We start from the raw sequence: 72,089 nt of genomic DNA, 5'->3' as shown, positions 1-72,089 counted from the left end.
CAATTTATAGACTCAGCCAAATACTCTTCCATTCTTCGAAAACGGGCCATCTAACGCATTTAATCGATTAACATAAGTATTAATCGATTAAAATGAGTACAACGGCTAGTTTTTCAAATCTGAAAACCCCAACGGTCAGTGTTAATCGATTATTCTCAAGATTAATCGATTAGCTAATCGATTATTATACACTTTAATCGATTATTCTAGTGGCGCTTGGGTTTTCAGGGCCAGCCTCTGTTTTAATCGATTAATACTTGTTTTAATCGATTAATACAGTGCGATTTTGACTCTGGACATTAATTATATAATATAAAATTACATGGAATCAAAACCACTAAAAATCTAAGTCCTAGACACTAAACTACAATTATTACAAAAGCTTTCCATAGCAATACAAGTCTTCATAACATCTTGAATCTTGATTTCTCTTGACTTGATTTGGACATCATCAAAACTTCATCTTCATCATTTTGCTAACATAACCTTGTATGTTTGTTGGGGAATCAATGTAATCTTTTGAAGCTCTCATATATGGAATTTGTGCTTGCATCTTAATCTAAGATTTATGCTTTCTTTCATCATTAGTTAGGGTTTTTCCTCTTTACTTAATGCTTGCTTTGTTTAACTCATTCAATGCATGATTATTGATTTTGTCGATACGGGAACGTACGGGGAAGTCTAGATCTGGGGAATCTCTCCCAATATTATATTGGTTGTCGTTAAGCTCCTGTGCTAAGAGAACTAATTATTAGGAATGCTAGGAATCGTATGAACTCGTAATTAGGGATAGACCTTCTTGACAAGGTAATTTAGAGAGTGGCATTAACAATGATGATTTGAATGTTGAATTCCTAAAATATATGAGAGTGGATAAGATGAAATTGACCCCCAACAACATATTCATATATATTTCATTGAAAGTGCTTGTCTTTTGCTTTTGCCATTGATCAAAACCTCATGCATACATGTTTATTTTCTGTTTTGCATATTAAACTCAATTATTTCGTTCTTAAGTCTTAGCTAATAAAAACCACACAACTAAACTAGGCCGTGAGTCCTTTGGGAGAACGATACTTGGTCTTACCGAGTTTATTACTTGAAACGATTCGGTCATACTTGCCGATTGTAAAACAAGTTTGTGACATCATATTTTGGTGATCATAAATTTGTCCATCAAGTTTTTGGCCGTTGCCGGGGACTCGTGGTTTAACTGGTTAATTTGTGTGATTATTGATTATCTTTGACTTTAATTTTGAATTTCTGTTTTTATTTTTTGTTTTTATTTTTTTTTTTATTTGATTTTATTGATTTGATTTGATTTTATTTTATTTGATTATTATATTTGATTTGATTTTATTTTATTTTATCTTATTGATTGATTATATTTGATTTGATTTTATTTGATTAGATTAGATTTGATTTGATTGATTTTATTTATTTATTTGATTAGATTAGATTTTATTTTATTTTATTTATTTATTTTTATTTATCTCTGAATCTTTTATCTTCTGAATCTATATCTTCTCCTATATCTTTTTGTGCTAACAAATCTTTTCTAGGGTTTTGTTTTCTTGTGCATGCAGGAAGCAATTAGAACAAGGAGCAAAAAACAACAGAACCTCTGCTTGAAGGTCTAGACGAGAGTAGACGGAGGAGAAGAATCCGAACATCTAGAGAACTTTTCCCTTCTCCAGAAACTCTCTTACAATCATCACCACAAGGTTCTGTTCATAGCACAGAAAATATGGAGAACAACAATGTTAGAAGAACTCTTGCTGACTACACCAATATAGCTGGACCTCAGCACTTTAACAGTATAGCTAGACCTAGAGTCAATGCAGCTAATATGGAGGTCAAACCAGCACTGATTCAACTGGTGAAAAGCAACCAATTTAATGGGTTATCTCATGAAAGCCCATATGAGCACCTCACTACCTTCAATGAGATTTGCAACACAGTCAAGATTAATGGGGTGCCAGACGAAGCTATCAAACTTAGCTTGTTTCCTTTCTCATTGGGAGGCAATGCTAAGCTTTGGTTGAATTCTTTCCCAGAAGAAAGTTTCACAGAGTGGGAAGCAGTGGTCACAAAATTTTTAAACAAGTACTTCCCACAATCTAAGGTGACAAAAGGCAAGCAAGAGATTTCTTCATTTAAGCAGGGCATATCACATGGGGCATGCATGGGACAGATAAAAGCTTGCTAGAAAAAACCCACGCATGGCTTTGAAGATCAGGAAGTAGTCTTAACTTTCCTTGGAGGGCTTGGTTCACAAACCAAGATGATGCTGGACGCCTCAGCAGGAGGCAATATTAAATGGAAAACTCCAGAGGAAGCAACAGAGATTATAGAAAACATGGCTACTAGTGATAATGAGCTACACAGTGAGAGAGGAGCTCCTATGCAAAAAGGAGTCCTCCAATTACAGACACATGATGCCCTGCTAGCTCAAAACAAAATTCTAACTCAACAGCTAGAGACTCTGACCAAAACTCTTGCTCAATTACCCAAAGAGTTGAAAACTGCTGCACAGGTACAAACCCAATTGTGCGAATTGTGTGGAGGCGACCATATCAATGGTCAATGTGCCTTTCCAGTTGAAGCCGTAGAGGATGTAAACTACATGACCAATCAATACCGTCAAGGAAGCTACAATCAGGGGTGGAAACCACACCCAAGTATTGGTCAAGGGCAAACTGGGCAAGCTGGTCAATATAATAAGCAGCAGTTATCTATGCTTAATGAAAGGTCCATGAGGATGAAAGAAACTCTCAACAATTTCATACAGAAGACTGAGTCTACAAAGAGCACTGAAGTTGCTATTAAAAATTTGGAGACTCAGATGGGGCAGATCACCAAATAGGTGGAAGAAAGGCCAAATAGAAATTTTGGGGCTAATACTGAGGTTAACCCCAAAGAAGAATGCAAGGTAGTAGAGAGTGTTGATGATGAGAAAGTTGAGTTAGATACAGAAGAGAGAAGTGAAATAGAGAGCAAAAGCACTTTTCCTTTTCCAATCCATCAAGGGAAACAACTGGACTTCACAGAATTATTCAAATGGTGGATAATGATGCACCTTGGGAACAGATTCTCAACAGATTACGGTTTACACTAAATCTAATGAAGAAATCTCTACAAAGAAAAGACGTAGAGATGATGAGGCAAAGGAGTGTATAACTGTTAAAAAAGAGTCATTCCCTCCTAAAGCAACAGACCCAGGCAGTTTTTCTATCCCTTGTACCATAGGGAAGAAAAGGGTGAAGAAAGCTCTCTTGATTTAGGTTCAAGTGTTAACTTGATACCTTACTCTTTACTGGAGCAAATCGGCAATGTTAAAGTGAAACCTGTAAAGGTTAATCTAGTAATGGCCGATGGATCTTCAAAGGAGCCATGTGGGATTGCAGAGGACATTATAGTTTGTGTTGGCAAACTTCAGTTCTTGGCAGACTTTGTGGTGATGAAGATGGAGACAGAGAAGATACCTATCATACTTGGAAGACCGTTTATGAAAACGGCCAGAGCTATCATTGATGTAAATGAAGGTATAGTGGTGCTCCAGGATCGAGAGGAGAGAGTGGTTGTAGACGTCTTCAAGGATGAGACGCAAGCACAGGAGAAAGAAGCTAGTTATAAAGCTGCATTTCAAGATGCACACATGATTAGCCATAAAGATGACAATCTCAAGGTTGCAGGTAACCATTGTTTACTCAAGAAAGTAGATAGGGTTAAAGTAACCCTAAGTAGGCTCCCAACGAATACGGAATTGCTTTTCAATATTTGAATCTTATGAATGCAATGCAATGCTAAAGAATCAAAGTGAGAAACTATGCTAATAAAATTAATGTTTGAAGAATGTTTGAAGAACAAAGAGGAAACTTAGAAACAATTATAATGAAATAGGCTAATTCCATTGCTTTTCCAAGATAGATTCATCATCGGTATCCATAGATCATTGTTCAATTGATTATTGTTCAAGTTTCAAATTAATTAAAGTACATTCTTAATTAATTTGAGGGCGATCATGCAGTTAACCAAAGTAGATTCTCAATCAAATGCAAGACCTTCCTAGATTATTCACAGTGAATTTAACCAATATACATTCTCAATCAAATTCTATTGTGTTTAATCATGTCTATTCTTAAATCTCCTAACAAAATTAAAAGCTAAATAATCAAAGTAAATTCTCAACTAATTATAGTTGAAATTATTACCACCAATCAAAGTACATTCTCAATTGATAGCAAAAACCTGTTTAATCATATGAAAGATTTTAAGTTTAATCAAAGTAGATTCTCAACCAAACCTAGAAACCCTTGAACTCATATGATTAATATGCATGTAGATTCAAACACCTTATGATGCAAAACTCATTGCTTTTAATATGATTTGGAGATGAAAGACATAGAAGAAGAATAACTCAAATCAATAATCAAAAGAAACAATTGCATTAATTCAACTTAACCTCAAAATCCATAGTGAAATTACAGTGGAATAGCCCTAGAAGCTTAGCCCTCCATGAATGGAGTGAAACACATGATGAAATAAAAGTGAGAGGAATGATGGATGAATGCTTTGAGTGGAGGAGTCTGAGAATGAATGAGTTATGCCATCCTTGGGTCTCTTTATATAGAGCTTGATTGGGCTTGGACTTTGAAATTTTGTTGACAAGATCTTTTATCTTATATCTAATATCTTCCAAATATTCAACAGATTTAATCAGTTTTTGAGAATATTTGATAATATCTTTCCTTGATTCAAAAAGATTTGGAAAATATTATCTTTTGATATTTATTGATATAGTTTCAATAAGGTAGTTATTTAACCATATCAAATGAAATATCTTAAGATATATTTTTTCTCCAAATTATCTTTTAAAATATCTAACAAATTTAAACTTGCACAAAATTACATTTCAACCCTTGTTATTTTATTTAAAATTGCACAAAAGTTCAGAATTTTCCTCTACTGCACTTTAGTCATTTCTTTCTTTTCAAAATTGCATAGGCATCCTGAGTTGACAAGATTGGAGCAGCTTTGATCATTCAATTTCATGCTTTTAAATGAATCAAATTATAACTTTAACTACACAAATAAATATTAGAACATCCAAAATAATTTATGCAACTAAGAATCACATTTTAAGCATCATTCATTAAAGCTTGGACTCCATTAAAGATACACAAAAGAAAAAGAATAAAGAAAGTATAGTGATATATATAAAGTGAAAAGAAAAAGAAGAAGAAGAAAGGAACCATCTTGTTTGGTGGCACTAATGAGTTGAAGAGAAACTGATCGACCCAAGAAGGCAGTGACATTATCGACGGTGGTACCAAGAAGGTCGAGACAACAATATCATTTGATAATATTATGAAGATTCTACTAGACGAAAAGGAAAATCCAATGAATTCAATCACATTCATTGCTGATTCAAAGAGCCCACAAACAACATTTCCTAGATTTTCAAAAATCGGAATCAAAACTGCATAAAATTGAAAATTCACCTCAGCTTCTTCAATTCTTCAAGCACGACCTCCTAAACTTGGTCAATGTTGTTCAAAAGCTTCTTCTGCGGTGTAAAATCAAGTCGACGAACAAGGACACAGCAAAAGATAGTGATATCAAAGGCGAACTCTAGATTCGAAGACTTGTTCGGAGGAGATTCTAGGGTTCGAGGTAGGAAGGAATTTAATCGGTAGAAAAGTTTGGAACGAAGATGATGTTTGGTGTTTGAGGCGACGCTCGAGGTAGCGAAGAAGATGTAGTTCGATTTTGGCGAAGAAGAGGCAACGAACGTGAAATCGAGAGTTCGAATGAGATGTGGTTCCGTTTTGGTGTCTTGATTCTCTCAAGGTTTGAAGGAATCAAAAGAAGATGTGGTTTGGTGATGGTGAGGGAGTGCACCATTTAGAGAGGAAGAGAGGAATGAGAGTGAGAGGGAACGTGAAATTACAAGCGAGAGGGAAATGTAGGAAGAGATAATATGATTGATTTCTAAAACTCCGTCACAATACATTAAGAAAACTCCACACCTTATACAGCATATCTAAGTAATAATAGGTTTTGAACTTATTTACAAGTTTGTCGTCACGTTTCATATTATAACTTGTTCCGGTAGATATTTTTTGGGACCAAGACACTAACCTTTCTGACACGTCTTCCTTCCTTTCGAAAGTTGGGTTCGCCTGAGCTGCTTGCCTTTCTTCTGTCTGAGCCCTTCGGTTGACTTCCGTCTGGGTCATTCGGTCATGTCAGTCTTGGTCGATTGGTTGCCTTCGTGCTCTTGGGGGAAGGTACCTGCAAAAGATACTCCGACGCTCAAGTTAGGCATGAATTTGAAGAACATTGGTTCTTAGTTGAGTATTTAGTGAAGGGTTATCACTATTTAATGTTTGGGTGTCATGAAGTGTGAGTTGAACATGATTGGGATGTACCTGGCTTGTGGTCCTGGCTCTCTATCTATAAGTTGTCTCATGGACCTTAAGCATAAGCCCAATAAAATATAAACAGAATAAAATATAAACCGACTTACCTAAAAATATGGTTGGTTGTTTATAACCTGCTTATCAATATCTTTAATTAGATATTCTTGATTATTTTATTATCCGCTGGACCACTGGTCCCATAATAACTTAAGCACTAGCCCAATTGCGGCCTAATCTTTGATCTGGTTGACGATGGTGGACCGAACGGTCCTGAGTGGACGGACCGAATGGTACTGAATGTGAACCGCTCGGTCTCCACTAGGTAAGATACATTATGCCCCCTAAGTCCGAGTTAAGCGTTCGGTTTTAGCCGTGGTTAACTATAGGACTTATGACTTTAAGGGAGGTTGTCTTTAGTCGTTGCTTGTGGATGACCGAACGATTTTCTTCAACCGAGGCCGTAGAATGCTGAGCATAAGGGGCCGAATGGCCAAATACCTGAGACCGAATGGCCGAACACTTGTGGACAAGAGTGAGCATTCACGGAGAACGTTCCCCACCGCTCGTTTTAGGACGAGAGTGAGTCCGTATAGAACCTCGCTGCTCGGTTTAGGACCAAGGGTTCTCGGAGACCGTTCCCTAGGTTTTGTGGACGAGAGTGAGCATTCACGGAGAACGTTCCCCACCACTCGGTTTAGGACGAGAGTGAGTCCGTATAGAACCTCACCGCTCGGTTTAGGACCAGGGTTCTCGGAGAGCGTTCCCTGAGTTTTGTGGACGAGAGTGAGCATTCACGGAGAATGTTCCCCACCGCTCGATTTAGGATGACAGTGAGTCCTATAGAACCTCACCGCTCAGTTTAGGACCAAGGGTTCTCGGAGAGCGTTCCCTGGGTTTTGTTGACGCCAGTGATGGCTTACTTCTAAGAGGGATTTACCTCTTCGGTCTTCTGATTGGCGAAAGGGATTTACCTCTTGGCCGAGAGGGATTTGTCTCTCTATCTTTTCTTCAACGAGAGGGATTTACCTCTCAATCTTTTCTTCAACGAGAGGGATTTACATCTCGGTCTTCGACCTAGGAATTCCTAAAGAATTTCCTAATGGACGTGAGGGATTTACCTCTCAGTTCTTGCACTCCTCTTGGCCGAGTGGTCTCCATGGTCCTGTCACCTGTGTTTTGAAGCCGAACGGTTGAATACTAATGAGGCCGAATGGTCGAACTTTTGCACGGTTGAACACTTGATGCCAAATTTGGCTAGGCGGTGAGTGCATTATTGGACCCTTAATAAATCTTGAACAATATTATAATATTGAATTAAGATATTTAAATTAAATTAAATAATAAAATGAATCTATATCAAAATAATTATCTATAAAGCCGTAGAAGCTTGTTGACGCTGATGGTGAGAGTTTCTTCAATCGGGATCAATATGTAAGGGCCTGATCGACATGATGATGTTGAGACTGCATTCTTGTCTGGTTCATTGCGGTTTCAGCGGATGTCGCTCGGTCCCACGGTGGGCGCCAAAATGTTTTAGGTAGATATTTTGTGGGACTGAGACACTAACCTTTCTGATGCATCTTCCTTCCTTCCGAAAGCTGGGATCGCCTGAGCTGCTAATGACAAATTTATGAACACCGAAAAACGGCGCCAAAAGCTTGTTTAACCCTCGGCAAGTGTGACCGAATTGTATCAAGTAATAAACTCGGTAAGACCAAGTATCGTTCTGCCAAAGGACTCACGGCCTAGTTAGTTATATGATTTCTTGATTATTTAAGACTTGCGAACAAATTCTTGAGGTTTCAAATGCAAAAGACAATAAGTAAACATGTATGCATGAGTTTTGATCAATGAAAAAGAGGAACACAAGCACTTTGAACGAATTAGATGGATGAGTATGTTGTTAGGGCAATCAATTTTATCTTATCCACTCTCATATACTTTAGGAATTCATCATTCTTTTCATCAATGTTAATGCCACTCTTTAAATCACCTTGCAAGAAAGTCTATCCTTAATAACGAGTTCATACAATTCCTAGCATCTCTAATAATTAATTCTGAAGCACATAAGCTTAAAGGCAACCAACCCTCATATCCCTATGTCTAGGCAATATGCTATTGGGATAATTTCCCCGGATCTAGATTTCCTCGTATGTTCCCGTATCGACAAAATCAATAATCATGACATCGAATGAGTTAAACAATGCATGCTTTGAGCAAAGAGGAAAAACCCTAACTAGTGATGAAAGAAAGCATGTATCTCAAATAAGATGTTTAAACACAAATTCCATATATGAGAGCTTCAAAAAATTACATTGATTCCCCAACAACAATACAAAGTTTAGTTCACCATATTCATGGTGAAACTAGATGAACAATAATGAAAGAATGGAAGAGATAGAAAAACCCTAGAAAGAGAAGAGGAGAGTCGTCACCATCTCCAATTCTACCCCAAAGGGGTGAAAAGTGTGTTTTGCGTCTTCTCCAGCCAAAGATACAAACCCTAGGACGTCTTAAAGCTTATATATTATTATAAAAATTACAGAAAATTAGGCCTAAGCCCATAAAAGTAACAGAAAACCAGTCCAAGCCCATTTAGAATGGCGCTCAGCGGTAGGTACAAGCGCATGATCCATTTTTTCCCCCAGGTACTGTTTTGCCCCTCAACGGTGATTTCGGCACCTGAAAATTGCCGCTCAGCGCGAAATTTCCACTCAGCGCCACTCGGTCGCACTTTTTCTGCATTCTGATTGACTTTTCAGCATTCTGGTTGACTAGTTGACTTTTCTCCTTGACTGGTTGACTTTTCTGGTTTCTGGTTGACTATTCAGCACTTCAATCATTCGGTACTTCAATTCTTCTTTCAAATCATTCAATTAGCCTACAAAATCTAGGGAATCTTGCACAAAACCATTAAATTCACCTTTAACTCTCTAACTCACAAAACTAAAGCAAAAATATGAGTTCAAGCTAGTTTCTAAGTCTTAAAGGTTGCTTCTGGTATCAATTTTAAGCATAAAAATAACGATTTTTCAACCGTTATCAGCTGCTTACCTTTCTTCTGCCTGAGCCGTTCGGTTGAGTTCCGTCTGGGTCGTTCGGTCACGTCAGTCTTGGCCGATTGGTTCCTTCGTGTTCCGGGGGGCGGGAGGTACCTGCAAAAGATACTCTGACACTCAAGTTAGGCATGAATTTGAAGAACCTTGGTTCTTAGTTGAGTATTTAGTGAAGGGTTATCACTATTTAATGTTTAGGTGTCATGAAGTATGAGTTGAACGTGATTAGGACGTACCTGGCTTGTGGCCTTGGCTCTCTATTTATAAGTTGTCTCACGGACCTTAAGGTGACATAAGCCCAATAAAATATAAATGGAATAAAATATAAACAGACTTACCTAAAAATCTGGTTGGTTGTTTATAACATGCTTATCAATATCTTTAATTAGATATTCTTGATTATTTTAAGATCCGCTGGACCACTGGTCCCATAATAACTAAAGCGTTGGCCCAATTGCGGCCGAATCTTTGATCTGGTTGACTGTGGCGGACCGAACGATCCTAAGTGGATGGACTGAACGGTGTTGAATGTTAATCTCTCGGTCTCCACTAGGTACAATACATAACTGATATACAAAAGTACGTTATAATATATCTTAAACTTATTTACAAGTTTGTTACCACGTTTGATATTATGACTGATGTACAAAACTACGTTATAATATGTCTTACTTTTATTACGATTCTACCACTGGTCAACCTATTATGTTGGATAATTTTTATCCGTCATAATAGGTCGTGATAGAAAGGTATTTTTCCATTAGTGAATTCAACCGTTATCAGCTGCTTACCTCCCTTGATTGAGTCAGCAGCTTGCTCAGATACACTAGTCTTTGACAAAGTTTCATTTGTACCTTTTGGACTAGTCTTCTTCACTTGAATCGCTTGCTCATCATTAAAGACATTGAAAGTCACCTCTTCATCTTGGTCTTTAAGCATTAGAACCCCATCATCTGCATTGATGACAACCTTAGTTGTCTTCATTAATGGCCTTCCAAGAATGATAGGAATCTTCAAATCTTCCCCATCTCCATCACTACAAAATCCACCGGGAATTTAATTTTGTCAACTTGGACCACAACATCTTCCACTATACCATAGAGATTCTTGGTAGATCTATCCGTCATTTGCAACACCATCTTGGTAAGTTTAACGTCAAGATCACCAATCTTCTTTAGCACAGATAAGGGCATCAAATTGATGCTAGCCCCTAAACGAATTAGAGCTTTCCCTACATCACAATCCCCAATAGTGCAAGGAATAGTAAACTTCTCAGATCTTTGACTTTAGGAGGAAGTGTCTTCTGCAAAATCACACTACAATTTCCCTATACTTCAATTGTTCCCTCATCTAAATATTTCTTCTTTTGAGGGACTTCTTCAAAAATTTTGCATACGCAGGGATTTGGTGCAATGACTAAGTCAATGAAATAATAATCCCTAATTTCTTGAACATCTCTTTAAAATTCACTTCCTCTTGGGTAACTTCCGGCATAGCACATTGACCATTAATATGATCTCCACCACACAACTCACAAAGTTGTTGTTGAACTTGAGAAATGTTCTGCAACTCCCTTGGCAATTGAGATATTTTCTTCATGAAAGTTTCTAGTTGTTGAGTCATAATCTTATTCTGTGCTAACAGAGCATCTTGAGATTATAATTGTAGAACTCCTTTTTGTTGAAGTTGAGTTCTTTCACTGTGCATCTCATTATCATCTGTAGCCATATTTTCAATCAAATCATACGCTTCCTTTGGAGTCTTGCACTTGATATTACCTTCAACTAAGGCATCTAGCATCAATTTAGTTTGTGAGCTTAGACCTCCAAGGAATAGAATGACTATTGTAGGTTCATCAAAACCATAAGTGGGCGTCTTTCTCAACAAGGCTTTAAATCGGTCCCATGATTGACCTAATGTTTCATCCGTGCCCTGGCTGAGAGAAGAAATTTCCTGCTTACCTTTGTTTACCTTTGACAGTGGGAAGTATTTGTCCAGAAAATTTGCAACCACGACTTCCCACTCAGTAAAACTATTCTCTGGAAAAGAGTTCAACCACATCTTAGCATTGCCTCCCAAAGAGAAAGGAAACAAGCTCAATATAATAGTTTCATCTGGCACGCTGCTGGGGTCGCACCCCATACAAATTTGATGTGCAAATAAGAATGCAGTATAGACTAGGAAGTGACTCCTAGGTCATCTCTCAAGGACCAAATGTGGTTCAGTCAATAGGTCAAACACGTAGTAAGGGGGGTTTTGAAAGTGTTTTTGCAACGATAATTAAATTAAATTAAATTAAAATTTGAAATTAAACACAACTGAACATAATTGAAAGCATTAAAGTAAAACATTAAACCGAACAATCCTAAACCGCAAACTAGCTAGCTAATTTAATTGGACTTGAAAAAAGGATGAACTAATAAAATGAAATAAAACCGAACAAACCAGTGCCTAAAAACACCTCCCGAAGGTGATGAAAGAGCTAGCCTATGAGACCGAATGGTCTATGTCAGCCTTGAAAGCACTAGATGCATAAACCAATTAAATGCATAAACCACCATCAACAAAAATGAGACTTCAAATAAAATTTGCGTTAGCCTTGAATGCAATCGATGCATCATGTAGAAGTGCAATGCTTAAAACGCAGTGTAGCTCCAAAAATAAATCACCGTGAACAACTTGAAGGCAATAAATAAATAAGACAATGTATCGAATGTTATTAGCTTGCAACGTATGAGCTCAAAGTGAAATTATAAAAGGCACATTGTAATCATCTAGAAGAAGCATATCATGGAAACAACACAAAAGAAAATTGCATCAACAGTAAAATAATGTGGATTAAAAAAACTACTTCAACCTGAATGCTTTACAATATATATAATATAAGAAACAAGTTTCGGTTCATGCGTGAAGAAAGGAAATGGAAATCTGTGTGTGCATCTCTAGCTCCAAATCATCGTTTTCTCCTCTCTGCTAGACTTAACACTGCAATTAAATCAATGCTTTTTCTACAAGAAAGAAAATCATTGTGTGATACTCTTAATTAAAAACGAAATCAGCGCCTCCCATGTGCCATCTCCTGCTTGAAGCTCTACATTCAACTGTAACCCTTCATCTCTTAATGTCTGTGTGCTCCTCTATGTCACAGCCCTTTCATCCATTTTTAAATGAAAAGTGTCCCACACATGTGGGTGGCGGCTAACCCCCTTATTCCATCCAACACCCCTTTTCGAAACCTGTTGGACCTCCAAAATTAAATTGTCATGCGTTGTGTGCTTCCTTCTCAAAATGAAATCAGCCTCGCAGTGTGTCCAGGCCGTCAACATCCGTGTGTGAAGACAACCGGGAGCGTGAAGTCCGCATGGAGCATCACCACTTTCTTTTTTGGACCAGGTCGTGCACCACTTTAATTAAATTCAGCCATTTGCTTTTTGAAACTCCTTATTGAATGCCAAATGTAATACGTCTCTCTATGCTTTTCTGGACGTTGCCAATTATCTCGAATAGAGAAGCCAAAAATTATTTTCATTTGTGGGCTGTAGCACCCCACTGTTGGACGTGACCTGTGAGCTTCTTCAAATGGAATGTGGTAAAAGATGTGCTTCTACAATCAGCATTTTCATTCCTTCGCTAGATGCTACATGATGTGTAGGCCATGTTGGATGTGTAGCCCTTTAGTTTGTTGGGTCGTGGCACCATTTCTTAATTGTAGTGCTTTCTGCAAATGCGTGTGGCGCTGCTGCCATTTCATTTATTCTCCAATGCCTTGTTGGACATCCGAACTTGATTCGCATGGCCTCTTTATTCTAGCCATCTCCATGTGCACCCCCAAAAATGAAATTCGCACATCCTCTCTCATTTTAGCTTGAAATATGATTGATATGACATTTCTCTTTAAGTCCCAAAACATTATCCAACAATTTCCCTACAATTAATAATGCAAATAATTAGTCTCAGATAATTCAAATTACTTAAAATAAGAATTTCCAGTCAAATTAAGCACAATTGGCAAAAATGGGGAAAAACTGGACATTCAAGCACAATTCTCTAATTAAATCTAGCACAATAAGCTAAGTGAAATCAAGAAAAGATTGACTCATCAAAATAGACCACACTTAGTCTTTTGCACTCCTGGGCAAAATCAAGACGCAGATCAAGGAATAGTTTTGAGGACATTAGGGGTACGACACAAACTCAGCACATAAAAAATAAAGACTCACAAGGAAACCAACAGAATTACATAGTCCTCAAGGAAATCAGATACTCATGAAATCATCCAAGCACTTCCAAGCATGGAAAAATAATCAATTAGCTCAAGAGGTGAATGAAAAGCAACAGAACCTCACAGATGCACTATCAGTGTTTCTCTCAAGTGTCTAGGGTAAAGAATTTCAACTCAATGCACTCAAGAAAGCAAACAACAATAGACTTGGCAAGTCTCTAATATCAACACTCAAAACATATGCATGTTCAAATCAAAAGGTCTTTTATGGATGAAATGGGGCTAAGGATAAGGGAGGATATAATATGGATGAGAAGCTATAAACCACAAGAAATGGAGGACCAATGGGGAACAAGTGAAAACACAATCAAATCACACCCAAAACCTCTAATTCAATGCTCTTCATGACTTAATTATTCAAAAAATTTTATTTTTCTCATTTTTTCTCTCTATATTTTTTTTGCTTTCCTCATCTTGTCTCTTTTCTTTTCTCTCTTTTTTGAACACAATTGTAAGAGACAAGATGCACACATATAAACAAAACAACTAAGAAGAGGAACCAACTAGCCAATTCATCATAATCCCCAAGGAGACCACACTTGTTCCCAAAACACTTCCAAAGCTCCAAAATTCCCTATGGTTAAGGTGATCATGGCTTTGCACTTAGGGCTAGTGTATGAGATTCAAAACAAAGAAAAAGGGAAAGCATAGGCTCAAAAGGGCTATCAAAGGATCAAAACAAGGTAAGCTTATTTGGCTAGAGAGGCTCAAGAACAAAATTGTCTTTATCACTTCCAAACATGCATATCAATCAAGAATTATCATCAATAGTCAAGCCAAGGCATATGTACAAACAATCAAGAGACATATCACACAAAAGAAAGAATATCAAGTGGCTCAAATTCTCACACAAGGTATTTTTGTCGCAATCAATCACCCTCTCAAACATCATGATACTTTTCCAATTAGAGAAAAGCAAGGATTTCAAACCAATCAGAGTATTAATGAAGTGAAGTGAAGGACACATCTACAACCTAAACAAAGTCCAAAAATCAAGAGAACATGCAAAATTGTACACAAGACACAACAAAAACAACCTCAAAAAGAAAAAATTTAACAAAGCAAACAAAAGCTAACAAAGAAAAATCATAATCTCCCCCAATAGACCACACTTAAACTACACAGTGTCCTCAATGTGTCATAAGCATAAGATCAGAAATTAGAACAGTAAACAAATCATGGACAAGTGCAATAAAAGTAGGGAAAGGGAGAGAAGGGAAGAGAAAACTCCCTTGGTCATGGTGGCAGTTGCCAATTTTTGACTAGCAGGGAGATGTTTTCCACCACAGGATTCAGCAAAGAAGCTTTAAGGAGGAACTGCTTCATCAATACTGCTCTATCATCCAAAGCAAGATGTTTCTTCTTTCTTCTCCAAGCAAATTGTTGCATCAGTAGCTCTCCTTCCACTAGCAGTTGTTGAGTATGTGACACTGGAATAGAGACCTCTCCGAGCTTTTCTGCACTTCCTTCCTCCCAAAGAGTTGCCTTAATGTTTTCAGCATTCCTTGATTTCTTTAATTCTGCACAAAGATCAAGTTCACAGTTAGGAGCATCTGTCTGGACTTTGGAATCTGATTGCATCACAAAATTTATCTCAGTACAAATGGAGCAAGAACCAGATTCACAATCACATTCAAAATTCTCATAAAAATGTGTTAAATCAAAGTTCAGTCCTAACTCTACAAAGTTATCAGATTGCACAGTTTCTACCTAAAAATCAATATTGACATATGCATCATCAGCAAAATCAAAGGTCAGTTTAAGGCTATTATCATTCAAAATTTCATCAAGGAAATCATGTACATTGAAAACAACATTTGTACCAATGGGTTCAATGGCTGATACTGAATCAAAAATTCTAGAATGGTCAATCAAATTTGTATCAATTTCAGTCATAAACCCTATAGAATCAGTGTGCAGCAAATCAGGTAAAGTAATTGGAATCTCAAGTTCAGAATAAACCTATTTTTACTCATTGAAAATTATCTTACCAATCTCCAAGTCATCAGCTGCATCCTCAAGGCTGTCATGTAAATCAAGACCAGTGTAGGGATAGTGAACATTAGGTATGTCAATGTGCTCTATAGGGAATAATGAATCCAAAACATGAGTGTGCACAAGCATATCAATATCAGAATCCAGAACAAGCTTTATGGGTTCAAGTTTTACCAATTCAAAAGCATTAAAATTTACTTGAACCTTAGATACATGAATAGGGATTTCAAGTTTAGAGTAAACCTGCTCAGGTTCTTCCTTTGCTACCTCAAATGGTTTTTCACCAGCCAGCTTGCAGAGTAGCTTCTTTGCTTGTGTTGGAGTCTATCCAACAAAGATCCACCAACAGCTGCATCCATAAATATCCTTTCATTGCCCAGGAGCCATTTATAGAAGTAAATCAAGAGCAAATACTCTGAAATTTGGTGGTTTGGATAGGCTGTGCAGAGCCTGTTAAACCTCTTCCAATAATCTGCCAGGCTTTCTTCTTGAAACTACTCAATGGTAGTGATCTCCCTCCTAATGCTGACTACCTTTGCTGTTGGAAAGAACTTGTTGAGGAATCTCTGCTGCGTTTCTTGCCAGCTATCAAAAGGATATTGTCGGTATAGGAACCAGTCTTTTGTTGCACTTTGAAGGGACATTGGAAACACTCTCATCAGCACTGCCTCCTCTGAAACACCAATAGGCCTCATGGATGAGCACACCCAACTAAACTCCTTGAGGTGCCTGTGTGGATCCTCATGTGCCAGCCCATGGAACTTGGGAAACCTCTTGATCAGCTTATAGATCCAGTCTTGAGAATTTGTCATCTCCTCTATTTTAGTGCAAAACCTTTCTTAGACCTGGACTTCCACTTCAAGCAAGGATTATGCCAAACTTACAAAAGCACAATATGGAGTAGAACACTATTTATATATGCTACAAGATTATATACAGTAAACTAAACACACACAAAAATTTGCAAAAAGAAATATACCTAACAAGACATGTAAGAAGAAGGGGAGAAAGGAAGAATAAAAAGACAATATGCAACTATAGTTATCTAAATGAAACACACAATACAAAAGAATACAGAACAACACACTCACACCACAAGACAAAACACAACACACACTAACATAATTAAAGACCTAGGACGGAAACGTTAATCCCCGACAGCGGCGCCAAAATTTTGATGCGGGTCGCACCCCATACAAATTTGATGTTCAAATAAGAATGTAGTATAGACTAGGAAGTGACTCCTAGGTCGTCTCTCAAGGACCAAATGTGGTTCAGTCAATAGGTCAAACACACATTGAGGGGGTTTTGAAAGTGTTTTTGCAAGGATAATTAAACTAAATTAAAACTGGAAATTAAACACAACCGAACATAATTGAAAGCATTAAAGTAAATAAAAACATTAAACCGAACAATCCTAAACCAAACCAGCAAGCTAATTAAATTGGGCTTGAAAAATGGATGAGCTAATAAAATGAAATAAAACCGAACAAACCGGTGACTTAAAACACCTCCTGAAGTTGATGAAAGAGCTAGCCTATGAGAGGGAATGATCTACGTCAGCCTTGGCAGCACTAGATGCATAAACCCATTAAATGCATAAACCGCAATTAGCGAAAACGAGACTTCAAATAAAATTTGTGTCAGCCTTGACTGCAATAGATGCATCATGTAGAAGTGCAATGCTTAAAACGCCGTGCAGCTCCAAAAATAAATCACCGTGAACAACTTGAAGACAATAAATAAATAACACAATGTATCAAATGCTATTAGCTTGCAACGTATGAGCCCAAAGTGAAATTATAGAAGGCACATTGTAATCATCTAGAAGAAGCATATCACGGAAACAACACAAAAGAAAATTTCATGAACAATAAAATAATGTGGATTAATAAAAGTACTTCAACCTGAATGCTTGGTATATATATATATATATATATATATATATATATAATATATATATAATATAGAAACAAGTTTTGGTTCACGCGTGAAGAAAGGAAATGAAAATCTGTGTGTACATCTCCAGCTCTAAATCCTCTTTGCTAGACTTAACACTGCAATTAAATGAATGCTTTTTCTACAAGAAAGAAAATCATTGTGTGCTACTCTTAATTAAAAACGAAATCAGCGCCTCCCATGTGCCATCTCCTGCTTGGAGCTCTACATTAAGTCGTAGCCCTTCATCTCTTAATGTCTCTGTGCTCCTCTATGTTACAACCCTTTCATCCATTTTTAAATGAAAAGTGTCCCACACATGTGGGTGGCGCCTGGCCCCCTTATTCCATCCAGCACCCCTTTTCCAAACCTCCTAGACCTCCAAAATTAAATTGTCATGGGTCGTGTGCTTCCTTCTCAAAATGAAATCAACCTCTCAGCGTGTCCAGGCTCTTCAGCGTGCATGTGTAAAGACAGCTGAGAGCGTGAAGTCCACATGGAATGTCACCACTTGCCTTGCTGGACCAGGTCGTGCACCACTTCAATTGAATTCAGCCAATTGCTTTTTGAAACTCCTTATTGAATGGCAAATGTAATACGTCTCTCTGTGCTTTTCTGGATGTTGCCAATTATCTCCAATAAAGAAACCAAAAATCCTTGTCATTTGTGGGTCGTAGCACCCCACTGCTGGACGTGACCCGTGAGCTTCTTCAAATGGAATGTGGTAAAAGATGTGCTTTTGCAATCAGCGTTTTCATTCCTTCGTTGGATGCTACATGATGTGCAGCCCATGTTGGACGTGCATTTTTTATTGGTAAAAAATGGGTCGTGGCACCATTTGTTAATAGTAATGCTTTCTCCAAATGTGTGTGGCATTGCTGCCATTTCTTTTATTCTCCAATGCCTGGCTGAATATCCGAACTTGATTGCCCATGGCCTCTTTATTCCAGCCTTCTCCATGTTCACCCCTAAAAATGAAATATGCACGTCCTCTCTCATTTTAGCCTTAAATATAATTGATATGGTATTTCTCTTTAAGTCCCAAAATATTATCCAACAATTTCCCTACAATTAATAATGCAAATAATTAGTCTCGGATAATTCAAATTACTTAAAATGAGAATTTCTAGTCAAATTAAGCACAATTAGAAAAAATGGGGAATACAAGAAATTCAAGCACAATTCCCTAATTAAATTTAGCACAATAAGCTATGTGAAATCAAGAAAATATTTACTCATCACATGCCATTGATCTTCACAGTATTGCATATCTTATTGAATGTGGTCAGATGCTCATATGAATTTTCATGTGATAATCCATTGAATTGGTTACTCTTCACGAATTGAATCAAAGCCGGGTTAATCCCCATATTTGTAGCATTAACCCTCGGCCTTGTAATGCTTTTAAAATGATCAGGGTCAATGACAGTTGCATAATCTGCCAGGGTACGTCTACCATTATGCTCTTCAGCCATATTTTTTGTTTCCTGGTCAGATCTTTGAGGTGAACGTTGTAAAAGAGTCTCAGGAAAAGGGAAAAGTTCTATGGACGTCCTGTTCCAACTTTTTCGTCTACTATTGTCCAGACCTGCAAGAAGAGGTTCATAAACTTTTGTGGTTCTAGTCCGAATTGTACCCTGCATACACTAGAGAACAAAACACTAGAGCACCCAATTAGCACCAAAAGAATAAAAGATAAAATTAAAGATAAAACAAAAATTAAAAACAAAAAAGATAAAATTAAAGATAAAAAGATAAAATTAAAGATAAAGTATAATCAGGTAAGAATCACACAAAAGTATAGTTTAAACAAAAGTATAGTTTAAACCACGAGTCCCTGACAATAGCGCTAAAACCTTGTTAAGACCTCGGCAAGTGTACTGAATCATATCAAGTAATAATAATTTGTAAGACCAAGTATCGTTTCCCAAGAGACTCACGATACAAAACAGTCATGTACTTAACTAATTAAGACTTTGAAGAACAATTTAGGGTTTTGAATGCAAAAACAAGAAAGTAAATATGAATGCACTTCTGATCAATTGAAGAAAAACACAAAGATGAATGGATGATATTGAAATTATGAGATGAATATGTTGTTGGGGTTTAGATTTCACCTAGTTTACTCTCATGCATATATGAATTTATCTTCTTCATTAATGTTCATATCACTTTCTAAATTACTTAAAACCCGATGTCTCGGCGAAGAAAGCCTATCCTTAATTACTATATCACAATGTCTTGTATCCCTAATAATTAATTTTGCATTACAATTAGAAGCTTAAAATACCCAAGCGTTCTATCCCTATGTCTAGGCAATAGTTTCCTTGGGAGAAATTCCTCAGATCTAGGTTTCCCCGTTGATAACAATTGAAAAACTGTTATTTTCATGCTTAAAATTTATACTAAAAGCAACCTTTATTAGAAACTAGCTTAGAATCATGCTTTTGTTCATATTTTTAGAAATAAGAGAGTTGGACAGGTTTATGCTTAATTTCAGTGTTTTATGCAGGTTTTAAGATGAATTTGGTGAAAGAAGTGAAGAAGGATAGAGATGGCATCAGAAAAAAACTCTAAAAGTGCAAAAGAACAGAAGCCGCAAGTACCGCTCAGCGTCAATTTACCGCTGAGCGGCACTCAAGAACACCCGTTGGATCCGCTGAGGGGAAGACTCAAGACACGAACTTATCGCTGAGCGGTAGTTTGTTGCTGAGCAGCACTATTTTTTGGCTTAGACCCACTTTTCTGTAATATTTCGAATAGTATATAAGCTTTAGGACTTCCTAGGGTTTGTATCTTTGGTAGAGTACGAAGCAAACACTCACTTTTCCACCCCTTGGAGGAAGATCTTGGATGCTAAGGCTACCTACTCAACTTTCTAGGGTTCTATCTTTCACTCCTTCGTTGTATTTCATCTAGTTTCACCATGAATATGGTGAACTAAACTTTGTATTGTTGTTGGGGAATCAATGTAATCTTTTGAAGCTCTCATATATGTAATTTTGTGTTTAAACACCATATTTATGATACATGCGTTCTTTCATCATTAGTTAGGGCTTTTCTTCTTTGCTCAAAGCATGCATTGTTTAACTCATTCGATTTCATGATTATTGATTTTGTCGATATGGGAACATACGGGGAAATCTAGATCCGGGGAAATTCTCCCAATAGCATATTGCCTAGATTAGGGATATGAGGGTTGGTTGCCTTTAAGCTTATGTACTTCAGAATTAATTATTAGGGATGCTAGGAATTGTATGAACTTGTAATTAAGTATAGGCTTTCTTTGCAAGGTGATTTAGAGAGTGGCATTAATATTTATGAAAAGAATGATGAATTCCTAAAATATATGAGAGTGGATAAGATGAAATTGATTACCCCAACAACATACTCATCCATCTAATTCATTCAAAGTGTTTGTGTTCCTCTTTTCCATTGATCAAAACTCATGCATACATGTTTACTTATTGTCTTTTGCATTTGAAACCTCAAGAATTTGTTCACAAGTCTTAAATAATCAAGAAATCATATAACTAACTAGGCTGTGAGTCCTTTGGGAGAACGATACTTGGTCTTACCGAGTTTATTACTTGATACGATTTGGTCATACTTACCGAGGGTTAAACAAGTTTTTGACGCCGTTTTTCGGTGTTCATAAACTTGTCATCAAGTTTTTGAGAGTGGCATTAACATTTTTTAAAAGAATGATGAATTCCTAAAATATATGAGAGTGGATAAGATGAAATTGATTACCCCAACAACATACTCATCCATCTAATTCGTTCAAAGTGTTTGTGTTCCTCTTTTCCATTGATCAAAACTCATGCATACATGTTACTTATTGTCTTTTGCATTTGAAACCTCAAGAATTTGTTCACAAGTCTTAAATAATCAAGAAATCATTTAACTAACTAGGCCATGAGTCCTTTGGGAGAATGATACCTGGTCTTACCGAGTTTATTATTTGATACGATTCGGTCACACTTGCCGAGGGTTAAACAAAGTTTTTGACGCCGTTTTTTGGTGTTCATAAATTTGTCATCACCCGTATGTGTCCATATCACGAAAACCAGCAATCATGTGATGAATGAGTTAAACATAACAAGCATAGAGCAAAGAACAATAACCCTAAAAATTAATGAAAGAAGAAAATATTAATTAAAACCAATTCAAATACAAGAGAGTTCACAAGGTTACATCATCCCCCAACAACAAATTCAATGTAGTTCCCCCTTGTCATGGAGAAACTAGATGAACAATGCAATGAAAATGAGGATAAACCCTAAAAACCGAAGAGGAGAGCTTCCGCATCCACTTATGCCTCTAGAGAGTTGGCAAAATCTGAATTTGTGTCGTATTTGTGAAAAGATACTCCCTCTACGATGTCCAAGTCCTTACATATAGTTGAATTGGATCATGAGCCAACGTTGACACCGCTCAGCGACCCTACTTAGGGCGCCCAAGCGAGCTTGCCAGAGGAGTGGCGCTCAGCGCCCCAGGAAGGGCGCCCAACCGTGATTGCGACCTTCTACAACCTTCTCTTTTGGTGCTCTTTCTGTCCTTTCTGAGTTCTAATTTCTTGACAATTTAACTCATCTTCCAATTCATCCCAGTTTCCTAAAAATTCAAGGGAATTTAGTGATAAAATCTTCAAGTATAACCTCAACTCTCTTATTCACCAAAATAAGCTAAAACCAAGAGAACAAGCAAGTTCTTAAGTCAAAAAGGGTTCTTTAATTATCAAAATTTAATGCAAAATAATGGTGAAATCAACAGTTATCAACGGATTACAAATTGGGAAACTATTGAAAGAATCTTTCTTGAGAAGTATTTTCCTGCATCTAGATTATCAGCTATTGATAACGGTTGAAAATACAATCATCTGTGATATAATTTTGATACTAAACACACCTTTTTTGACTTAGAAACTTGCTTGAACTCATATATTTTCTTTAGTTTTGAAAATAGGTGAGTAGAGGTTATACTTTATGATTTTATCACTAAATTTCCTTTATTTTATAGCTAATAATGTGCCTGGAAGAATCTCTAACAATGTATAGAGCTAAATCAGCCATAAAGCAGGCAAAACAGCAAAAAAGGTGAGTTTTGGAATGCTATCGCTGGGGCTGAGCGCCAAAAAGGGGGGATGAGCGTTAGTTTCATGTATCGCACAAAGCTTGAGCTCCCTTTTAGGGGCGCTGAGCGCCAGTTTTCTCGCAAGCTCACCTGGGCGCTCTAAGTACTGAGTGATAACGGTTGATTTCATCGTTATTTGAGAGTAAATTTTGATAATAAAATAACCCTTTTTTGACTTAGAAACTTGCTTGTTCTCTTGGGCATCCTAAGTGGGGCGCTGAGCGATGTCAATGTTGGCCCATGATCCAATTCAGCCCTATTTAAGGATTTGCTCGACCTAGAGAGAGCATCTTTTGACAGAATTGACACAAACTCCTATTTCTTCAGTTTTTAGGATTTATATTTCATTCTCATTCCATTGTTCATCTAGTTCCTCCTTGACAAGGGGGAACTAAATTTAATTTGTTGATGTAACCTTGTGAACTCTCATGTATTTGAATTTGTTTTAATTATATATGCTTCTTTCATCAATTGTTAGGGATTTTCTCCTTTGCTCTATGCTTGTTATGTTTTGGTCTCTCATGGCATGATATTATGGTTTTCTTTGTTATTGGGAAATACCTAGAAACCACGACCTAGAGAATTTCTCCCAAAAGTCGTATTGCTCAGGGATGGGGGTATGAGTTTTGGTCATCTTAATCTTCTAATCATAATGCATAATTAATTATTAGGGATGCAAGGGATTGTGGTCTAGTAATTAAGGATAGGCTTTCTTCGCCAAGGGATCGGGTTTTAAGTAATTTAGAAAGTGATGTTAACAATTGCATGAAGAAGATGAATTCTTAAATACATAAGAGTAAAATATGTGAGATCTAAACCCCAACAACATTCTCATCTAATAAATTCAATATCATTCATTCACCTTTGTATTTTTCCTCAATAGATCAAAAGTGCATTCATATTTATTTTCTTGTTTTTGCATTCAAAATCCTCTATTGTTTTTCAAAAAGTCTTAATTACTTGAGTAATCACATGATTGTTTAGTATCGTGAGTCTCTTGGGAAACGATACTTGGTCTTATCATTTATTATTATTTGATACGATTCGGTACACTTGCCGATATCTTAACAAGTTTTTGGCGTTGTTGTCGGGGACTCGTGGTTGAAACTATACTTTTGTGTGATTCTTAACCGATTAGACTTTATCTTCAATTTTATCTTTTTATCTTTTATTTTTATCTTTTTATCCTTTTATCTTTTTTATCTTTAATTTTATCTTTTCTATTTGTTAGTGTTAATTTGGTGCTCTAGTGTTTTTGTTCTCTAGTGTATGTAGGGTACAATTCGGATTAGAAGCACAAAAGTCTATGAACCTCTTCTTGCAGGACATCTAGATCTTTTATAGCCTTCACCTCAAAGATCTGACTAGGAAACAGAAAATATGGTTGAAGAGCAAAATGCTAGACGTACCCTGGCAGATTATGCAACAGTCATTAGCCTTCATCTTTTTAATAGCATTGCAAGGCTGAGGGTTAATGCTGCAAATATGGATATGAAGCCTGCTTTGATTCAATTAGTTGAGAGAAACCAATTCAATGGATTATCACATGAAAATCCATATGAGCATCTGACCACATTCAATGAGATATGCAATATTGTTAAGATCAATGGTGTGCCAGATGAACCTATTAGATTGAGCTTGTTTCCTTTATCTTCGAGAGGCAATGCTAAGATGTGGTTGAACTCTTTTCCAGAGAATAGTTTTACTGAGTGAGAAGATGTGGTTGCAAAGTTTCAAAACAAATACTTCCCACAGTCAAAGGTGAACAAAGGTAAGCAGGAAATTTCTTCTTTTAGGCAGGGCATGGATAAAACATTAGGTCAAGCATGGGACCGATTTAAAGGCTTGTTGAGAAAGACGCCCACTCATGGTTTTGATGAATTCACAGTAGTCATTATATTCCTTGGAGGTCTAAGCGCACAAACTAAATTGATGTTAGATGCCTCAACTAGAGGTAATATCAAGTGCAAGACTCTAGAGGAAGCTTATGATTTGATTGAAAATATGGCTACAAATGATAATGAGATGCATAGTGAAAGAACTCAACTTCAACAAAAAGGAGTTCTACAACTACAATCTCAAGATGCTCTACTGGCACAGAATAAGATTATGACTCAACAATTAGAGACTCTAATGAAGAAAATCTCTCAATTGCCAAAGGAATTGCATAATGTTTCTCAAGCTCAAGATCAACTTTGTTAGTTGTGTGGTGGAGATCATATCAATGGACAATGCGTCATGCAAGCTAGTATCCAAGAAAAAGTCAATTTTATGGGTAATCAAGGCCGCCAAGGTAACTACAACCAGGGTGGAAACCTCACTCAAGCATAGGGCAAGGGCAAGTTGGACAATTCAATAGACCACCACAGCAGCAATGGCAGCCACAACCCTCCTTATTTGATTGGACTACAAAGCTAGAGGAGACACTCCAACAGTTCATGCAAGTATCAATCTCTAATCACAAAAGCACTGAAGTTGCCATTAGAAATTTAGAGATACAGGTTGGTCAATTAGCTAAGAAGTTGGAGGAGATGCCTAACAAGAGTTTTGGGGCTAATACTGAAGTTAACCCTGAGGAGGAGTGCAATACCATTATGACTAGAAGTGGCATTGATGTTAGATGAGAGAAAAGTTGAGATAAAAGAAAAAGCTGAGTTGAGTGAAAAAGAAGAGATGAATAAAGAGAGAAAAGAAGAAGATGAGAGAAAAGAAGTTGAGAAAGATGAGAGGAAAAGGAAAGGAGAAGAGGATGAGAGAAAAAAAGAGAAAATAATTGAGAAGCCCCGTCCTTATCCAAAAAGTTTTCAAAGACTGAAAAAGAGAAACAATTTTGGCGTCTCATGGAGATCTTCAGGCAATTGGAGATTACTATGCCCTTGACTAAAGCACTGCAGCAAATTCCTGCTTATGCGAAGCACATGAAGCAACTCCTCAATAAGAAGAAGAAATATCTAGATGAGGAAACAATTGAAGTGTAGGGCAATTGTAGTGCTATTATGCAGAAGACTCTCCCTCCAAAATTTAAAGATCCGGGGAGTTTCACCATTCCTTGTACCATTGGAAACCATGATATAAGGAAGACTCTTATTGATTTAGGGGCTAGCATCAACCTAATGCCCCTATCTATGCTTAAAAAGATTGGTGGTCTTGAAGTCAAGCCTACAAGAATGATGCTTCAGTTGGCAGATAGGTCCATCAAATACCCTTATGGTGTGGTAGAAGACGTGGTGGTGAAGATTGATAAACTCCAGTTCCTGGTGGACTTTGTAGTGATGGAGATGGAGGAAAATGCAGAGGTATCACTCATCCTTGGATGACCATTCATGAAGACAACTAAGGTTGTCATTCATGTAGATGATGGAGTCTTAACATTGAAGGACCAAGAAAGAGAGGTAACTTTCAAGAAAGCAGACTAGTCTTAAAACAATAGATGAAGTTTTATCAGTGACTAGTCTACTTGATAAAGTTTCTATGTTGGTCAAAAAGGGCCTTAGTTGTTTCTCTATAAAAGTGGAAGGAAAGGACGAAGAGACGGAAGAAAGACTGGTTCACCAACACCCTGATGTGAAAAGTGATGAACCAAAACCTAGCACACTAGTGAAATTCAAGAACAAGTTATGAGTTATCAAGGATATTAAAGCAAAGGATGTTTTTGAGATTGAGGCCCCTTACTCTAGGAGAGTCAAGTTGGTGACAAGAAAATTGTTGAGTTTTTGTTGGTGTCATGAAGGAAGGAGGAACGCCAACATTCAAGATCTAGATTGAGTTTAATGGTGTCAAGCTCATGACGTTAAACAAGCGCTTATTGGGAGGCAACCCAATTTCTGACGTTTTCTTTCTAATTGATTATTTATGTGGTTTGGATTTGATTTTGCTTTGTAGTAATGACAGAATTTACTGATGGATGCTATTAGATTAAAGCATCTACTAATGGATGCTATGATGATGAAGATTCAGATGAGAGCATGTATTGATGGATGCTATGTGATTAAGCATCTACTGATGGATGCTACTGACGACATCTACTGATGGATGCCGATGTAGATGAGAAAGATCAACATCTACTGATGGATGCTGATGAGATGAAAATATCTACTGATGGATGCTGTTGGATTAGAATTTTTATGTTTATACTTATTTTGTTTTTATTTTAGCTTGCTTATGTACTTGGTTTAATGAATTGTGCTGCAATGGTTTGGTATGATAAATTGTTGTTTGTGATGAGTAATATTCTTATGTTTGCTCTATTGTTTTATGATGCATGTTGGGTTAATGATTGGTGAGGCTTTTAAGCATAGATGGTGGTTGCTCAAAGTTTTTGTTAAAAACAGATGCATGATTTCAGTTGTGATTAATGTGTTGGGCAAGATGTTATTAAATTGTGGAACTTGATTTAGCCTGTGAGAGATTGGGCTCCAGAATTTTTGATTGATTAAATGTTGTTGCTTTGGAAGAATGATTGATTTTGCCTAATTTTATATGATTGAACCACTTGTTTGCTTGTTACACATGATCAAGGCCTTGTTTTCTTAGAGCCAATGCTAGTAGGTGAACCCAACAAAGAACGATGTTTCTCTTTAACCTTTAAACCTTGAGCCTAAAGTTGAAAGTTGAAAAACCCTTTTTGAAATCATTACCTTGAGTTAAGTAGAGTATGTTTATATGGTAATGGAGAATGGTTTAAGTTTGGGGTTGTGAGAAACCGAAAAGAACTTTGTGAAATTCATTAAAGAGCATTGAGCAAAAGCAAAAAGAAAAAGAAAAAGAAAAGAAAAGAAAAGAAAGAAAAGAAAAGTTTAAGCTCAATGAAAGGAAAGTTGGGAATGAGTTTAATATTGGTTTCTCACATAAAAGAAGAAAGAGAGATTATTATTAATGTGAATAAATGAATTATGCACTCTCTTAACTCAAGGATTTTGTTGTCTAGAAAAACCAATTTTCTTCTTAGCCCAACCATGTTACAAACCTTGAAAAGTCCTTGTGATGATAACTTGCTTGTGAGTGTGTTTAATATGTGGTTAAAATGAAAGGCAAAGTTGATTCATGTGACATTGTGACGACCACCTCACTATACACCTTTGAGTTTGAGTGAAACACTTTTTGAGTGCTTGAGTGAAACACTTTTGAGTGCTTGAATGAAACACTGTCTTTGGTGAGGAATTGTTCCATGACTTTATGATAACATTCTTGCTTGGTTGTTGATTATTCATGTGGTTTGCATCTGTTTTGTATGTATTGATTATGTGAGCACCATAGTTGAAGCTTGATTGGCTAAAGCATCATTAGATCTTGACTAATTTTTCTATGATGAGCAGCATGAGTGATTTACTTGTCCTAGAGGAAAATGCTTTTTGGTGTGCTAGACCATTGCAGTATGATTATTTTTTTTAAGCCAAGTTACATTTTGCTTAAGGACAAGCAAAGTTTCAAGTTTAGGGGTGTGATAACGGTTAAAAATATTGTTATCTGTGATATAATTTTGATACTAAACGCACCATTTTCGACTTAGAAACTTGATTGAACTCATGTTTTTCTTTAGTTTTGAGAATAAGTGAGTAGAGATTATACTTTATGATTTTATCACTAAATTTCCTTTATTTTGTAGCTAATAATGTGCCTGGAAGAATCTCTAACAATGTATAGAGCTGAATCAGCCATAAAAGCAAGAAAAACAACAAAAAAAGTGAGTTTTGGAATGCTACCGCTGGGGCTGAGCGCCAGTTTCATGTATCGCACAAAACTTGAGCATCCTTGTAAGGGCGCTGAGCGCCAGTTTTCTCAAAAGCTCGCCTGGGTGCCCTAAGTAGGGGAGCTGGGCGGTGTCAACGTTGGCCCATGATCCAATTCAGCCCTATTTAAGGATTTGCTCGACCTAAAGGGAGTATCTTTTGACAAAATTGACACAAATTTAGATTTTCTCCAACTTTCTAGAGGCAGAAGTGGATGTGGAAGCTCTCCTCTTCAGTTTTTAGGGTTTATCTTTCATTCTCATTCGATTATTCATCTAGTTTCCTCATGACAAGGGGTAACTAAATTCAATTTGTTGTTGGGGGATCATGTAACCTTGTGAACTCTCATGTATTTGAATTGGTTTTAATTATATATGCTTCTTTCATCAATTGTTAGGGATTTTCTCCTTTGTTTTATGCTTGTTATGTTTTGATCGTTCATGGCATGATTTAATGGTCTTCTTTCTTATTGGAAAATACCTAGAAACCACGATCTGGAGAATTTCTCCCAAGAGCAATATTGCCTAAGGATGGGGATAGGAGGATTGGTCGTCTTAAGCTTATAATCGTAATGCAGAATTAATTATTGGGGATGCAAGGGATTGTGGTCTAGTAATTAAGGATACGCTTTCTTCGTCGAGGGATCGGGTTTTAAGTATTTTAGAAAGTGACCTTGACAATTGAATGAAGAAGACGAATTTGTATATGCATGAGAGTAAACTAGGTGAAATCTAAACCCCAACAACATACTCATCTCATAATTTCAATATCATTCATTCACCTTTGTGTTTTTGTTCATTTGATCAAAAGTGCATTCATATTTACTTTCTTGTTTTTGCATTCAAAAATCCTAAATTGTTCTTCCAAGTATTAATTAGTTAAGTAATTACATGATTGTCTAGTGTCGTGAGTCTCTTGGGAAATGATACTTGGTCTTACCATTTATTATTACTTGATATGATTCGGTACACTTGCCAACATCTTAATAGCTCTCCGCAGAGAAATTCGAGATATGAGACAGAGAGATAGAGAGAATCTTATGAATATTGGGAAAGATTCAAGAAACTATGTGCTTCATGTCCTCAACTCCAAATGGAAGATTTCATTCTAAGCTTTTATGAAGGCTTAAGTCCAATAGATAAGCCATGTGCAGATGCTACAAGCGGAGGATCCTTCTTAGACAGGTCACCAGAAGATGGTATAGATCTAATAGAACGGAAGGCAGTAGATAATCAATAGTATGGAACAAGAGAAAATTCGGTAACTTTGTTGAAAGGAGTACATGAAATTCAAAATGGTGCAGTTGATGGAAAGATCATAGATGAAAGATTGAATAAGCTAGAGAGCGAACTCGACAAGATTGCAAGCTTGTTTAAAACCTCAACTCCACAAATTGCTAAGAAATGTGGAATTTGCATTTCAACTGACTATTATACTAATGAATGTTCTAGCTTGGTGGAAACTACTATGGAAAAGCCATATCAAGCTTTTGTTGGAAACATGTTTGAAGGAAATAGACCATACCAGAATTATCATGATTCATCCTCCAACAACTATTAACATAACAGTGATAATGGTTGAAATACCGTTATTTTTATACTTAATTTTGACATTAAAAACACCCTTGATGACTTAAACACTAGCTTGAAATCATGTTTTGCTTAAGTTGTGAGAATAAGAGAGTTGAAGGTGGTATTATTGGTTTTATGCTTGGTTTTCATTGTTTTGACAGGAATTGGAGTCAGGAATAGGCAGGAAAAGTAGCACATAGACGAATCGCAGATAGTGCTGAGCGTCAATTTAGTGGTGCAATCACTGTTTCACGCCTGAGCGCCACCTTTGAGCGCCAATTTAAAGCTGCAACCACTGTTTCACGCCTGAGCGCCACCGCTGAGCGCCAATTTAGTGCTGCAACCATTGTTTCACACCTGAGCTCCAATGTTGAGCGTCAATCTAGTGTCGCAGCTACCGCTGGGCGCCCTTTTGGGGCGCTGAGCGCCGACGACGTGGGCTTGGGCTTTTTCTATACTTTATTTAAGGATTTGGACGTCCTAGGGTTAGTATCTTTGGGCAAACAGAGGCGTAGAAACACTTTTTTCATCCCTCGGAGGTGGATTTTGGATGCGGAAGCTCCGATCTTTAACTTTTAGGGTTTTATCTTTCATTCTTTTCCATATTTTCATCTAGTTTCACCATGTCTATGGTGAACTAAACCTCCATTGTTGTTGGGTAAATGATGTAATCCTTTGAAACTCTCATGTATTGAATTGATTTATATTATAAATGTTTTACTTCATTAATTGTTAGGGTTTTTCCTCTACGAGCTATGCATGCTTTGTTTAACTCATTCAGTTGCATGATTATTGATTTTGTCGTCGATATGGGAACATATGGGGAAATCTAGATCTGGAGAAATTCTCCCAAACGAAATATTACCTAGACATAGGGATAGGAGGGTTGGTTGCCTTTAAGCTTCTGTGCGAATGTAATGCATAATTAATTGTTGGGGATACAAGACATTGTGATCTAGTAATTAAGAGTAGGCTTTCTTCACCGAGACATCGGGTTTAAGTTAAATTAGAAAGTGGCATTAAAATTAATGAAGAAGATGAATTCATAAATACATGAGAATGGATAGGATAAGTTGGAAACCCCAACAACATAATCATTCCATATTTTATACACCAATCACCTGTGCATTCTTCAAGTCAACTGATCAACACTTGCATTCATATTTATTTTCTGCATTATAAACACCATGATTTTGTTTACAAGTCTTAATTAATCAAGAAACCACATGAATGTCTAGGTCGTGAGTCTCTTGGGTAACGATACTTGGTCTTACCAATTATTATTACTTGATGCGATTCGGTACACTTGCTGGAGTGTTAACAAACAGGCAACCTTATGTTCCACGTCAACAAAGGCAACAATCTCAACCTGAAATGTCATTGCAAGATTTCATTAAGACAATACTTGAACAAAATTTAAAAATCAAGAAATCAATTATAGAGTTGACTCAGAGGATGGAAAAGGTATAGGATAAGGAGTCAAATAAACTTCCTGCACAAACAGTGATCAAACCGCGAAATGTAAGTGCTATTACTTTAAGAACGGGTAAGTAAGTACAAGGCTCTAAGGAAGTCCAAGAAAATGTAGATAAGGAGAAAGAAGACACACATATTGATGACAATGGAGGACCAAGTGAACCATCACATAAGACTACCACTGATAAATCCAGTTTAGTATCCTCCAACTCTTCTTCTAAAGATTCTTCTTCATCTTATATACCACCTCCTCCATATCCAAATCGGTTGAAGCTGAGAAACAAAAAAATCGAGGAATTAGACCAAGAGATCTTAAATACTTTCAAAAAGGTGGAGACCAACATTCCCTTGCTAGATGTTGTTAAGAAAATCCCTAAATATGCCAAGTTTTTAAAAGAAATTATAGAAGGCATTGTAGGGATAATGAGATTGTGAATTTAGGAAGAAGTGTGTCAAGCTTGATTAAGAAGCATATGGAAATACCGCGAAAATGCAAGGATCCAGGTATGTTTTTTGTTCCTTGTGTTATTGGAAATTCAAATTTTGACAATGTCATGCTAGATTTAAGGGCTTCCATAAATGTAATGCCTTTATCAATGTTTACTTCCCTATCTTTGGGACCTCTTAAGACTATTGGTGCGGTCATTCAATTGGACAATTGCAGCACAGTTAACCCTATAGGTGTGCTTGAGGACGTGCTTGTCCGAGTAGACAAGTTAATTTTTCCTGCAGATTTCTATATCTTGGATATGAAGGATGATGAAGGAATCAGTCTAACAACTATTATCTTGGGAAGACCCTTCATGATGACAGCACGGACAAAGATAGATGTGTATGTAGGATCTTTGACAATGGAGATTGGAGACGAGAAAGTGTGCTTTAACGTGTTGGAAGTTGGGAGGCACCCGATTAAAGATCATTCTTTTTTGGTATTGACTTATCAAGTTTTATTAAGGACGCAATGTCAATAGCTGATACCTTTGTGGCGTCCAAGTGTGATGTTGAGGTGGCTGGGATTATCTTAGATAGTAAAATGTTGCCATTTGTGGTACAGCCACCCATTTTGGTGTTGAAACCCTTACCATCTCATTTGAAATATGCTTATCTTGAGAAGCATGGGAAACTCCCCGTTATTATATATGCACTGCTTAATGATGAGCATGAAAAATAGCTATTATAGGTATTAGCAAATATTCCTGGTATTAGCCCTTCTTTTTGCATGCATAGAATAGTTTTGGAGGAGGATGCTAAACCAGTGAGGCAACCTCAAAGAAGATTGAATCCTCAATTAATGGAGGTTGTAAAGAAAGAGGACACCAAGTTGCTACACACAGGTATTATATACCCTAATTCTGATAGCACTTGGGTGAGCCTTATACATCGGTTCCTAAGAAATATGAAATCACAATGGTCAAGAACAAGAAGGACAAGTTGAGTCTTATTCAGGACAGAAGTGGGGCACATAATTTAGTTTTTGTGAAAGGAATTTGAACCATGTGAGTTTTGGGCCTAATGTTAAGGATGGACCACCTTATGTCATACCTATATTTCTTGAGTGATTTACTCATATTTTGATGATATTCTAATATTTAGCTTGATTCTTTTTTTTATGAATGAGGTGAATATGCATGATTTGATATGATTGAGGCATTCCTTGTTTTAGCTACTTGGCCAAATAAACCTTTCCTAACATTAATCCATTGGAAAAACCTTTGAGCCTTAAAATTATTTTCCTTGTTTTCAGTCATTGTCAAATAAGAAAAGAAAAATCATATGTTCCTTACCTTAGAAAAGAAGAAGGAGTAATGGATTGTGTTATAAGTAAGTGGTGAATAAGTGTGTGGATGAGTACTTCACCCACAAAATAATAAGATTGGCAAAAAGGAAGATGAAAAGTCAGAGTTTTGAAAAAAAAATAGGCAAAAAGAAAAGAAAAAAAGAGAAAGAAAAAAAATCTTCCTTAAAAGTGCAACAAATAATAAAGTTGTTTTTGGAATCAAGTGACGTTACTCTTTCTCTATCAATTTCAAAAACTCAGAAATTCCAAAAATATTCCTACATTTGCCTTGGCCTCAATATAACCTTTGAAAAGCTCTCATGATCAATAATTGCATGTTTTCTGACATATGTGAATGTTAGAGACTTGCTAAATATCAAGGGTGTCTACTTACATGGGTATTTTGAGCGTAAACACAAGCCAAAGACACTTGAGAGAGTTTGAGAGAAATAGATACATTCTGACTTGAGTGTTATCTTTCATATTTGATTTTCTTGGGAATTCAAAAAGGTCAACTCATGTGTGAAGAATATAGTGATTTCATTTGCATGTCCATCACAAAGTGATTTCTGGATGATTCATCTATGTTTGGTATTGTTCATTCTTTTGATCCAAATGCAATTATGAAATAAAATGACCCAGAACAAAGTCTTGGAATTAATCAATTTTGCCCAGGAGTGCAAAAGGATAAGTGTGGGGGTGTGATGAGTGCATATTTATGCCCACATTTATGCTTTAAAATTCAAAATTTTAATAAAATTTTTGTGCTTAAATGGTTGATTTGAAGAGAATTTGTGACTATTGGATTTATTAGGTTTGGGAATTAAAGATGCTTAAAATGTGATTCTTAGTTGCATAAATTATTTTGGATGTTGTAATATTTATTTATGCAGCGAAGTTATAATTTTATTCATTTAAAAGCATGAAATTGAATGGTCAAAGCTGATCCAATCTGGTCAACTCATGGCGCCTATGCAATTTTGAAAAGAAAGAAATGGCTAAAGTGCAATAGAGGAAAATTCTGGACTTTTGTGCAATTTTAAATAAAATAAAAAGGGTTGAAATGTAATTTTGGGAAAGTTTAAATCTGTTAGATATTTTAAAAGATAATTTGGAGAAAATATATCTTAAGATATTTTATTTGATATGATTAAATAACTACCTTATTTAACTATATCAATAAATATTAAAAGATAATATTTGCCAAATCATTTTTAATCTAGGAAAGATATTATCAAATATTCTCAAAAACTGATTAAATTTATTGAATATTTGGAAGATATTAGATATAAGATAAAAGATCTTGTCAACAAAATTTCAAAGTCAAAGCCCAATCAAGCCATATATAAAGAGACCCAGGGGAGGCATAACTCATTCATTCTTAAACTCCTTCACTGGAAGCATTCATCCACCACTACTCTCACTTTTATTTCATCATGTGTTTCACTCCATTCATGGAGGGCTAAGCTTCTAGGGCTATTCCACTGTAATTTCATTATGGATTCTGAGATTAAGTTGAATTAATTCAATTGTTTCTTTTGATTATTGATTTGAGTTGTTCTTCTTCTATGTCTTTCATCTCCAAATCATATTAAAAGCAATGATTTTTGCATCATAAGGTGTTTGAATCTACATGCATATTAATCATATGAGTTCAAGGGTTTCTAGATTTGGTTGAGAATCTACTTTGATTAAATTTAGGAACTTTCATATGATTAAATAGGTTTTTGCTATCAATTGAGAATGTACTTTGATTGGTGATAATAATTTCAATTATAATTAATTGAGAATTTACTTTGATTAACTAGTTTTTAATTTGGTTAGGAGATTTGAGAATAGCAATGATTAAACACAATAGAATTTGATTGAGCATGTACTTTGGTTGAATTCAATGTGAATAATCTAGGAAGGTCTTGCATTTGATTAAGAATCTACTTTGGTTAACTGCATGATCGCCCTTAAATTAATTAAGAATGTACTTTAATTAATTTGAAACTTGAACAATAATCAATTGAACAACGATCTGTGGATAACCGATGATGAATTTATCTTGGAAAAACATTGGAATTAGTCTATTTCATTATAATTGTTTCTAAGTTTTCTCTTTATTCTTCAAACATTCTTCAAACAATTCTATTAGCATAGTTTCTCACTTTTATTCTTAAGCATTGCATTCATAAGATTCAAATATTGAAAAGCAATTTCGTATTCGTTGGGAGACGACTTAGGGTTACTTTAACCCTATCTACTTTCCTGAATATTACTTGGCAATACTAAAGTTGCCCTCACATATTTTATTTTTTTGCGAGCTTCCTCTCTAGTTTTTCTTTCTTCTCTTATAGTGCGTTTCGCTCTTTTCCTTAAGAGAATATTTGGTAGTTCTGATATCCTTAGATATTTTTGGGAAGTTTCTATTGTATCCTAGGGGAGTTACGTAATACATCGCAAATAAGTCTTTAAGAAAAGTGAATCTACATGTCTCGATAAATTTTAGTTTGTGATATTTGTCATCTTTTCTACAACACATACATCATTAAAAAAAATTATATTTTTAAATATCTTTCAAAGTAATTCTTTCATCATATTCACACTACTCATCAAGGTGGGCTAGCTATCACATGCAAAGTATAATTTCTCTATATGGTTAGCCATACAACATTTCAACAAATGAGTTTATCAGACGATATCTTACCAAAAGTGTATTACACAATATTTCAATAGACGACTCATAAAAAATACACAGCTATATATTAGTATTAGATGACATTTTACTTAAATATTTTAAAAAACAAAAAACATTATTGTGAACATGTTAGACAAAAACAAATGAGTCTAAACATAACCGTTATATGTGAATATTATTTAGTTTTTATCATTACATATTTATTTAAATGCTATGTAATTGATATTATTTTTAAATTAAAAATATTATTAATTATTTTTGTAAGTGAAAACTTTATTTTTAAAAAAATAGTCAAAATTTAATATTTACTTATATATTATAATCAAAATTTAAATAAATATGAGTTATTTGAAGTTTATTAAAACTTCTTTTCCTGAACTAAAATTAGGTGTAAGTTATTTAACGAGTATATGATAATAAAACTCGTATTTTATATACTTTTATGTGAATATATATATATATATATATATATATATATATATATATATATATATATATATATTTCTCTTTTTAATGAATGATAGTGACAGAAAAAGACAAATCAAATTTTAACTCTTTATATACAAAGAGAAAGAGGGAGAAAGTCAATAGTCTATATAGATAGCAATAATTAACATATTTTCTATAAGGATAAAAATATTATAGTTTTCCTAAAAAATAATTAATTCCATTAATTTTATTTGAAGTTCATTGATAATTAAAGTATTGCATTTATTTTGTAAAATGATTGGTTATGATTTATCTAATGGTAGATAATTACAACGCTAATGTTATTTCTGGTGAAGAGAATATAGTTGACGTAAAAAATACAACAACATTATTATCCTAAGGTGATTGATGCATAAAATGGGGCTAAGGGCTCTTGACTAGTAAAGCATGTGGTGGAACATGTGATGGAGTTTATGGTGAAGCATGCACAACCTAAGCCATTGGTGGATAATCATGATATTCTCTTATTAAGAATCTTGATGTTGGTATGGTAATGGAATATGATTTCTTGGTCAATATGTCCTTTTAGGAGGATGTCACTCGCATTGTCAATAATTTCCAGAGTTTATAATAATTGGATTCAATTCATGGTAGATAAACGATAGTCTCTAATCCTTTAACATCTAAGGAGACTTGTTTTGTGGAAAAATTGAAAATAACTTCTAAATAGACTAATATACTTGAAGATGATGATGAATTGGTCGAACTACAAGGAAACTTAGTAAGAATGGGTCAAAGAAGGCTAATATTAAATCCTTCAAAGCAAAAACTTTTAAAAATTAGTCCTTTTTTGGGATGTGAGAGGATTGGCTAATGATAAATTTTTTAGTGTGATAAGGAGTTTTTCATGGTATATGGAGTTTAAAGTAGTTTTTTTTTTTCTATAAGTGGGATATAATTTTGTCATGGATTTGATGTATTCTTGTTTTTTTTCCTTTAAATTTATTTTATTTTTTCAATAAAATATTCATGTAATAACAATGATATCTAGTATGAACTTATTTGAAATACATATTAGATCTTTATTAATTCCCACGTTTTTTAAAAAAATTAATATTTAACATTGAAAGACTTTCTACTTTTTATTTTATAAACGCAAATAATATTATTATTTAGTTTTTTTATTAATTAAAATTGTAATAAATATTCTATATATTGAATATTATAGAAAAAAATATTAAGAAGCGAGTTTAAACCTACCTATCTTCACAAAATCAATTTATAATTGTTGTTTAAATGCTAACAAAACAGTATTATATGTGGTGTATTGCGCAAGTCTCTCAAGATACAACAAGAACTTTTCAGTTTTTTAGGATTTATAACTAGCAAGGATCTCTAAAAAGAGCTCATAATATTTTTTAACATTGCAAATAATGTTTTGAAACCAAATGAATGTTGCACAACTTTCTTTGATAATAAATTACATTCTTTTGTAATAATTGCTCTAAGGTACAACAATAACACATCTCCTCACATAAGTATATGTAGTTCTCGTATGTGAGATTAAATATTTGTGAGTAGTCTCATAGCCGCAAGACACTAAACAACATGATAAGCCCAACAAACATTGTTAAGATAATTCTATTACTATATTAAAATGTTATTTTTAACTTAATTGAGATTTGTCTTGTGTACTATTCTTTAACATAGTCAATGTCAAGGAGTAAACTTTAAAATCAACTGGCTCAATATCAGATAATATGACAAGTTTAAATCTTAATTAAAATATATTATAAATAATTTTAATACCATATTAAGATTATGAAAATTAAATATAACTGAATCTCAAATTGATTCAATAAAATAAAATTTATCCCTAATTTATATACTATTGTTGAACTCGCTTTTAGTCGCATCAAAGCCAACAAACTCAGTTTCCCCACTAATGTAGTAGAGGGATAACCAAGGATCAATCCAAGGACTCAACTATGATTAAGCTTCAGAATGTAGAGTTAATTGTTGTAATTATTTACTACTAATAACTACTAAAGCAAGGTGGGGAAATGAAATATGAAACAATGAAATTAAAGAGACAAGAATAAAGAAATCTAATCTGATAAAAGAAAAATCAAGAAATAAAATGCAAAGAAATAAAAACAAAACTGGAACCTAAGCTAAAGTAATGAAGAGATTTAACCTATTTATATCCAAAACAAAACCTATATACTAAAACTGGAACAAAATCAGAAATAAAACCAAATTGAAAAGAACTTAAAACTCAAGATTGAAAAGCATCATATCAACAAGAATGTAAAGGCTGAAACAGAAGTAAAGCAGATCATAAATTCTAAAATACTCAAAGTAAACAACTGGAACATCAAAACTCAAACTGAACTTCAACTATCACTATCAAAAGCAAAGACAGAATTGATTTCATAGGTGAATGTACATTGATATGAATAAAAGAGTGCTTAGAGTTCTCAAGAAGACATCATGATAATGTGAATCCCAATCCAGGGTATTCTAGTTCATATTTCAGAACTTTAATTTGACTCTTTCCACTCATTTTTCCAATCAAGGTTCATTAGCCTATTCATCAATCTAAAATTCACAAACAAATTCAAGAAACACAAATTTGAATCAATTTTTATGCATTGGACTTTTCTCTGTCTCGAGAAGACATCTCGATGAAGAATGCTCACTACGGAGACATTTAATTCCAAACGGAACCATAGAATTGCAGAGTTATAGAATCCAAATCATTTTCTCAACACATAACAAGTACAGAAATCAAAAACAAAGAACAAAATCGAAACATAAACAAGAACAGAACAAAAACACAAAACTCAACTTTATTAACATGAAAAGAAAATTTTACACACTACCGGAAGTCACCAAGACTCTCGCGGCCTGTCACCCTCGCGATCGTCTCCACGAAATCCAAAAGTCGAGAACTCTACTTCTACGAAAGCGGAAAGGAACCCTAACCTAAAGAGTGTAAAACTATAGCGAAAAGTAAAATGCATCTCAAAAGTATATGAAGAAGTGTCCCGTATACATGGTGAAAAACCCCTTTATATAGGGTCGAAAAACGAAAAGAGAAAAGAAAGGGGAAAAGAAAGAGCTAAAAAAAACTAACTGGAAAGCTTCTTGATTGATCTTCAACAACTCTGAACTGCACTGCTTTCAACTGTCAACTGCTTCGCACGTGCTTCTAACCAACAATCCAGCTCAGCACTCCTTCCGATTTACTTCCCCGGACCGATTTAGCTCTGGGCCGGCTTCCTTTTTGGGCCTTGGAGCTTGCTTCTCCACTTTGGTTCTCCTCCTTGCTGAACCATGAACCTAGGTTGAAGGAATTGGGGAAGAAGTCCTCTGTGCAACCCCTCGCTTGAGTGTTGAGAAAATTGGGATAAATTCCCCAAATCTGATCCTCTGCACGAATCAATGGTAAAACAAGAGACCCCCTTCAGCTTTGGTCTTCTACGCACCGTTTCACTAATTGGCTAAGAAGGCTTCAGCTCAACTCCTTGCACACACTGCACTCTGATGGACAAATTTATGATCACGAAAATATGATGTCACAAACTTGTTTTACAATCGGCAAGTATGACCGAATCGTTCAAGTAATAAACTTGGTAAGACCAAGTATCGTTCTCCCAAAGGACTCACGGCCTAGTTTAGTTGTGTGGTTTGTTGATTAGCTAAGACTTAAGAACGAAATAATTGAGGTTTAATATGCAAAACAGAAAATAAACATGTATGCATGAGGTTTTGATCAATGGCAAAAGCAAAAGACAAGCACTTTCAATGAAATATATATATGAATATGTTGTTGGGGGTTAATTTCATCTTATCCACTCTCATATATTTTAGGAATTCAACATTCAAATCATCATTGTTAATGCCACTCTCTAAATTACCTTGTCAAGAAGGTTTATCCCTAATTACGAGTTCATACGATTCCTAGCATTCCTAATAATTAGTTCTCTTAGCACAGGAGCTTAACGACAACCAATATAATATTGGGAGAGATTCCCCGGATCTAGACTTCCCCGTACGTTCCCGTATCGACAAAATCAATAATCATGCATTGAATGAGTTAAACAAAGCAAGCATTAAGCAAAGAGGAAAAACCCTAACTAATGATGAAAGAAAGTATAAATCTTAGATTAAGATGCAAGCACAAATTCCATATATGAGAGCTTCAAAAGATTACATTGATTCCCCAACAAACATACAAGGTTTAGTTCACCATATTCATGGTGAACCTAGATGAACAATAATGAAAGAATGAAGGATAAAACCCTATAAAGGTGAAGAGGTAGCCTGAGCATCCAAGATCCTCCTTCAAAGGGGTGGAAGAGAGAGTGTTTGCTTCGTCTTTGCCAAAGATACCAACCCTAAGACATCTAGGTCTTTAAATAGGACATAAAAATTATAGAAAACGGGTCCAGGCCCAAACAGATCATAAAATCGCATAAAACTGGCCCAAAACTCGTCTGGTTGACTTTTTTCGTATTCTGGTTGACTGGTTGACTTTTTGGTTGACTGATTGACTTTTCTGGTTGACTGGTTGACTTTTCTGGTTTCTGGTTGACTTTTCTGATTCCATCTCTCTCCTTCTTCACTTCTTTCACTAAATTTACCTTAAAACCTGCACAAAAACACTGAAATCAAGCATAAACCTGTCCAGCTCTCTTATTTCTGAAAATATGGATAAAAGCATGATTTCAAGCTAGTTTCTAAGTGTAAAGGTTGCTTTTTGTGTCAATTTTAAGCATGAAAATAACAGTTTTTCAACTGTTATCACAACCCCAAACTTAGAACTTTGCTTGTCCTCAAGCAAACAAGATGTAACTCAATCTTCAACCAATTCATATGATGGTTCACTCATTCAAAAATCCTCTTTTTCAAGATAAGTAACAACTTCACTCAAACTTATGACCAAGAGTTCAATCAAGATGTGCACATGCTTTAGTGTTCACAAAGTCATTTAAATTCCAACAAATGCTATTTTTCATGAATGATCAATCAATTAAGCATGGATGTTCATGTGCTTATGGAATATTTCCTCACTAGGTAAAGTGTTTCACTCAACACACAAGTGTATAAGAGGTAAAGTGTTTCACTCATTCACTCCACTATCACAATGTTACATGAATCAACTTTGCCTTTCATTTTACCACAATCAAAAACATTCACAAGCATGCATCATCACAAGGACTTTTCAATGGCTTATAATGTGGCTGGGCTAACAAGAAAATTGGTTTTTCTGGATCACAAAATCCTTGAGTTAAGAGAATCATAACAACACAATTTTTCTTATTCTTCCCAACTTGCCTTTGCATTTGCATTGAGCTTTGCTTCTTTTTCTTTTCTTTTCTTTTTCTTTTTTTTCTTTGCATATTCTTACTTTTTAGCTCTTAGCTTAATGCTTTTCCTTTTTCATGTTTTCCCAACAACCCCAAACTTGAACATTTAACAATACCACACAAGATCTTCTACTTAACTCAAGGTAAAGATTTTCAATCAAGGGTTTTCAGTGTATGTTCAAGGCTAAGGGTTCAAAGGATAGAACACAAAGTGTTCTCTTTTAGTGGGCTAACTTTATGAATTTGGCCAATAAAAAAGGTTCCAACAAACGACCTTGATCACATTATGCAAAAAAAAAGCAATTGATTCAATCATAGAAAACCTGGGCAAAATCATTCATGCTTTCAAAGTAATAGCATTCAATCATACCAAAAACTCTGGAGCTCAAAACCTCACATATAAGCTCATTCACATTTGACATACACATCCTGCTTAATTTCACAATCACAATCATGATATCCTGCATTTGTTCACAAAGCTTGTGAATCACCTGTATAAGCATTTTAATGTGCACATCATCTCAACATCAATCAATCAATAATCATCATCAAGCATTACTTATCAAACAATCACAGTTAATAGCAAACCATCACACAAACCAGGTTTCCAATAGAGTACATCAAACCCTAATCTAAAAACAAAAACAAATAAGTTCAGAAAACTTAAACCAAACAAAAGCATAAGTCCTGCTCTAGTTATGATAGCATTCATCAGTAAATGTTATCTCAACTCCTCCTCAATCTGAGCTGTCCTCTGTATCCTCCTTCTTCTTGGATCTTATAGTCTTGATTCTTTTGCCCGATGTGGAGGCCATCCCTGCATCAAACATAATTCACAAAACCAAAAGATACATTGTTAAGCATTAGTAAACCACAATGAAGAAATCAGCCCCTTCAATGATACTTTCTCCCAACCCCAAACTTAGATGGAAAACTAGTGAGCAAGTGAGTGGAAGGGAGATTTTCTAAAGAGGGATGAAGGAAAAGTTATAGAGAACCTTTGAAAAGGTATGTAGGAGTGTGTGTGCAGAGAAGAGTCTGAAAAGAGAAACCAAAACACAGCTTAGGGTATAAAAATACCCTAATGGGCTCGGGTTCCGCTAAAGGGCAACCTAAGCCCAGTCTGCGATACTACCGCTCAGCGGTAGTTTGCCGCTCAACGGTACTTTCGTGAAGTTTTCTTCTTCTTCCTAGCTTAACCTAGGTGCCTCCTACTCATGCCCCTCACAGGTTCCCTACAATTAAATTTTTAGATGACTCATGCAAAACCCTATTATGCAACTACAATAAAACAAACAGAAACAATATGATCAATCAACTGGGTTGCCTCCCAGGTAGCGCTTGTTTAACGTCACGAGCCTGACCCAAAATCCACCAACACCCAAAATCCACCAACACCCATCAGTAGGTGCAAAACTTTCTTACCAACACCCATCAGTAGGTGTAACAAACCTAGTATCCTTCAGTAGATACTTAACCACCTAGCATCCTTCAGTAGATGTAAACCCTGTAACAAACTTATAACAAAAACAAAAATGTCCAAAAGTTCAAAATTACATCACCAAACCAAAAATTAAAAGTTCTTAAATCACTGGGTTGCCTCCCAGCAAGCGCTCTTTTAAACGTCACTAGCTTGACCCAATAAAGCTCATGTTCCATCTTCTTTTTCTTCTTTCTACTGAACTTCTTCAGAAATTTGATCAAACCAGGAACCTGTTGCAGTGTCTCAATCATAGGAACTTTAGTCTCCAATTTCTTGAAGATTTCCATAAAGCACTTAAATTTCTTTTCCTTCCTACGATTCTTCTTTAGATGAGGATGGGGTTTTTCATATGATTCCTTCTTCTTTCCTCTCATCTTCTTTTTCTTACTTTTCCTCTCCCCAAATTTTCTCTTTTTCTTTTCTCTTATTTTTTTCTTCCCTTCTCTTTTTCTTCTCAACTTCTTTATTTTCACACAAATTTTCTTTCTCTCTTCTCTCTCAACCACTTCTTTTTCTTTTTCTTCATCTTTATCTTTCTCACTCAAATCTTCTTTTTCTTTTCTCTCTATCTTTTCCTCATCTCTCCCTATTTTTTTCTCAACAAAAATATAAACATTTTGAGTGAGTAATACGAGGAGATTGAATCCTGTGGACAAATACAACAGTAGCTTGCACAATGTTTATGAGTTTTTTATTTTTACTTATTATTTATGTTATGAGCATGATTTGTCGAGTATAAAATGAAAAATAAAATCATTTATATTTAATTCTTTTTCAATAGCTTTCTAAGAAAATAAAGAAACCTTATATTTTTTAAAATTAAGAGCCTCAATTATAGAAAATCTTCTCTTAAATTTCAATTAAGATAATTTCAGATAGAAAGTTAATTTCTAACTTATAACCTAAAAAAAAAAGCGAAATTAAATATTTAAATTTTAAATTTATAAAATGATCCTTTAATTATATACTTAGATAATCTAACTCAATAAATATTGTCATTTTGCTTTTGTTTTTTTATTCTAGAACTCTCCTCCTATTAAAACTTCAATTTATTTTCTATAGTAACTATTTTTGTAACAAATTAAGATTAATTATATTTTTTCTTGTATTCAAAATGAACTTTTTTTCTAAAGAAAAGGCCCATGGGTTGGCCCTGACCTACAGGACTTTTAAAGAAATTTTGGCCTTGTGGACTTTTTCTACAAAGGACTTTTTGGTCCTGTGGATTTTTCTAACCCCAACCCACATGGGTTAGGACCAAACCATGCAAGAGACGTCAAATTGACGTGTCTACCTTAATGTTGACTTGTTCATAGCTCTTCATTTATACTGTATATATATTAGTTTTGAAATATGCTGTAATTAATGTTTTATCGGAACGTTATATACTATAATTTTAATAGTTTTTATAACTAAATTTACAATTTAGTAACATCATAAAATTCTTAGTGAGACTGAAAATAATCCCATCTTAATCTTATCTTTAACCCCCTTAAAAGGAGATTCTAGGAGTTAAAGACATTTCTTTTACCCCTACTTGGAAGACTTTCTAAAACAAGACTTTTATAAAAGTGAATTAGAATTGAGCCATAAGACATGGGTTAAATTGACACCTTTACTTTTCACTAAGAATCTTCAAAAATACCTCATTTGCATCTTTTTTTTTATGGAATCTTAAATAGGCGTCTTGGCGAGCAAACGTTACCATGTTAGGACTTTCGAATTTAGGATTGTATTTACCATATGATTTTAATATGATATTAACTATTGAAGAAGATTCCAATTATTAAATGAGTAACTGCGTCCTCTGTAGAAACATATAATTATAAAACCGATATGTTGATGGTACAGCGAAAACAGTTCAGAAATATAATGGTACAATATCACATTAAAAAAACTTCAACTTCACATTAGTAGTCATCACCCCTTGATATAACTTCTTTGCATGTTGGTCGGAGTAAGATTGTATGTTCGAATTGTGATACATAACTTCCTTTCACATCACACAGAGGAGGATACGGCTGCATAAAATAACAAAAAGTTACCACTTCACGAAAATAATTTCAAAGTTAGAATTAGGAAAACAACAACATACAAAATCAAAAGGGCTTTTGCACCAAAGTAGGCAAATATGCCTCTAATATTACCAAAATGGGCAAATTCAAACCATATTACGAAAATGGGGAAGTCGTGGGGGGCCCAAACGACTTCAATTGAAGAAGTCGTGCCCCCCTACACGACTTCACTGTTGATATGAACAGTGTCGAAGTCGTGCACCCCAAAAACGACTTCTGACGACGGTAATCGATTACAACGTAACAGTAATCGATTATAGAGTGTTGAAATCGTGACCACCTTACACGACGCCCGGGCGCGAGCTTCTCGCAAAAACTGGCGCCCGGCACCCCTCTTTTAGCTGGACGAGCGTCCTCTCTTGCGTCCACAGGGCGAACGTTCTCTTCTCGCTGGACAAGCGTCCTCTCGTGCGTCTTCACTGGACGAGCGTCTACTTCTGCTTGCAGGACGAGCGTCCACTGCGCGTCTTTGCTGGACAAGCGTCCTCTTCTGCTCGCTCTACGAGCGTCCACTGCTCGCTCAGAGCGCAGAGTGCTTCTTGCTACACAATCAAGCTGGTAATCGATTATCGAAATGTCGTAATCGATTACCAGTACGTTTTCTGCCTGGTCACCATTTCAACTCTCTGTAATCGATTACCAAATCAATGTAATCGATTACAGGACCCAGAAGTCGTTTTTGGGGTGCACGACTTCAATACTGTACCTATGAACAGTGTGAAGTCGTGCAGGGGGCACGAATTCTTCTTTTGAAGTCGTTTTGGCCCCCCACGACTTCACTTTCGGTCAAATTTTGCCTATTTTGGTAATAAAGAAGGCATATTTGCCTACTTTGGTGCAAAAGCCAATCAAAAGACATGTTGCATCAAAGAACAGACACGTGTTGGTGCCGAGTATATTATCATTCATGTCCAACATTGTAATTGACAACACTTTTGTTAGACACAGTTCAGAGTTACCAAAATCTCCCTCAGACATGTATTACTTCTCATTGAAGCCATTAAAATATGCATTAAATTTTTAAAAAGTTGCAAAAATATTTATATCTACAAAAGCATACCTGAACAATGCCAGCGTCACACAAATTCTTTAATGCCATTAAGTATTTAGTCTCCCCCAGGCGATCTAAATATCGTCTACAAAAGGCCAAAGTAGAGAAGTTCTTGTTAATATTTGCTAACAGTTGTTTTGCTCTAGGCAATCTCAGCGGGATATGACCAACATCAAAATTTTTCATGTAGTGGCTACATTCCAGGTCTTCTCGTACATATCCTTTTCCTGAGCATAATATAACATACATAACATTTAAAGAACACTTACGTCCTGTATTGTTCGAAGAGAGTACAATAATCTAAAACCCAAAGAAACCACAATACCCGTTGATGCGAAGGTTTCAATAGCAAAAAATTCACCCTCTTCCATCTTTGTCTGCTCCCCGCCTTTCACAATGGGAACAGATTTTCCAGCATGGATTTGGTAGCGACCAATGCTATGCCCATTCAAATTCCATATACTCTTCACTGCAATAACATTCCCATTACAATATATATCACTTTCTATACGATAACACAATACTGGTATTATTATATACTATAGAAATATGGAGACAAATATTATAAATTATATGATTGTGAGAAAAATCATCCTTTAGCCATTTTCAAAAACTTGACCTACTAATAAATTAAGGCATCAATGAAAGTTAACAATATTGTTTCCAATATATATATATATATATATATATATATATATGTATATATTAGATTATTATGAATTATTTAAATTATCAACCAATATTAAATTATTCAACTAATATTGCTAAGACCATCTACCAAATATGATAGAAACTACATATCAAGCACTGGACAGTCTAGTACAGCAAAGAGTCTAGGAACCTTAAGACAATTTTATTGAGCCATTCTTCACAAATAATAATGAAATGTTAATACATAATGCTTCCATTTCTACAATGCGATGAGAAAGATATGATCCAAATAAAAAGACAATAAAATACATATTACTAAGACCATCTACCAAATATGATAGAAACTATATATCAAACACTGGACACTCTAGCACAACAAAGAGTCTAGGAACCTTAAGACAATTTTATTGAGCCATTCTTCACAAATAATAATGAAATGTTAATATATAATGCTTCCATTTCTACAATGCGATGAGAAAGATATGATCCAAATAAAAGGACATTACAAGCATCGTATACCTTGATACACCTTTCCGTTAATCTCAACCTCATAAGATTCCATGACCTCTTGTATAGCGGCACCAATGTCACAAAGGCGCACATCGATTCCAGCTTCCTAGATGGCAACCATAGCATTCAAAGGAACCAGTAAACCACAAGATTTAATTGGTGCATACCAAAACATCACAACACAGAGCAAACAATAAAATGAATGGTAGAGGGGATAAGGAAGAGAAGTTATTTTTCAGGTTAAGCTTATGAAGCTTTTCCATTAAAGAGTTCTATAGATAGAGAAACCGTGCAAATCACATTTGAGTATTCCTACTCTGATATTTTTTCTTATTGTATATATATATATATATATATATATATATATATATATATATATATATATTTATTGATATGAGTATGCCATATGAGAAGAAAAAAGTCTTTTGATTAAATTGATTCAGTGTAAATCAGTACAGGAAAACATATATACAGAGAGAACTCTACCCCTGGCATAATGATTACAATGATTTCTAGTATCTTACAATACTCATACATGAATAAATTATTAGCAATGCTTACAATCCCGTTCAAGATGATAGGACCAAACACTAAGTAGTTAAAATTGAGATTGTGGTTAGGATCTTGAATGGTTCACCAAATCTTAAATCATGAGATTGTAACACGGATCATGGATTTCACTTTCTACAAACAAAATCAATCTCTTGATCAACATTTTGTATGAATGAGGATAAGGGATGTTGTCAGAGAGTGGAGAGTTTATGAGAGGAGAAGGAAGAGTTAATGTCCTAATTGTTTTAACAGTTAGGAGAGGCGAGAAGTTAGGAATTGTATAAATAGAGTTCGGTAATTTGTATAGAGGGGTTGTTGAATATTCTTTGGTAGAGACAGAATGTTTTGTCCTGTGGAGGGAGATTAGGCTCCCGTACTGTGAATGTACATATGTCTTGTTGAATTGAAATACAAAACTCATTCTTTTACAGTGTGAGTTCTTGTTTGTGAGTGTGTTAGTGAGTGTTTTAGATAGGTTTCATACCCAGAAATCAATTGGTTCAACCTGCCGAATCCAAATTGGGAGAGAAAGGCGAAATGGAGGGAAGAGTCGAAGGGCGATTGAACGTAGTCAAAGGACAACTAGAGACCATGGAGATTGCAATGGATGGGTTGAAGGCGGAGACGGGATGCGCCAAGACTTACAAGAAGTCATGTGAATCCTGGGAGGATGAAATCGAAACCAGGAGGGAAACTCGGATGGCAGCCAAGCATCCATCAACGAGAACCGAAGGGGCAAGCGAGAAGAAGATGTTGGAGGGAGAGAAGTCGAACGCCATGATGGGCAACCCAATTGGAGAAAAAGGGTAGATTTCCCAGTCTTTAAGGGTCTCGACCCGTTGAAATGGATTAATCGGGTTGAGAAGTTCTTCGAGCTACAAGGTGTGGTGGAGGAAGAAAAGTTATCATCAGTATGGAAGGTAACGCCAACTATTGGTTCAAGTTCTGGAACGATAAAGCCAAGAATCGTTCTTGGGTAGGCCCGAAGGGAGCAATGATTGTTAGATTCAGAGGCAGGAACAAGGGTACCATCTTTGAAAGGTTGGCAGGGATTAAGCAGACTGGGACCGTGGAAGAGTACGTTCAAGATATCGATATCTTGGTGGGTCAGACAAAGGGAGTGTCGAAAGAGTAGCTATTGGGGTATTTTCTCGAAGGTCTGCAAAAAACGCATCTGAAACCAAGTTCAACCACATGATCCGCAAGAATTGATGGCAACTATGAGGATCGCACAAGATGTTGAGGAGGCTCACAGTGGTGTGAAGGCTGGGAGCTGGAGTGTGACCAAGAATCAGCCCTCTTAGGGGCGTACAACAGGAACCGTGAATTCTTGTTTGAGTGTGTTAGTGAGTGTTTTAGATAGGTTTCATACCCAGAAACCCATCAGATGTAAACAGGCCCCTTCTAAATTTCTTAATTGTATATTTAATTGGATTTGGGTGAAAGACATAGCTAGTGCACATTACGTGAAGTACGTTACATGTGTCTTTATTGGGTTTTATTTTAACTACAACAAGGTGAATTTTAATTTCCTTAATTTTTAATTTGGTTTGGGTTTTATTTTAATTTAAACCTCTTCAATCCAATAAAGTGAATAGGTGATGCAGTAGAAAACACACATAATAGGGTTAATTTTTAATTGCATTAATTATTAATTAATTTTAGGTTTTATTGTAACTGAACCCCATTCACCAAAAGATTTGAACCTGTGCAGCAGAAAATACAAAAAAATGTTGATCCACACAATTTAACTACTTGACGATCATGTGTAAGATTTGAATTGAAAATACTACAAGCTCATAGGATTGAACGTTTTAGGATGTAAATATATATTCTAACTATACCGCCAAACAAATAAAGGTAGACCGACACTTTATTAAAGAAATATTAGATAGTGACCTAATCACAACTTCTTATGTCCCTTCTAAACTTCAGCGAGTAGATCTGTCCACAAAAGGTCTTCCACTGAATGATATCATGATCTCACATGCAAGCTGGAAATGATAAATATCTATTCACTTGCTTGAGGGGGATTGTTGATTACAAGTGTGTTGTTGGAAGATTCTAGAGGTCTCCTTGTAATCATTAATATAGGATTAGAGTTCTATATATAGAGTGATGTCCTGTCTCATTAAATCAATTCAACAAAATTGCTTCTCTTCTATAGTTAATCTCTAGTTTGCGATGTTCTCTAAGCCCTCCTAATAAACCCAAAGGTTGGTATTAAATACCTTGGTATTAGAGCTTCTCACGAAGTCTTAGAGCTACAAGAGAGTGGTTCATGTGGTTATATTGACATAACTGTCTTGACAAGGGACTAGCCAAGTAGTTGATGCACAACAAGCTCAATGGGCACAAAGGCTACGAAGTGTTTGCCGAATACCAATTGCAAGACACGGAACATGAATTTCACTTGAAATATAAGATTCCAGTCAAATTTCTTTACAAGGGCTATGAGAAAAGTTTGAGTCACACGAATATGACTAGTTAATTTAATTATTTCTTTAGACAAATGGAGTACATTTATCAACATGATATTAACAGTGTTTGTTCTGAACAATTCGACATTATTAATTGACCATGTTAGATATAGATCTACACAACATAATACTGCTCATTTGACAGGGTTAAGCATCTTTTCCAGAATGTACCTTAATACCCGTATTAGTTGCTTCCCGAGAGGCTTCAAGCAATGGATCAAACATAGGGTTGAATGCCACAGTAAAAGCACAATCAACTATATATCCTATAGAAAGAATCCATAAAAGGGTTCAACAGGAGTAAAATTAAAAAATACACTAGTTACTAGAATTATCATAGCTATAGAAGAATTGATAAAAAAAAATTCCCACGCATTACCATCAACATGGGTGCCAAAATCCAGTTTCATCACATCATCATACTGAAGTATAGTCTTGTCCCCTGAATTTGGGGTCCAGTGAGCAGCAACCCTGGGGGAGTAAGAGAGTTATATTTAAGAAAACAAAATGATGAAAAAACCACAAACAACTGTGAAACTGTGAACATCGTATTGGAACAACAGTTTTTCAACTATCTTTGGCACTTAATTGTAAGTCAGTTACACAACTAACTCTATATGCAGTTAATACAAGTCGCTATAACAAATATACTGATCCAACACATACTTCAGGGTCACGGTTGTCATTGTCAAATTGCAGATCGGCCTACCTGAAAAGTGGATAGCAGGATACTGCAATAACTCTCAACCGTTCAACTGATTTGATATCTAATCAGTTGTCTTAAAACTTCAAGGTACTTTCTTCTTATCATACTCTTAATTATATATTTTTTTATATAGGCAATTTTGTTCAATGGTGCATCAAATCATTTCTAAGACACGCATTTTATCACTTAATTCATTTTAATATTGTTATTTATTTTGATCATGTAGAATATTGTTTCAATGATTTGTTATATAGTTATTTTTGTTTTCAAACTTGTTCTCATAAGTGTAATTTTACTATCACAATTATATAAAAATGTTTCATTTATTATAATATAATAATTTATTGTCATAAATCTTTTTCATGAGCATCAAACACAGATTGAAGTTCTAAAGATGAAAGATTTATGTTTAAATTCGAATTATTAATTTAATTTTTTTCTCTACGATTTTGATTAAGTGGTGTATTATAATCTTTATTAGTATAAAAAGATATTTCATTATAAAGAAATAAAAAGACATTTGAAATATTTTTAAACTTCATTCTTTGTTTTCTTTTTATAATTTTTTAAAAATAATTTTTAACTTTGTTTCATTTGTCCTTTCCTTTTCTTCATTTGTTTCGTTACCTATGTTAATTTGCATAAAAAATGAAAACCGCAGATCAAGATTTACAGGTACCAAATCAATAAGAAAACAGATATGGGCCCGGATCCGGGTATACATATTACCTACTGGAGATATGATGAGGCAAAATTTATACCTGTTGGGTATGAGAATGAATTTTTACTTTGGGAATATGGATGGGATAGTAAAACTCACGCCTGTCTCGTCCCATTACCATCCCTAGCTGCTATTCACTGCCTAGTACAGTGCAACCTTTGATTTGATCAGTGTAAAATGATATCAGATTACTCTTCTTGCTCAAATCTCTTATGGTCACAAATACCAGTGTCCCTCTTCTCATATCAATTATTGCATGTTCCCCTCCATTTAAAAGAATCTAACAAGTGTCAACAAGTTAGCTAAAGAAATTGTATATCTATTGAATTTCATGCCACTCGGTATGATTTCAAATCTTAGGTCATCAATCAAGTGTTGGTGCATAGGTATATAGGTCCTGATGGTCTTTATGTGTATCCACTCCTTCAACTTCAACCCAGATTGGTTCCCATGCATATTTACTTTCCAATTTAATAAAGAACAGCATAAGTAGTTGTACTAAATGTGTCATGCTAGGTTAGGCCATCCTAATAGTTACGGTCATAAGCGTGTTTTATACCAATTTAATTTTCTGCTTTCTAATAAAATGTATCAAATTTTGTTGTACTAGTTGTATGAGAAAGTCGCAGAGACTTCTCTCCACTTTATCAGAATATATTTACTCTTCACCTTTATAATTAGCTTAATAGGACCCTCCATATTATCCTCACTGATAATTATCACCTTCGTAGATGCTTATTCTCACTTTACTTGGCTCTGCAACTTAAACATAATTTAGAAACATTGACTAGTTTTAAAAAAAATTTGACCATGGTTGAACTTCAATTTAATATTAAACTCAAAAAGTTACAAACTCACAAAGGAGGATTATTGAACACAAACAAAGACACGATTTTCCAGTCATGATTATTAATCAACTTTTCTTATTGGTTCTTCCACCTTTCTTCACATTCCAGATCATCCAAGGCACGATTTTGCCATTTTTTTATTAGTAAGTGCCATTACTACATTTTCTCAAGCACATTCATTTCGATTTAATTTTTCTTTAACAATCACTCATCCAGATTGACATTCCCACATCAATAAGGCACTTCACTCGATATTTAGTACAAAAAAGGAGAAACCACAGATACAGAGGAAAGTAGAAAACAAAAATATAAAGGGTTACCAGTTTAAAGAGCATCCTGTGGGGAATGCAATGCCAGCTTGAAGGCCATCCTCTGATATTAGCTTACGGACAGTGTTCTCCAATGTTTCACATATGTCGGTCATTAACATTCCAGGCTTTAAAATGCCTTTCATATATTTGCGAACCTACTTATAGATAAAAAGAGTATACTGAGTTACAGATATAAATAATACCACCATTAATGAAAAAATATAGAAAACCAGATGACACAACAGGGCAGAAAAACAAAAGGAAACCAAGACTTAATTCCCCTCATTAAAATATAACGGAATACAAGTACAGAGGGAGCATGATTGAGCATTTGAATATTATTAATAGTATATTTTGGACATATATTCTAATCACTTGGTAACCTAGGTGATCTGTATTAAACCCACCTAATTTTCTCTAAAAGTTTTCCACAATTCTTCGAGAACTTAAAATAAGGGTCAGATCCACTTTAATTTTTCCCTCCACTTCCCATCTTCCTTTCCTTCTCTATACCATATTCAAACAATAAAAGGTGACAATCTTGACAAATTTTCTTTTACAAAACTAGCCATCAAAATAAAGGGTTAAAATCTGGAAAGTAAACCAAAATTACCACCTGACGATGAACTTCTGCTGCTCGACGAACTGAATTATATATTGGTTTCTGCAGGCGCTCCAGTTCTCTCTTCTCCTCTGATGTAGTTCTCCATAGGTTACTGGTAAAAAGATTCTAACATTACAAAGAAAATTTACATAGAATATTTAAAAAAGGATGAGAGTCAAACTGCTGTTAATGTCGGTGTGATTCACTCACATGTCACTTGTGACAATTAACTAAACTTCCGAAAGTAGGCTTCTTTCATTCATTTGGTTTATTTCAGATTTGAGGGGGAGTCTCAATAGATTTGATAAGGATTTATGGTTGAGCTAATGAAAATTATTGTTTTATAATACTCCAAGATTAAAAAAACAAAAAACTACTTTTAGCTCTTTTTTCAAATCCTACCAAAACACCATATATGGGACCATAATCTTGGTGTGAAATCCTATTTCCAATCAAAGCAGTCAGAGGTGAAATGTAGTTTGGAAAAGCCATATAAAAAATCAGTATGGCAGTATGGCAGGTCACTGCGGCTACTGTGTTAAATACAATATCTGCATACTTTCAAAAAATGAAAACTTGTAAACCCAACCATAATTAGGGTTAGAGATGTTTTTGGCTAGTTCTATAATACCAAATTCTGGCAACTGTTGTTCTTATTTAAAAGTGAAATCTTTTTTTGTTTGTTACTAAACATTGATCTGTTAGCTCTGGACTTTTTACATGTCAAATGGAATGCTAGCAGAAATTTCTTCGGCCAAAAACTTCTGTTGAATAAAATGACACAAGATCTCTCTATGTTTTGTTCACTTATGAAGCACTAGGTTAGTAGCCATGTGACGAGCTGCCTGGTTATCACAATATAACTTCATCAGTTGAATATCACAAAATCTAAACTATTGAAAAAGTTGTTTAATCCATATCAATTTACACGTGACTGTGGCCATAACTCTAAAATTCCTTTCTCACTACAAAAGTAACAGCCATATTCAACCATTTTCTCTGGATTTGGATCCATAGGATTGTCAATGACATGTGGTCAGTCATGCTTGTTTTCTCCAAAATTACTAGAGAACTTCCTTTGACTTGTTTCTATCGGTGAGTATTTCAAGCAATCAATATGCTTTGTTTGAAGGCCAATAAATAAATTCTGCTTCAACAGGAAAATTATGGTAACTGATGGACAAATTTATGAACACCAAAATATGATGTCACAAACTTGTTTTTCAATCGGCAAGTATGACCGAATCGTTCAAGTAATAAACTTGGTAAGACCAAGTATCGTTCTTCCCAAAGGACTCACGGCCTAGTTTAGTTATGTGGTTTCTTAATTAGCTAAGACTTACAGACAAAATATGTGGAGTTTAATATGCAAGACAGAAAATAAACATGTATGCATGAAGTTTTGATCAATGGCAAAAAGCAAAAGATAAACACCTTCAATGATATTTATGTATGAATATGTTGTTGGGGGTCAATTTCATCTTATCCACTCTCATATATTTTAGGAATTCAACATTCAAATCATCATTGTTAATGCCACTCTCTAAAGTACCTTTTTAGAAGGCTTCTCCCTAATCACGAGTTCATACAATTCCTAGCATTCCTAATGATCAGTTCATAAGTGCAGGAGCTTAACGACAACCAATATCATATTGGGAGAAATTCTCCGAATCTAGACTTCCCCGTACGTGCCCGTATCGACAAAACCAATAATCATGCATCGAATGAGTTAAACAATGCAAGCATTAAGCAAAGAGGAAAAACCCTAACTAATGATGAAAGAAAGCATAAGTCTTAATTAAAAGATGTAAAAACAGATTCCATATATGAGAGTTTCACAAGATTACATTGATTCCCCAACAAACATACAGAGTTTAGTTCACCATATTCATGGTAAACCTAGATGAATAACAATGAAAGAATGAAAGATAAAACCTGAGAAAGAGAAGAGGAGAGTTGTCACCATCTCCCAATCTACCCCAAGGGGTGGAAAAGAGAGTGTTTGCTTCGTTTCTGCCAAAGATACCTAACCCTAGGAAACCCTAAAGCTTAAATACCATTCGTAAATTACAAAAACTTAGGTCCAAGCCCATTAAAGTGCCGCTCAGCGGTAAGTGCGTGTCTTGTTTTCTCCCCTCAGCGGCCATTTTGCCCCTCAGCGGATCTCCCGTGAGTGCCTGAGTGTCGCTCAGCAGTAAACTGCCGCTGAGCGGTGACTTCGGCTTCTCCTTTTGCACTTTTTGATGTCTTTTCTGATTTCATCTCTCTCCTTCTTCACTTCTTTCACCAAATTCACCTTAAAACCTGCACAAAAACACTGAAATCAAGCATAAACCTGTCCAGCTCTCTTATTTCCAAAAATATAAAGAAAAGTATGATTTCAAGCTAGTTTCTAAATGTAAAGGTTGCTTTTAGTGTCAATTTTAATCATAAAAATAACAGTTTTTCAACTGTTATCACAACCCCAAACTTAAAACTTTGTTTGTCCTCAAGCAAATAAGATGTAACTCAATCTTCAACCAATTCATATGATGGTTCACTCATTCAAAAATTCTCTTTTTCAAGATAAGTAACAACTTCACTCAAACTTATGACCAAGAGTTCAATCAAGATGTGCACATGCTTTAGTGTTCACAAAGTCATTTAAATTCCAGCAAATGCTATTTTCATGAATGATCAATCAATTAAGCATGGATGTTCATGTGTTCATGTAATATTTCCTCACTAAGTCAAGTGTTTCACTCACACTCAAGTGTATAAGAGATGATCACTCATTCACTCTACTATCACAATGTCACATGAATCAACTTTGCCTTTCATTTTACCACAATCAAAAACATTCACATGCATGCATCATCACAAGGACTTTTCTATGGCTTATAATGTGGCTGGGCTAACAAGAAAATTGGTTTTTCTAGATCACAAAACCCTTGAGTTCAGAGAACCATACAACACAATCATCTTATTCTTTCCCAACTTTCTTTTGCCTTTGCATTGAGCTTTGCTTCTTTTTCTTTTCTTTTCTTTTTCTTTGCATATTCTTACTTTTTAGCTCTTAGCTCAATGTTTTTCATGTTTTCCCAACAACCCCAAACTTGAACATTTAACAATACCACACAAGATCTTCTACTTAACTCAAGGTAAAGATTTTTCAATCAAAGGTTTCAGTGTATGTTCAAGGCTAAGGGTTCAAAAGGATTGAACACAAAGTGTTCTCTTTTAGTGGGCTAATTTTTTTTTACAAATTTGGCCAATAACAAGGTTTCCAAAACGGCCTTGATCATATGATGCAAAACAAGCAATTGATTCAATCATATAAAAACTGGGCAAAACCATTCATGCTTTCAAAGTAATAACATTCCACAATAACAACTCTGGAGCTCAAAATCTCACATATAAGCTCATTCACATTTGACATACACATCCTGCTTAATTTCACAATCACAATCATAATATCATGCATTTGTTCACAAAGCTTGTGAATCACCTGTATAAGCATTTTAATGTGCATATCATCTTAACATCAATTAATCATAAGCATCATTCAGCATTACTTATCACACAATCACAGTTAATAGCAAACCATCACAAGAAATCAGGTGTCAAATAGAGTACATCAAACCCTAATCTAAAAACAAAAACAAATAAGTTCAGAAAACTTAAACCACAAAAGCATAATCATATGATAGCATTTATCAGTAAATGCTATCTCAGCTCCTCATCAGTCTGAGTTGTCCTCTGTATCTTCTTCTTCTTCCTCATCTTCAGCATCTTCAAATGCATCATCATCATCAGCTTCATCTTCTTCCATCTCTCTAGCCGAAGCTTCAGCTGCTCCAGCTCCTCCTCCATGCACTGGCTCCTCTGGCCAAGCTACCACATTATGGAATTCATCCATAGTCCACTTGTGGGCTGGAGGTGTATCATACATCCCCACAATCATCTCAGCAGTGGCCACCTGCCCTCTGTGAATGGACTGCAACTGAGCACCTATAAGAGACATATACATGTCCCTCATCTGGAATGGTTCTGCTTCATGTGTATCAGCAGATGTCTGGCTCTGTGCTGGCCCTCTCTCTCTACGAGCCCGGCGTGGTGGAACTGGTTGAGCTGCATCATCACCTCCACAGTATTGTCTATAGTAGGCCTCATCAATAGCTTTTCTTGGCCTCTCAAAAGGTGGAGCAGAAGTGTCCACCCCAGCTATCTTACAAAGGTGCGTGATCAAAGAAGGATGTCCTAGTGGTGCTTTGTTGTTTGAAGTATTAGCGCACACATTAATCTCATCAGCTATCACCTGCCCAATATTAACATTCAAGTTTCTGATAGCACAGTAGATGAAGAATGCCCTGCTGAGACTAATATCTGACACATGTGAACATGGCTGAATGTTGGCATGAGAAAACGCCATCCAATACTTTGCAAGAGGAGTCAAATATGTCCTCCTAATGTTAACCACTGAGCCAGATCGATTCCTTTGGAAGTGTCCTCCAAGTATACACAGTACTCTCTCCACATCCTCATAATCAGCACCTTCCTCCATGCAAAGAGCAAACTGGCACTCCTCACCAGCCCATACAGTGTCCAGAAAGTTATTAATTGAATCAGGATCATACCTGATAGCATGGCCTCTGACATAGCCCAAATAATTCTCAGCTGGATAATCACCAATCTTCTTTGCATTGGTGTAAAATTCCTTAACCACAGCTATGTTGGCAGGTGCAGGATAAGTAGCTAGCTTTCCCCAGTCATTCCCTAAAACTTGCTCTCCAAATTGAGGAGCAAAGTTAGGTATCATTCCAACCTTTCTCTCCATTAGAAGTCTCCTGTCCTGAACCACTTTAAAGTGCTTCTCATGTTTCCTAGAGAGGAACCTACTAGAGTGGGGTTGCTCTGGTTCCTTTTCCTTTCTCTTGGTTGCCATGGTTTTCAATCTTTTTCCTAAAGAGGATGCCATTCCTACATTCAAAACACAAATACAAAACCACAGAATATGATGTTAATCATTAGTAAAACACAGAACACAACTCCTTTCGAAGCTAAACCACCGCTGAGGGCCAGAATTCCCCCTCAGCGCCACCAGTACTACATTCCAGATCACAAAAAAAACCAGAAAAATCAAATCTGGCAGAGTGCCGCTCAGCGGCAGTTTACCCCTCAGCGGTAACCCTGCAGATTTTTGAAAAACCTGTTTTAAAGCTTTCCTAACTCCACCCAAATGCAATTTTCAGTTTTCCAGTTCATAATCAAGCAGTTTAATCGGTTCAAACATCAAATATATCATCAAATCATGCCAAGAAATCAAAACCCCTAAATCTTCATGCTTTGACAATCATATTCAAAATCAAAAACCCTAGAATGAACAAAATGCATTTTACTTACTTGGGTGGAGATACTAGATGCAATGAGAATGCTTCCAAGCTAGAATGCTCTCTTCCAACCCCAAACTTTGATGGCACACTAGTGAAAAAGTGAGTGGAAGAGAAATTTTCTTAAGAGGGAAGAGTGAAAAGATGTGGAAAACCTTGGAGAAGGTATGTGGGAGTGTTTGTGCAGAGAAAAATCTGAAAGTGTGAGAGAATACGCAGCTTAGGGTTTAAAAATACCCTAATGGGCTCGGGTCCCGCTAAGGGGAACTAAAACCCAATCTGCGAGAGTACCGCTCAGCGGTAAAGTACCGCTCAGCAGCACTTTCGTGATGTGTTATTCTCCTTCTTTTCTTAACCTACGTACCTCCTAAACATGCCCCCCACTGGCTTCCTGCAATTCAATGTTCAAAATTCTTATGCAAACCCTAACTAAAACAAACAAACAGAAATATTCAATCAACTGGGTTGCCTCCCAGGTAGCGCTTGTTTAACGTCACGAGCCTGACCCAAAATCCACCAACACCCTTCAGTAGGTGCAAAATTTTCTTACCAACACCCATCAGTAGGTGTTACAGCCATTGTATCCTTCAGTAGATACTTAACCACCTAGCATCCTTCAGTAGATGCTATATCCAACCAACTAAATACAAAAATAATGTTCACAAATTAAAAATTACAAAACCAAATCAAAAGTTTTTAAATTCACTGGGTTGCCTCCCAGCAAGCGCTCTTTTAACGTCACTAGCTTGACCCAAGCTCAAGTTCCTTCTTCTTTTTCTTCTTTCTACTGAACTTCTTCAGAAATTTGATCAAACCAGGAACCTGTTGCAATGTCTCAATCATAGGAACTTTAATCTCCAATTTCTTGAAGATTTCCATAAAGCACTTGAATTTCTTTTCCTTCCTATGATTCTTCTTTAGATGAAAATGTGATTTTTCATATGATTTCTTCTTCTTTCCTCTCATCTTCTTTTTCTTCCTTTTTCTCTCCCTACATTTTCTCTTTTTCTTTTCTTTTATTTTTTTCTTCCCTATTCTTTTTCTTTTCAACTTCTTTATTTTCACACAAATTTTCTTTCTCTCTTCTCTCTCAACCACTTCTTTTTCTTTTTCTTCATCTTTATCTTTCTCACTCAACTCTTCTTTCTCTTTTCTCTCTACCCTTTCCTCATCTCCCTCTAATTTTTCCTCATCAAGAATCTTGTCACTTTCAGTGATAATGACTTGCTTTAAGGTTAACTTCAGTATTAACATCATCATTCAATCTCTGATTGATGTAACAAAGTTGCATCTCCATTCTTTTACATGATTCTTCAATGCTTTTCTGAGTAGAGTCGGAATTTTTCAAAAATCGTTGAAGGGTGTCCTCCAACCTATCCAAACTTCCTGATAGAAAGGGTTGTTGCTGCCATTGTTGTTGTGGTTGGTTCTCAAAATGTCCAGCAGCTTGCCAAAATTGGCTTTGATCCATGCTTGAGTGAGGTTCCCACCAGTGGTTGAGATTACTTTGGTAGAATTGAGTGCCCATATAGTTAAATTCTTGACCAAATTGCATTCTGCAGACATTAGGCACAAAACCCTAAAAACAATTGTTAGCACAAAAAGATAGAGAAAAAAAAATCAAAGGATATAATTGAAAAGATAAGAAGATAGGAAATAAAAATAGAAAAAATAAAAACAGAAAAATAAAATAAAATAAAATAAAAACAGAAAAAAAAATAAAATAAAATAATAACAAAAAAAATAAAAACAGAAAATAAAAATCGAAATTCAAAATTAAAGTCAAAGATAATCAATAATCACACAAATTAACCAATTAAACCAGAGTCCCCGGCAACGGCGCCAAAAACTTGATGGACAAATTTATGAACACCAAAATATGATGTCACAAACTTGTTTTTCAATCGGCAAGTATGACCGAATCGTTCAAGTAATAAACTTGGTAAGACCAAGTATCGTTCTTCCCAAAGGACTCACGGCCTAGTTTAGTTATGTGGTTTCTTAATTAGTTAAGACTTACAGACAAAATATTTGGAGTTTAATATGCAAGACAGAAAATAAACATGTATGCATGAAGTTTTGATCAATGGCAAAAAGTAAAAGATAAACACCTTCAATGATATTTATGTATGAATATGTTGTTGGGGTCAATTTCATCTTATCCACTCTCATATATTTTAGGAATTCAACATTCAAATCATCATTGTTAATGTCACTCTCTAAAGTACCTTTTTAGAAGGCTTCTCCCTAATCACGAGTTCATACAATTCCTAGCATTCCTAATGATCAGTTCATAAGTGCAGCAGCTTAACGACAACCAATATCATATTGGAAGAAATTCCCCGAATCTAGACTTCCCCGTACGTGCCCGTATCGACAAAACCAATAATCATGCATCGAATGAGTTAAACAATGCAAGCATTAAGCAAAGAGGAAAAACCCTAACTAATGATGAAAGAAAGCATAAGTCTTAATTAAAAGATGTAAAAACAGATTCCATATATGAGAATTTCACAAGATTACATTGATTCCCCAACAAACATACAGAGTTTAGTTCACCATATTCATGGTGAACCTAGATGAATAACAATGAAAGAATGAAAGATAAAACCCGAGAAACAGAAGAGGACAGCTGTCACCATCTCCCAATCTACCCCAAGGGGTGGAAAAGAGAGTGTTTGCTTCGTTTCTACCAAAGATACCTAACCCTAGGAAACCCTAAAGCTTAAATACCATTTGTAAATTACAAAAACTTAGGTCCAAGCCCATTAAAGTGCCGCTCAGCGGTAAATTACCTCTCAGCGGTAAGTGCGTGTCTTGTTTTCTCCCCTCAGCGGCCATTTTGCCCCTCAGCGGATCTCCCGTGAGTGCCTGAGTGCCGCTCAGCGGTAAACTGCCGCTGAGCGGTGACTTCGGCTTCTCCTTTTGCACTTTTTGATGTCTTTTCTGATTTCATCTCTCTCCTTCTTCACTTCTTTCACCAAATTCACCTTAAAACCTGCACAAAAACACTGAAATCAAGCATAAACCTGTCCAGCTCTCTTATTTCCAAAAATATAAAGAAAAGTTTGATTTCAAGCTAGTTTCTAAGTGTAAAGGTTGCTTTTAGTGTCAATTTTAATCATAAAAATAACAATTTTTCAACTGTTATCAGTAGCATCATTCCTTGTAATGATTACATCCAAGGTTGTTAAACTCGAGAGTTTATGTAAACTCGTGAGAGTTCAGTAAACTCGTGAGAGTTCAGTAAACTCGAATCATAAACTCATAAGAGTTTACTTTACATGAAAAAAATCTAAATTCATAAAAATCTTTTTCATAGAAATATTGTTAGTGTAAAACATAAATTAATATGTTAAAGTCTCTATGTCTAATCCTCTAATAATGATATCATTATCTCCATCATTTTCTCGAAACGTTGAAGATGTACTTGGATTAACTTCTACCTAGTTTGATGGGTTTCCAAACATAGTAAGATAAACTTCTTCACTACAAACACAAAAAATAAAATGCCGAACAACTTAAAATATTGTCTCAACAAGGGTTGTTCAACAGTGCAGTGTGTATCATTTTATTTTTCAAAAATAAAATGAATGGTGTGGTGCTATAAAATGAAACCCATTAATATTGTGCTGTAAAATGCTTTGGTAATAACACATGAAATCAATTTAAACATCACCAACGGTATAGGTGGCAGAGGGTTTACACTTACGCAAGCCGTGAGTTCGAAGACGAGATTGACAGCCAGATCAACGGAAAATTGACGCAATGGCAAGATCAACGGCGACGACACGAACAAAGGCGAGATCAAACGACGACAAGGAAGGCGTGACGGAGGCCGAGATCGACGACGAACGACGGCGCGACAAAGGCAAGATCATACGATGAGATTGACAGCGAGAGCGCGAGAAAGGAGATGAATAGTGAGAACGAAAGCAGTGAGTGAATCAGTTCAACAAAAGCTCTAAAAACCTAATCTGGTGAGCCCTAAAAAGTTTTCTTCTCAAACTCGCAAAATCGGAACCCAACTTGTGATTTCAGGCGAGTTTTTAACAAGCCTATCACCAATTCTACCGATCCCACACCAAAAACGAGTTTGCTTACGAGTTAACTCAAAAATACCGAGTGAACTCGTAAACTCAACCAAGTTAATGAGTTAACTCGTGAGTTCGATAACCATGACTACATCATTAACATAAACAACTAAGTAAACATATTTTCCACGAGATTGTGAAATTAGAAAACCAAGTTGTTGGATATTGTTTAAACCTAGAGAGATTAACAAAGTTTGAAAATGAGAATAGACTCTGCCTAAGCAACAAATCTAAGAGGTTGTTTCATGTAGATTTCTCACCAAAATCACCAAGAAGAAAGACATTTTAATGTCTAGCAGATGGAAGGGCCAATGGTTAATAGCAATCATAACAAGAACTTCCTTTGACTTGTTTCTATCGGTAAGTATTTCAAGCAATCAAAATGCTTGGTTTGAAATCCAATAAATAAATGTTGTTTCAACAGGAAAATTATGGTAGCATCATTCCTTGTAATGACTTCATCATTAACATAAACAACTAAGTAAACATATTTTCCACAAGATTGTGAAATTAGAAAACCAAGTTGTTGGAGATTGTTCAAACCCGAAGAGGTTAAGAAAGTTTGCAAACGAGAATAGACTCTGCCTAACCAACAAATCCAAGAGGTTGTTTTATGTAGATTTCTCACCAAATCACCAAGAAGAAAGACATTTTAATGTCTAGCTAATGGAAGGACCAATGGTTAATAGCAATCATAACAAGAAAAAGACAAATTATAGTGATTTTTACAACCGGAGAAAAAGCATCACCATAATCAAGACCATATATTTAGGTATCCCCACAATCAACCTTACCATTTTGTCCAACTTTGATATAAAGTTCCATTTGGGAAAACAAAAAGACAAAATGAGGTACTTTAGATTCAAATGAGGAGGAAGGTATTCTATTAATAAGAAAACATGCAATGATAATAGCATTTTTGTAGGGAGGACAACTAGGACTAAAATGCATTTAATGATAATATGTAGGTAGGTATATGAAAAGAGGATGAAAGATGGAAGTTGCTTTTAGTGACTAATTTTCATTCAACATTGAAGGACCAAATTGAAAAAACATACACTTCCAAGGACAGGAAAGATCATTCAGCCCTTTTTTTAACTTCCATAGATTTAGATGACCCAAGCAATCATGAAGCAACTTCGTAGGCAATGATACAAAACAAGACAAACATTTGTTTCAATGATAGAGTCCTAGACATTCATGTCTTGTGCCAATCAATCAACTCATAACAAGTTCCTCTATAATAAAATAATGCTCATAGCGATGACATTGAACAATTCAATGATTTGGTTAGTTGACTAAGGAAGATTAATTGAAAGGACAAATAGGGACAAAATGAACAAACTTCAACTTTAAGGAAGGAGAAAGACAAATTGAACAAATTCACCTGAAAGCAACTTTAGAGCCATTTGCAAAAGGCAACCAAATGAAGAAATTTTGGAGAAGATAATGAGGTGAATAAAGAAAAATAATAGAGAAGTAATCAAAAGCACCAAAATCAATTATATGTGGACCTTGACAATCAATAGATTGAGAAAAGTGGGTTGTTCCAAAGATGGTTAGGCTTTGCAATTGGATTTCAGTAACAGGTACACATCTTCAAAAAGCTTGTGCTCAAATTTGCTTACATGCCATGGATACATTGGCTAACCATGCAAGGAATAACACATTTCTTGAGTGTGTCCCATCACCTTACAATAAGAACACCGAGTTCAACCACTTCTCTCACCACATCCACCTCGATTTCCATGTCATCCTCTTTCATGACTTGACACCATGGAAGAGACATCAACTTGAGTGTGTCCCATCACCTTACAACAAGAACAATGAGTTCAACCACTTCTCTTACCACGTCCACCTCAACTTCCATGTCCTCCTCTTCCATGACTTGACACCATGGAAGAGAAACCAACAGATTCGACCAAATTTTCATTCCTTTTAAGAGTAGCAACACAAAGTTGAGTAATTAAGGAAATGTATCTTCTTTATTCCTTCCAATGAGTCAGTATCAAGGAACATATTCAACTCTTCCACAGCTGTGTGGGCTTGGGCAACAAAGGATATCATGTCAAGGTCAATTGTTTTAGAGATGCCAACTTATATATACCTGCAGATCTATATACTAACACTAACTCTATGTTACCAAGTACACGACTGGTTCAGCCTAGCTTTAGAAAGATAGAGCGGCACAAGATGCTATTGGCTCTTGCTACTAAAATAAATATATCCAACAAAAGTTCTGCTCAAGCTGCTATAGTGTTGTGCATTCCTGTTTTGTTATTTTCAAGACTTTGGGAGGAGTATAGGTAGTCAACAAAATAAGCATCTACATACCATGTTAAAATGTTTTGTCAATTTTTATATTGCAAAACTTAGATACTTTCTGTTTCAAATGTGGTTAATTAACAAAAGAAATACTTTAGCCAGACAATATGCTTCCTCTGTTTTTTTTTTTCCTTTTCAAAGTAGCAACACGTCAAACAAAAAAGAAAAAACAATGGTAACAGAGTTCATTTTACTCATAAATTCAAATCAAATTTGCAAGCAAAAATGTCAGATATTGCTGAAATTTATTCATCATCAACTTACTCATCTTTGTATTGCTGAATTTCACCTTCAGGGAAATCTCCAGATGGAAATAGGTCAATAACAGAAATTGATGGTGGATCAGTTTGTTCTAAGAGTTCTTTCTTTTTCCTGATCATCCAAAACAAATCAGAAATTCAGAAAAATTTCACCATCATGAGAACAAAGCACTAATGACAGAATTGAAGTCCTCACTTGCTTCTAGTTTTCTTCTTTTTCTTCTTTGAAACTTCTGTCAGAAGAGAAAATGATTCAACATTAACAACAACACCATAAAATATATCAGATATAATATAAGCCAAAAGTAAAGCATCACCAAGAAGGTTTATGTTCCTCACTGATATGATTAAGTTGGATGATATGGAACCTATGTTTTCATGTGTTGTTGATCATGAAATCATGATCTTTCAAGGTGACATTGTTGCTCTTGTCACAATATGTGTGACAGCATCAAATTCAATCAAGTTAATTCGCTTGGAAACTCATTTGTGGAAATCAAGTACGCTCATGAGTTTAAAGACAAGTGTATACAAGAATGGTATTCACATTGCTTTAATAGTATATGTAGTTTACATTTCATTTAGGTATTTATTTTTCAAATTCTTTCAATCAAATTCTGAGTATAAGCTGTTTGAATTAAAAAAAAAAAAAACAAGTTAGTTTACACATGTTTGTGAGCTTTCTTGAGGCGTATTTTTTTTTATGACACAATATTTTAGTTGGACCACAAAAAATAAGTTACAGTAGCATTAAAATAACTGTATTTTACATTTTCTGTGTTGTACAAGTGTACATCACAATAACAATGCAACCATTAAAAAACAAAGCCTCTAATTGTAATTTGAGAAAAAATGGTATATTTAATAAAAGGAAATTACAACCGATTAGAATATATGTGAAATAAATCCTGCTGTATGAGACAAATGTATTCATTTCTTACATGCAAAAGAATTTTTTTATTGTTGAACTTTAAAAGATTTGGCATAAATAAACTGAGTTACTCAGAAAATAAATGAAATATGGATTCATATCTTACAACACTCAGACTATAAACATGTAATGTGGCAATTAAATAATTTAAATTAGGTGAATTCATTTTGCATAATTACTACCTTTACTGTCATCTCCTTCTTTTGGAGACAATGGAGGAAGGTCACCAACTCTTTCTACAAGACTTTGAAGCTCTGAGGCTCCATTTTCTTCTTGTAAGTTGTTCAATTGAGAATTTTCCTCCGCCATGAAAGAAAAGCTGCATGCTCAATAAAATTAAAATGGTCAATTCTACAAAACAACCAAACTTCAATAACAGAAAGAGGTGTCCATCTTGTCCAGTAAGTTCAATGTCAAAATCTAGCTTAGGATATATCAAAAGTCAACAATTCATACCTCCAAGGTACAACAAAGAGATATAAGTTACAAAATATGGAAAGAAATGACTATATTGAATACAAGAAACCATTATAAAATTTATTGAACTCTACCAAAGGGAAGCCACAGATGAAATTCCACTAATGAAATGTCCATGCTAGTGATATATTTAAATTAGAATAAATAAATTTAACCAACCATGTATAGTAAATCAAATGAAACAGCAAATGATCAAATAAACCCTCAAGTTTACGACTTTCATCGAACCTAAACGTTGAACAAGAAGGTACAAATACATCAGAGGAAATTCCAAATTTCTCCGGAAATAACCATTACTATGACCACAATGACTATGATCAACGAATTACACACAGAAATTGAAGCATGTAAAACTAAGTGCATGCTAACTACCTCCAGCAACACCCATAAGTATGACCACTACGACTACCACCAACGAATTTTTAAAGAGAGTGGAAGATATAAAATGTAAAATTAAGCACGCAAACATCCCAAGCAAAAGTAGATTCAAAATTGCAGAGTGGTTGATCAATGCTCGATTTCATGGGACAAATAGTAGAAATAGTAGAAAGCATACACAAGGGTAATATCGATAAACATAGTTGAGACAAAATATTACCTAAGCTGGTCAACTTTGGCACAGTAGCTTTGCTGCTTTCTGACAAGTAACGAGAACGGAGAAATTAAGCCAATAACGAACACAAAAGTAGATGCAGAAGTGAATCCTTACATTAGGTTTGTTTACTTTAGTTTCTCACACCAAACGACTATGGTGGCTGCCGTTTTGTGGTTTAAAATTATTTTCCTACATTAGGGGTTTTAATTTAAGATTTTCATCAGGAATTAATAATTATTTTTAATTATTTAATAACTATACAACATGCTTTTCAATTTTGTAGTTGAAAATTGAAATTAGAGATCAATTTAAAGTATGTCGAGAATGGATCAAATTCAATTAAAAGTAATTCAAGTACATTCTCATCTATTCTATTTAATTATTCTATTGTAATATTTGAATTTACAATTCTTTTTCATGGGAGATAAACTCTTACTAGTTTATGAAATTTCCACTCTTCTACATAAACTCTTACGAGTTTATGAAATTTCCACTCTTCTAAGTAAACTTTCAAGTTTGACAACCTTGTGTGTATTATATATTACCAAATAATTTAATAATAATAATATAATGAATGAAGAGACCATGTGAGAGGAAGAGAGACAAATTCTGACTGATAAAGTAGTGGTGGTATGGGGTAAAGGTAGGTGGATGCACCTCCATCTCAACCGTTAGATGAAGAGGCCCTCATAATCAATAGTTGTTTTAGAGGCCTGGAAGGATGCACCATTGAAAAGGGCCCCAAGCAAAGATAGGAAAGCAAATGCATAGTTTTAGTTGAAAATATAAGCAAATGCATGGTATCATTGATAATATACCAACTACCAAGTATCTTTGGGGCATCAACCTTTTAATCTTATGAGTGGAAAGTGGGTTTCTTGAGGGAAAATATAACATAACTTGCAGGGTTGTCCTCTCTAGTGGCATGATCAATTATTATTCACAAAAAGAGTGCCAATTCTTGGTTTTTCAATTTTCATTTCCTTGACATAGGTATTTTCTGACAAAAAAAAATGCCATAACTTTCCTATATTCAGTTTCTTGGTCAGCATAACCTTCCTTATTCATTCAGAACTTTAAAAATAAAATAAAAGCCATTTAAAACACTTAGGAATATTATGACTCAAAATACAACACAAATATTGATATGCCTTAGAATTGAGGTTATCTAAGGTGTAAACAAAAACTGCTCCTAAAAGATTAAATCCCTCAACATGCAACCCTTTTTCAAGTCAAGATCAAGACCATAGTAAAGAATTCAAACTTTTAACTAGGACAAGGAAATTCAAAACCCTAAATGCATATTGAACGGATCCGCTGTCAAATGCGTATGGGCAATCACGAAAAATGACACGAAAAAGCCAAAGATTATGATGATAAAGAAGAAATACAGTTAAAGGGGAATACACTTCATAGGTTTTTCAACCGAGATGCAGATAAAAGGCACGTTACAGTCCAATACACTTCACCTAATAACATACTATTCAAGAAGTCCCTGATTCTTTTTCAATGTTCGTAAAAGACTTCTACATTCAATCCTTAAGTAAAAATACCTAATTACCGGGGTGGTGATCTCCGTGAGTGAGGTGGTGAAGAGCTGACTGCGAGTGTGCAAGTTCTGCACAGAGGGTACCCTGCGAGAAAAAAGATCGAGAGAACAGAGTGGGTGTTTGAGGGAGAGATAAAACCCTATACAGAATCAACCAGAAGTCAAAAGTCTCATAACATACACAATGTTCGGGAGAAAATGGCGAAACTGGACTCTTACGATTTAAAAATGGGCCTCTTAAGTTGGCATTTCCAGTCGGCACTCGGAAAAAACCAACTTACACCTCTTTCATTTAGATTTTGCACCGTTCTTGTACAAAATTTGTTGTATACTTCAAGCATACTTTATTATTAAATTTATAAAAGAATATAATTATAATGTTTAATTTTTAAATTGAGATTTTATATTTCAATTTTTTTTCATCATTTTATATCATTTATAATTTTGATTCAATTTTTAAAATTCTCACTGTAATATTTATTTATTTTATTTTATTTATGTTTAGTTAAAATTATCAAGACATTGTGAATCCACTGGTTCATCATGAGTTTAACTTGAATTCAGTTAGAAAAATTTCAATTCTAAGATTAAACTAAAACTGATTTACTTAATTATATTTAACGAGTTCGAACCAAAGGTAAATTGACCTTTAACCTATCAATAACAATTTATTTATTTTTTTACCATTTTTTAATAAGTTTTATGGTGTTATTAAGTACTTCTAATCTTATAGATTCACAACTTGATTTTTTTAAATACTAGAATAGAATACTTTAAATGTTTAATTTATTTATATATATATATATATATATATATATATATATATATTAATACTTTAATCATTAATTATTATCTTTATAATAATATTTAGAAAATTAGATGAACAATTTGATTCCAATGATATAAATATATTATAAAAATAAGTGAACTACCTCACCCATCTATTAATTCGTGATTAGTCAAACTAAATTACAAAACTTTTTACTTACCAAAAAGTGAATTAGATGAAACTGACTTTTTTTTAACTAAATCCATGGTGAACCAACTCATATGATTCAAGTTAGCTCACTTAAACATCTATCCATTACACGCTAATTTTGTTTATTTATTTCATTTTATTTATTTTCGGGTCCTTCATGTTAATTTATACTTTTATTATTATATTCATTTATAATATTATAACCCGTATAAAATTATTTTTTTTAAATTCTACTTTGATTCTTACTTTATTTTTGTATTGTTTTAAAACATTATCATTTTATTATTCAAATATATATATAAATATATATATATATATATATAAGTAAAATAAAAATAAATATGATTTTATTGAATAAAAAAAGTTACCTATATATTATATCGTTACCTATATTAATTTAATTTTATTATTTTATTTTCAAATGAAAAGAAAGGGAAGCAATAATACATACACATCCAGAAAATATATAATTTTATTAAGTTAGCAGTCATTGGAAGGGACAATTTCCCATTGTAAATCCCCACATCAAGGATTTGTTTATATGTATTGAACAAATGTAATCTTGCTTTCTATCTGGACTACAATCCGTACTGATTCTCACCAGTATCCAATCCGGCTGTGGTAGCATCAAGTACTGTTTCCTTTCTATTTTAACTTACTAGTACAAAGGAAGGATACTCCCAAATTATGTGACTTCTCCACGAGAGAAAAAAATAGTAAACATCATCTTCCCGACAATCTGTCATGTGCAAAAAAAGAAAGTAGTACCACTCCATTTCATTGATTTTTATGAGAAAATTGAAAAAAAAAACACCAATCAAAGGAGTCACCTTTATAAAAGGCATTTAGAATTTCACCTTTAAAAATATTGACGGTACTAGACAGAAGATATATCAAAAGAAGAATGACCTTTAAAGTGTTGAAGGTGACATCTAGAGAAACAAAATAGCAATTAAGAGAATGAGAAAAACACTTGTATCTTTTTTCTAATTTGGTAAATCCTACAAAAACACATTTGTGTGATCGAGGAGATAAATTATCAAGACCAAAACTAAAATTATGAACAAAACATGTAGACTCGAAAACTTTTAGAGATAAGGGATGAAGAGATTCGTGAAAAAATAAAATAGAATGAGGTATTTTATTATCTAAAATCAAAGAGGACATGTGATTGATGGGATAACATCTAGTAAGAATAGTATCACTCCAAAAATATTGAGGAACCTCACCATAAATTAAAAGAGTGGGGTTGTTTCAATAAGATATCTATTTTTGTGCTTAACCATCCTTGTTTTCTTAAGGCGTATAAGCACAAAATTTGATGAAAAATGCCATAAAAAGTCATTAATTGTTTAAGACAATGAGAAAGATATTCACAACCATGATCACTTCACAAAGTTCGAATAGAAACACCAAATTGAGTTTTAATTTTATTAAAAAAAGATTGAAATATATAAAATAATTTAAAATGATTTTTCATTAAAAACAATTAAGTACACCTAGAATAATCATCAATAAAAGTAACAAAATATTGAAAACCTAAATTAAACTTAACAAAATTAGGTATGCTTCTTAACATAGTATAAAGTCATTAGTTAGTGTCTATCCTAACGAGATTTCTGCTTGTTGGACATATTATTCCACCT

General features: G+C 35.0%; 2 protein-coding genes and 2 pseudogenes across 3 annotated transcripts; 2 read left to right on the top strand and 2 right to left on the bottom strand.

Annotated features, from left to right (window-relative positions):
- Positions 1 to 14,999: 14,999 nt before the first annotated feature.
- Positions 15,000 to 15,887, bottom strand: LOC148193339 (uncharacterized; annotated as a pseudogene).
- Positions 15,888 to 25,828: 9,941 nt separating this feature from the next.
- On the top strand, positions 25,829 to 26,149 carry LOC148193338 (uncharacterized). The gene has a single exon (XM_088099402.1). The coding sequence runs from the start codon at positions 25,829 to 25,831 to the stop codon at positions 26,147 to 26,149; it is 321 nt and encodes a 106-aa protein (XP_087955528.1).
- Positions 26,150 to 45,163: 19,014 nt separating this feature from the next.
- LOC148193336 (methionine aminopeptidase 2B-like) lies at positions 45,164 to 69,604 on the bottom strand. Of its 2 annotated transcripts, XM_088099057.1 has the most exons (13): positions 69,469 to 69,577; positions 67,919 to 67,957; positions 67,026 to 67,162; positions 66,109 to 66,145; positions 65,917 to 66,024; positions 53,877 to 53,976; positions 53,270 to 53,415; positions 51,054 to 51,145; positions 50,846 to 50,940; positions 47,652 to 47,748; positions 46,807 to 46,950; positions 46,491 to 46,708; positions 45,164 to 45,376 (listed from the first exon to the last, which is right to left on the bottom strand). In XM_088099057.1, exons 3-13 carry the CDS (start codon positions 67,150 to 67,152, stop codon positions 45,266 to 45,268), a joined length of 1,275 nt encoding a protein of 424 aa, XP_087955183.1. In that variant the 5' UTR covers positions 67,153 to 67,162; positions 67,919 to 67,957; positions 69,469 to 69,577; the 3' UTR covers positions 45,164 to 45,265. The 2 variants fall into 2 exon arrangements, with proteins under 2 accessions (XP_087955183.1, XP_087955184.1); XM_088099058.1 differs by lacking the exon at positions 67,919 to 67,957 and having other exon boundaries at positions 69,469 to 69,604.
- On the top strand, positions 48,684 to 49,356 carry LOC148193337 (uncharacterized; annotated as a pseudogene).
- Positions 69,605 to 72,089: the final 2,485 nt, after the last annotated feature.

The sequence above is a fragment of the Vigna umbellata genome, chromosome 9 (genome assembly GCF_029865625.1).
Source record: "Vigna umbellata cultivar VRB3 chromosome 9, Vumbellata_1.0, whole genome shotgun sequence".
NCBI classification, from domain to species: domain Eukaryota; kingdom Viridiplantae; phylum Streptophyta; class Magnoliopsida; order Fabales; family Fabaceae; genus Vigna; species Vigna umbellata.
The sequence above is the reverse complement of the archived record's forward strand: the minus strand, read 5'-3'. Positions and strand labels throughout refer to the sequence as shown.

Excerpts from the sequence above, each read along its gene's own strand:
- LOC148193338 (XM_088099402.1), top strand. The coding sequence starts at position 25,829 with ATGCAGAAGACTCTCCCTCCAAAATTTAAAGATCCGGGGAGTTTCACC.
- LOC148193336 (XM_088099058.1), bottom strand. The coding sequence starts at position 67,152 with ATGGCGGAGGAAAATTCTCAATTGAACAACTTACAAGAAGAAAATGGA. Across the intron at positions 66,025-66,108 it reads AAGAAGAAAACTAGAAGCAA|GAAAAAGAAAGAACTCTTAG; the intron begins GTGAGGACTTCA and ends TTGGATGATCAG. Across the intron at positions 51,146-53,269 it reads ACAGGATGCTCTTTAAACTG|GGTTGCTGCTCACTGGACCC; the intron begins GTAACCCTTTAT and ends TTACTCCCCCAG.